This window comes from Oreochromis niloticus, linkage group LG7 (assembly GCF_001858045.2).
Source record: "Oreochromis niloticus isolate F11D_XX linkage group LG7, O_niloticus_UMD_NMBU, whole genome shotgun sequence".
NCBI classification, from domain to species: Eukaryota; Metazoa; Chordata; class Actinopteri; order Cichliformes; family Cichlidae; genus Oreochromis; species Oreochromis niloticus.
In genome coordinates, this window is record NC_031972.2 from 12,133,517 (window position 1) to 12,194,464 (window position 60,948).

The following is a 60,948-nucleotide window of genomic DNA, read 5'->3' on the forward strand; positions in this document are numbered from 1 at the left end:
TATTTAACTACATAACAAGTCTTAACTCCAGTGTCTTGAACATTTTAAGAAGTAATAATTAATCAAGCCACGATGTATAAACAAAGTGATATAAAAGAAAGCTCAAATCAAAGCATACTTGCCCAAAGTGCTGACTTTAAGTAATTGAAGCAGTCAAATGAAATAGTTTTGATTGGTTTCTGTTTATATCAGCCTCATTTTTCTTTAAATATTAAATATTTGAATAAATAAAGATTTGATTTTATATATTTTTGTTTAATTTTGCTCAAAATTGTTTTATGTTCATGATGGTGAAAACTATTTTTTTTAGTGCAATCGCAAGGCAAAATGTGTGAAAAGGGGAAATGAGAGGAGCTGGTGTTTGTTTCTGTTCCTATTTTTGATTGTGGTGAGCTCATAAAGTCTGCTACGAGGTTCTGCTTCCTCTTAGTTCATCCTCTTGTTCCATACAACTGTAGCTACTAATAGTTTCTTCATGGGAAGCTGGTAGATTAGTTTTAAGATAAAAATCATTGTTGCTACACAACCTAACAGCTAACGATATAACTAACTGGTATTTCAGGAATTCCCTACAAGTCTCAACGAAGGTATGTCAGGAGTGCTTCCCCATGGAGGTTTAGTCCCCTTCACATTAAAGTTGACATGTGATCACTGTGTTACACCATTTATTCAAATGTTGCCTCTGCTCTAAAGCGCTTTCACTATGCTAGATCCTATTCTGACACCAATTGCTACAACCTTTCAATTTTTGAACATTTTACTGTAAAATATTTTCTGAAAGCCTAAATGTGACTCAAACAAAATAAAATAAAAATACCAGATTCACTGAAGCCCACAGATCATTCTCTGAATACCAAAATATATTGCTCAGTATTTTTTTTCATTCTCTAGAGAGGTCATCACTAAAATGCTTTTGGAGTCCGACATTTCTGACCTTGAAAATCTTCAAGGATTCTTGAGAAAAACTTTGTTTTCTTTATTTTGTTTTTACATTGTGGAATTTACTTTTTAATAATGGAATCAAAAGTATAGCATATAAACTAAACTGATGAATTGCAGAAACAGCGCTCATATTCTATTTCATATCATTCACGCACCACAATCCAAACTTCTAACAGTGAATCCCAAACCTATGAAACACCATTGGATTATTTAATGTCCTTGCAATTACAATCAGAACAAGCATGCATCTCTAGATGTCAGCAACATGATGAAGTAGCCACATATATGATCAGAAAGTAGAAACTCTGAAGTGAAAAGAAAATTACTGGAATATTTAGAACTACGTGACTGTTCTGTTTGTTCTCTACACACGTCTCACAGGAATACCATATCTTTTAATAGTGAGCAGCTAACATTACAAAACCATGTTTCAAAGTGTGTTAAAAAGGAGGAAAAACAAATTCAAAACTCTGTTTTATTACCTTTCCCTTTAAGCAGGAATTGAAATTCTTAAACCCTAGAGACTGGTGTTTTGAATAACAAAAATAGAGAGCTTAACAGAAAAAGGAGCCTCCTGGTATGAGTAACAAGATCATTGGCATTTTGTTTGACTGAAATCATTAATTAAACACATTCTACACATTCTACCACATTATAAAACATAAGACATTATAAATTGCTCTTATAATGTCAATTAGTGCACTGACCACTGTTCAGAAAACTGATCCTATATAGTGGGCCTAGTCTGAGCCAGATGTGTTGAAACGAGTTTCCAAATATGCACAGTTTATTCTTTTGCTACTCCTGAACTAGCTCATCAAATGTGTGGGTGGTGGGTCTATAAAAAACACATTAAAGCAACTCTACACGTTTCTTTTTTGGGAGGTGAGATGACTAAAGCCTATCAAGACAAACAGCAAACTCTCACTACTAAAGCCAAGATAAATAATTTTAAAGTGCTATAGTGAATATGTACGACACTATTTAAGGCCTCAAAGTTTAATCTAAACAACTACAACTGAAAAAAAATGTCTGCTTTTTGCCTGAATAAATGATTCAAATGCAAAGGTGCGGCTGTGGCTCAGGTGGTAGAGCAGATCAGCTACTGATTGGAAGGTTGGTGGTTCGATTCCTTTGGCATGCAGACTGGCTCCCCCAGTCTGCATGCCAAATATCCTTAGGCAAGACGCTAACCCAATGCATTCATCGGAGTGTGAATGTTTATTAGTTGCACTTGAGTTTAGAAGTGAATGGGTGAATGAGGCATGTTGTATACAGCGCTTTGAGTACTCCGGGAGAGTAGAAAAGCACTATATAAGAATCAGTCCATTTACCAAAGGCACGTCACATTAAGGGACCAGTGAAACCAAACTGAGAGTCACTGTGAGTGAAATTATGAGTCAAAAAATGATTTAATATGAGCACTGGTCTTCTGTAGAATTTATTTTTTTTTTAAGTTAAAATAGATTAAAAGAACTCATAAAATGAAATCAGAAGTGTGAGAGTCGGCTTCAATCATGTTGCCTTCTTGTGCTGTTCTGTCAATACCAAACTTTACCAATAAGTAATCTATGTTAGCCAGAAACTTCAGGCTTCTCTTAATGTTCTCTTTTAGACCGTTTTCTTTGGCTCATTACAATGTCAGAAAGAGGAGGTATCCTTAATATGGTAATGCCTGGCACACAGTTATGGCTGTTAGCCCAGAAGCCCCACCTTCCTGCTGCATAAAGCTTCTATTTTGCTCACCAAGGGCCAGTAAGAGACAAAAACTGTTTCACAATCGTTCAAAACTTAAGTTCAAGAATAAATATGTGTAACTGGAAATGTGCAGAATAGGTACCCTTTGAACACTGGTGAGCCATTTTCTTTTTAAGGTTTACTGTCCTAAAGTTAATACGTACAGATGTGTATAAGTAAAAACAGTGTGAAAATGATTTCAAATAAATTCATAGGGGGTTCAAAACCATAAAATGAACAACGAGAAATACCTTAAATACTCAGTGGATCAAATCTCCTCTAATCCCCCACCTGTTCCCTGTGTAAGGTGATTCTCATGCTTCCTTTAGGGAAGTGCAGCTCTTAGAGCGATGCCTGTGACTAACCTAGCGTATAGGCAGATGTCTTCTCTGGCTGTATGCCTGGATCAGGTCCTGTAGGCACTAAAGTAAGACGCAGATGACAAAGGACACCTCAGTGAAGAGTCAACAACTCTGCATTTTGATTATGGCCTGTAAAATTAAGGTGTCACCCTGAAAGACTATATAAACTATTTTCTGTCCAGTATTCAGTCCTGTGAACAAAATCAAGGTAATGTTTCTAGTTGCACAATTTCTGAATGGAGACAATACAGTGTGACATTAATGAGGACATAATAATGAGTAATGCTTATATGTTTAATCATCCTTGTGATGAAGAGTGGATAATAAATAAATATTAATAAGAATACATTTGCTTGGGCAAGGGAAGGAAACTAAAACAGCTTGTTTCAGACAAAGGATGAAATGGCAGGCTGCATCAAGGACCAGTACGTGAAATAAACAAGGATTATTTTAGCTGTTAATCGTGCAAAGCTACTCTAGTAGAATCCAGTAATATAAACACTGAGCTGGCGATTAACATGACAAGCTTAGCAATAAGTGATTCCAGTCAATGTTCATTTGCAAAGGCCTCACTGTGTATGTCTGCTGTTTGATACTGGGGAGGTGTTGTACTGGGGGGTTTATAAAGATTTAGTCACTGAAAACAGCCTTCTGCATCTATACATGTGAATGAACCAAAAAAGTAAATTTGCAGCCCTTATGACAAAAACAGTAAGCTTAAATGTTCCGCACTACTGAGAAGTGCAGAGTAGAGATAATTCTCAGTGAGTTTGCCCCTTATTGTGATACTTTTCACTTTAATGTGGTACTTTTGTCCTCCTCCACAATGATATAAAGATTTTTGCTGCAAGACAATCAAAATTTCAAAAAGAAAATTAATTTACCTAAGTTTTGAAAATGGGACGTTTTTTACTGTGACAAATAACCTTTCAATTGCAACTAAAGTCAACTTACTGACCTCTTAAATAGCCCCTTAATTTGAAATCTACTAGAAACCTACTGTCTACAGTAGGCTTGTAATGTACTCTGACAAAATTACACCTTTGAATCACTATTATGTCTACTACTACTATGTCTTTCTTGTCATTGTCATAAGTCTAGGAAAATAACTTCTTTGTGACTTGTGGGCAGAACTGTGTTCAACATCTGCTCATATTTATTGCTTCACTAAGCTGCTTTACGCATGCTTTTACACAACCACACCTTTAGTAACTGCTTTTGTAGATTGCATGAGCAAATATTTTCCACTAATAAATCCTAGAGTTTCACTTCACGAAAGAGTTTTGCGCACCGTGTGAACTTCTAATATGGCCTTCTTATTGTGTAAACTGGAGTCAAAACCTCAAAACAGAAACATATTAAACAAAAGATTAATCAGAATCAGAATCAGAATACTTGATTAATCCCTAAGGAAATTATGTATGTTATATGTTTACTAGTTTTATTAGTTTTATTAGCCTTTTTAAAAAACAAACAAACAAACAAAAAGAAAAAACCCCAAAAGGAATCTATTCAAGCATCAGCCCATCCATTCATCCATCCATGACCACATTAGGGTCACCAGTTAACCTCACCTCAGCCTATGCATGTTTTTGGACTGTAGGAGGAAACTAGGACGCACATATGCACAGGGAGAGCATGTGTGCATGTGTCCACAATGAAAAACTGTAGCCTGGATATGAACCCAGGACTTTCTTGTTTACAGTGGTGGTGGGATGCTCCTGACGTCAAATGCGGATTTGATTATCTCCTCGATCCTATAATCACACCTTCTATAATGACTCTGGAGATCAGGGGGATGGCTCGTCTGTCACTGAGAGTGAGGACACTGACTGCATAGTGGCAGGGACCCTGGGGTAGACTTCCTGAAGGCTCTGGATGTTGTAGGGTTGTCCTAACTGACCTGTCTCTGCAAAGTTGCCTGGAGGTCTGGGGCGGTGACTTGGGTGTGGAGAGGGTGTACTGTAACCATAGGTGTATTACACTTCTCATTCCGGGAAAGTTTTTGACCTGGTCATGGAACAATGGGCCAGGGCTTTATCCTCTCAAAGATGTTCAAGAGTGTGTGGGAGTTTGCTCAACCTGCCCAAAGTCTACATGTGTCTTGTGGACATGGAGAAGTAGTTTTACCGGGTTCCTGTGGGTATACTGTGGATGGCATGGGGTGTCTGGCCCGTTGTCACAGGCAATTTGGTCCCTGTAAGTTAGTCAGACATGTTTTCTGGTTAATGCTGGACTCTGCCAGGGCTGCCCTAGGTCACTGACTTATAAACAGAATATCTAGATGTAGCCAGATGTAGCCAGATATAGCCAGGTGGAGGGTCTCCAGTTTAGTGGCTCCAGGATTTTATCTTTCCTTTTTGCAGATTATGTTATTCTGTTTGGTTCATTAGCTAGTGTGTGCGTGCGTGCGTGCGTGCGTGCGTGCGTGCGTGTGTGTGTGTGTGCATGTACATGTTTAGACATCTTTGTGAGGACATAAATTTAGCATGCCAATATACTTGTGGGGACCAACAGTCACTTATGGGGACAAAATGCATGTCCCCACAAGTTTGAAGGGATTTTTGAAGCTCAAAATGTGGTTTTAGCGTAAGGGTTACAATTAGGTTCAGGTACAGACTTAGGCATTAATTTTTGATGGTGTCTGTGTATAATTAAGGTCTAAACCTAAGATCTACATTCCATAAATCAAGTTTTACTTGCTCACAAACCAACTTCAACTGGTTGACTGACTGACTAACTGAACAGACTGGCATGAATAACTTCATTTCCTCTTCTTCTGTACTGGTGCTCCAGTCAGTGACCTGGAATGCCTAAAAGGACTGGTGTCCTATCCTAATCCTCAGGGCCCAGTTGTTTAAAAGGTATAATACAGATAAAAATCATCTGCTTTTGGTTTTTCCTTGGTTTTCAATGGATCACATAATCCAGCTCACTTTTGTCCTCATTATTCAAAAAAAGAAAAGAAAGGATCCAGATAGGATGACTTTGATTCAGGCATCCAGGTACAGACTTTTAAGAATTACCACAGATCTTACCCACTTTGTCATGATGCATATGGAATAATTTAAGTTTAAAATACTGAAACATTTTTCAAATATTACAGAGAAGAGGTAGAACAGTAATCGCTGATGGGACTATAGGTGGCAAGATGGCCCCTGTGTGTGTTCGGCCAGCTGTCAGCTGCTACCTGTACTGTTTCTACTAGCGGGGACCAACAGTCACTTATGGGGACAAAATGCATGTCCCCACAAGTTTGAAGGGATTTTTGAAGCTCAAAATGTGGTTTTAGCGTAAGGGTAGAGCTGGGCGATAGAACGATAACGATATGTATTGCGAAATAACTTTTTCTCGATAGAAAAATTAAACTATTGCGATAGGCCTCATCTCTCTTGTCCTCTTAAAAAAAAACAAAGAACAGCCAATCCAAATTAAGTAGCGCAGGGCTGAACCAATCACAGCCGCAGCGTCACGTCACGTGACTTGTTACGTGCAGCACAAGTGCCAAGGCGCACATGTGTATTTGTTTGGGAAGCAGCCAGCCGGGCTGCCCAGGTAATGAAGGAAATGAGTGTGCCGACTAGAGAAAAATCAGCCGAGAGCGTGAGCGAAGGTTACCGAAGAAAAAACCGATGATGGTTCCAATGCCGGAGAGATTGTCGAACGGAAGGGCCACAGAAGTTCCGTAGTGTGAAGGTATTTCGGCTATTTCAATTCTGACAAAAAACAGAGTAGCGCGCACTGTAAATTGTGCCGAAAGCAAGTCTGGAAATACAATAAACCGGTCAAGCTCAATCTCTGACTGAAAGCGCTAATTCGTCATTCGGCTTTTGTCAGACTAAAGTAACTGTTAAAACTTTTTGAAAAGCTAAGTTATACAACAAGGAGAGATTGAGAATTTCCTTTTAGTTCTCAGTTTATTTGATATTGACAAAAGTTAGTCAATTTTGTCTATTCTTCTGTAAAACAAACTAAGATTTATTTTTAGAATTAAAATTTTGTTTCTAAGTGGAATTGACAATTTAGTAGTCTGTTTTGTTTGTTTTATTTTGAAACTTAAACGCTTTAGCGGCTGCCTTTTGTGTAGTTTGCAATATTTGCCTTTATTTATCTGAAACTGAAGTCTCATGTTTCTTAACTACATCTACCCTGTTGAACTTATTATGGGAAATAAATATTTAAATTAAAACAAGCTGCTAATTATTTCACATTTTACTTGTGAGCAACGGCACATTTAAATCTTACAAATGTAGTTATTTGGCTTATATCGTGATATATATCGTTATCGCCAGAAATGAAAAAAACATATCGTGATATGAAAAAATCTTATATCGCCCAGCTCTACGTAAGGGTTACAATTAGGTCCAGGTACAGACTTAGGCATTAATTTCTGATGGTGTCTGTGTATAATTAAGGTCTAAACCTAAGATCTACATTCCATAAATCAAGTTTTACTTGCTCACAAACCAACTTCAACTGGTTGACTGACTGACTAACTGAACAGACTGTCATGAATAACTTCATTTCCTGGAACACTATACAGCAAAGCCTTTTTCAACTCTTTTTCTGTACTGGTGCTCCAGTCAGTGACCTGGAATGCCTAAAAGGACTGGTGTCCTATCCTAATCCTCAGGGCCCAGTTGTTTAAAAGGTATAATACAGATAAAAAATCATCTGCTTTTGGTTTTTCCTTGGTTTTCAATGGATCACATAATCCAGCTCACTTTTGTCCTCATTATTCAAAAAAGAAAAGAAAGGATCCAGATAGGATGACTTTGATCCAGGCATCCAGGTACAGACTTTTAAGAATTACCACAGATCTTACCCACTTTGTCATGATGCATATGGAATAATTTAAGTTTAAAATACTGAAACATTTTTCAAATATTACAGAGAAGAGGTAGAACAGTAATCGCTGATGGGACTATAGGTGGCAAGATGGCCCCTGTGTGTGTTCGGCCAGCTGTCAGCTGCTACCTGTACTGTTTCTACTAGCTCTGTTAATATCTGTTTTCTTTAATACTGCCACTATTCTTCGGGTCTACGACTTCAAATCGCTTTTAAATATCCGTGCCACTGTCGAGGAGCAGTACCGAAAGCCCCCAGGATGTGAGGATTTCCGTGTTCCACCTGTGGTAGAAACCATACCTTTGTTTCTCCGCAGTTATCCACCTAGCCTTCCCCTCGGGAAGAAACACCACAGAAGGCGAGGGAAATGAGCCGGAATACTGGTCAAACTCAAAAAGTTGTGTGGCGGCATTCACGGCGATATTCCCTGTGACTAATCCTCGTATTCTTCTTAAGAACCTCGCCCCGGACAACAAATGGTTTATCTCCTGGCGCTCCCTGGATTCGGCTCCCCGTTGGATTATACCGGTGACTCCACATCTTAATATCCAGCGCCCTCGGCATCCGTCATCTTCGCAGAGCGGGAGTGGATTATCAAAACCTTCTCCCCCTATGCCGATCATCCCGGCCAGCGGGGAATTCCACCCTAGCTAAACTGGGCCTGGTTAACGCTAGATCGCTAGCCAACAAAACCTTCATTTTGAATGATTTTTTTCACCACTCGGAATTTGGACTTTCTCCTGGTGACCGAAACTTGGCTGAACTTGGGTGAGTTGAGCCCGTTCTCTGAACTTGTCCCCCCTGACTGCAACTACCTCAACTCGCCCCTAACGTCTGGTCGAGGCAGAGGATTAGCCACTGTTTATAAAAAACGCTTTAATTGTCGGCAGTTAACAGTGGACGCTTATGGCAGTTTTGAACTCCAGTTATTTGAAATCCACTTGTCCACAATGGTGCTATGTGAGCTGGTGTATCGACCTCCTAAATATAATAAGAACTTTATACAAGACTTTTCTGAATTCTTGGCAGGTATTCTACCAAAGTACGACAGTGTTTTAATCGTAGGGGATTTTAATATTCATGTTTGCTGTTTAAATACCCCATTGACCAATGATTTTTTAAACCTTATAGACTCATTTAATCTTGTTTAGTTAGTCAAAGGCCCAACTCACGAACTCTGTCATACCCTGGATCTCTACTCTCTTATGGCCTATCACTCATTGACACTGAAATCTGTAACATAAATTTTTCAGACCACATGCCTGTCCTATTTGAGTTTCCCTTTTTAGGTCAGCCTGGTAGATCTGTTGTGCCCAAACTCCGATCTCGCACGATCAATTCAAATACAGCAGATCGCTTCGCCCGTTCCTACAAAAATCTAAATCAGGCATTACCTACTAACAGTACCACTCATTTGAACACTGATAGTCTGCTTTCCCTGTTCAACTCAGCTTGTCTGGAAATACTGGATTCCATTGCTCCTTGCACCACTAGGTATCTGAAAGCTAAAACCCAACCATGGTAATGACACCAGGGAACGCAGATGGGCATGTAGAAAAGTGGAAAGAAAGTGGAAAAAGGACCGTCTCCAAGTGTCGTTTGGGGCACTTGGAGAATCCCTGTCAAGTTACCAGAAAGCTGTAAGAGCAGCTAAAACAAAATACTTTTCCAAGATCGTGTCCAACAACTGTCATAAACCTTGGATTTTATTTGGTATTATAAACTCAGTTCTTAATCCTCCCACTGCTTTTAAACATGCTGTGGAACCCATCCTTAAAAAGCAGAATCTGGACTCAACAGTTCTATCAAATTACCCCCCAATCTCTAAATTGTCCTTTTTGTCAAAAGTTCTGGAGAAAATTGTCCTTCTGCAACTCCAGACCTTTTTAGACCAACACGACATTGGTGAACTATTCCAATCTGGTTTTAAAATGCACCACAGCACTGAAACCGCTCTTTTAAAAGTTTCTAATGACCTCTCAACTTTTACCGACTCGGGAGATTCTGCTATTTTAATATTATTGGACCTCAGTGCTGCTTTTGACACAGTAGATTACAGGATTCTTATCTCTCGACTGGAACAATGTGCCAGAATTAAAGGGCTTGCTTTGGAATGGTTTAAATCCTACTTATCTAATCGTACTTTCTCTGTTAGACTCAGAGATAAATTGTCTCCAAAGACGACCCTTTTTAGCGGGGTCCCCCAGGGCTCTATCCTTGGTCCAGTCCCTTTTTCAATTTATATGCTCCAGTTGGGATCTATTTTTAAAAAAATATGCAATTTCGTTTCACTGTTACGCAGATGATTCTCAGATTTACCTTCCACTAAAATGAAAATCTGTGAATCTTCTGAAGGGACTGTTTGATTGTCTAGAAGATGTCAAGGCATGGATGGCTCTAAATTTTCTAAATCTAAATGAACAGAAAACCGAGGTCATTGTCTTTGGTCCTTCTGACCATTATGACCTTGGCCCCTTAGAAAATTATAAAAAACCATTTGCAAGAAATTTAGGGGTGATTTTTGACAGCAATTTAACATTTGATAAACAGATAAACAATGTAGTCAAAACCAGTTTCTTTCATCTTCGCCTAATTACAAAAGTTAAGCCCTTTCTCTGTTTCAGAAATTTTGAGAAAGCGATCCATGCCTTCATCTCATGTTGCCTCGACTTCTGTAATAGTCTCTACTCTGGTGTCACCTCTTCATCAATTGGCCAACTGCAGCCAGTTCAAAACGCCGCAGCACGGCTCCTAACTGGCACACGCAAGCGAGATCATATATCTCCTATACTTGCATCACTACACCGGCTGCCAGTCAGCTTTTGAATTGACTTTAAGATCTTAACACTTGTTTTTAAGTCGTTGCATGGACTAGCCCCTACATATCTTGCTGATCTCCTAACCTGGTATTCTCCCCCAAGATCCTTGAGGTCTGTGGACCAAATGCTTTTGGTTATCCCTAGGTCCAGATTAAAACACAGAGGAGACCGGGCATTTGCTGTGACTGCCGCTAAACTCTGGAATACATTGCCTTTGCATATCAGATCCTCCCCAACATTGGATACTTTTAAAAGTCGTCTGACCCATTTTTATTCTCTGGCTTTTGATTCATCATGAGTTTGTTACTATTATTCTTTTTAATGATTTTATTATCTTTTTATGATTTTATTCTCTTTTTTATATGATTTTATTCTCTTCTAAAACACTATTCTGTTTTTTATGTTTATTGCCTTGTCCATTTTATTGTACAGTACTTTGATCAACACCTGTTGTTTTAATAGTGCTATAGAAATAAATTTGAACTTGAACTTGAACTTGAACACAGTACTTTTAAGTGTGTTTATTTCAAGTGTTACAAAGAAGAGCTATGGTGGTAACTTTCTTTGTAACATTCAGTCCACTGACTCAACAACTAATAAATATAAACAATGGACATTTTGAAGGTGTCCTTTAAATAACAAAAGTTACATAATTTCAAAGACTATGTTGTCATGGATGGTCAGGCAGCACTCAGACGCAAATCCAGGGGCAGGTCCAGGACACTCCTTTTCACACAGTCTGTGACTCACTCACACTCACTCTCAACCAAAATGGGTCCACAGAAAACAGGAAACAGATCCTGGAGGGGCAGTACAGAGAATAGAAATGTTCATTAGGAAAACCAGGAAACACAATGAGATACGATATGATTCACAAAGAGAACTGGAGCTACACTACCCGAGATAAGTACAACAATCCAGTGAAAAACAGCACTCCAGTGTGGCATTAAATAATGGCACGAGCAATCATGAATGATGAGCAGCAGGTGAGTGATGATGAGCAGGTGTGGAGATCGAAGCGGGGACCAGGAACCATACACCGCCCTGGCACTATGTAACATAATCATCATCATTATCTGTCTTTGACAAAGACTTCTTTAAGCCTTATTTGATGCCTTCTGATGCAGTAGCTGCTGGTTCTACTAGAGGTGATCCCCTGTACACAACAACAAGAACAGGTGTGTCCTCTTCATTAGAAAGAACTGGATCAGTTTTCTCTACATTTGTGGGCTCAGCATCCCTTACAGCACCTTGAATCCCATGCAGAGCTTGTCAGTTTGCACATCCAATAATGTTAAGGACCATGTCTCTGTAGTCTGTGCTCTTGTAAGGTTTGTTACCAGTTTGGATGTTTTGGGCTTCAGCATGGTCCCTTCTTGACTTGGCCTTCTTCCATCTGAATTTAACTTACTCTGCTGTCCTCCTATCACCCCAGCCTATTGTGACTCAGTCCTACAAATACATCATAACGGTTCCTGACACCGACCAGTAGTGCCTGGGTCCCTGGCTCCTTTTGAGCTCATGGTTTCATGCCCTTATTAATTAAATGCTGAATTTATAGGATCAACTTGATTAGTTGAACAAAACACTCAAAAGTAATTTTGAACAGTTGCATCTCCCTAGTCAGTCCGTTACTGGGAGGGATTACAGGAGGATTTTCTGGGCCCTCATCAGGCTCAGGTGCATCCTAAACATTATCACAAAGAGATACATTATGTCTTTTGACAGCGCTGTGAAGCACAATACAGGCAAGTATTATTTGGCATTGTAGCCTGTGGCTCCACTAGCAAGTAGGTGAGCAAGCAAAGGGCCTTTTCAAGAGAAATAGGACATGAAAGAAAACGATTTAATCAAGAAGCACATACTTAAACTCCACATTTTTGTTTTGCTATTCTGCTCAGCACCACACTTGATTTCCCTTGTTCCCACATGTCCTAACACAGTGCTGGTGAACAAATCCATCAGTCCATTTATCCTCTTCCAGGGCAGCTTCCTACACAGAAAAACCCAGACTTCCCTTTCCCCAATCACCTGCTTTAGTGTATCTGAGGGAACACCAAGGCGTTCCCATGCCAGCCGTAAGAAATATAATCTCTTCAAATTGTCTTGGGTCAGAGCCATTCTTAAATGATTGAACGCTTCATCCTATCTCTAAGGGAGAGGCCAGACACTCCTCAGAGAAAGCTTTCTGTATACTATTTTCAAATCACTGGAATCTCTTTTAACATTTTTTACTTCACTGTTTTTGCATTTTACAATGTAATTTCATCAAAATACCTAAGCGAATCCGAGAAGTTAAACTTCTTTTCAAGGCTGAACTGTGAGGCTTGTTAAGAAATGATTCACTGAGGCCTAAAAGTTATTTCCATTAGAAGACTTCACCCTCTTGAACAGGGTCCAAGGGGTTTCTTTGGCTGACTTAACAGTGTACCTAATAAGTCCAAGATGCATCACCACTGCACAAACAAAACCGCTTTTATACTTTAGAATCCAAACTAAGCTGACCTCATCTGTCATACCATGTGTGCTCTTCATGATGTGCACAATAAACATTAGTATAACTCTTCTGCTCAAAACAGAGCCACGCAGCCCTGATAGAAATCAGACACCTCTCAGACATATGTTAAGTGAGGGGCTACAATTTCATGTGCTATTTCAGGGTTTTACTGTGACCTTTTCCTGAACACTACCACTGCCTCTCTGTGCAAAAGCCTTAGCAGCTTGAGTTAAGTTCTTCTGGGAGTAAGGGATGAGTCAAAAGAAACTACACTTTCTAACACATAACTCATATTTAAAAATCACAGAGGGGAAAAAAAAACTAATGCTCTCTAAAGAAAAAAGTATGAGTAGAGAACAATGACTGCTTTGTTTAAAAAGAAAAAAAAGAAAAAGTTCTGAAAAGTAATTGTGAGTTAAAAGGAAATGCTTTCCAAGGCCTGCAGACCAAAAACATTAACACTTTTCTTACAAGAAACAAACAGGAAGTGTTAATGTTCACTCAACTTCAGCTTTAGGAAGCTGAGCCCATGTAATATAGTTACTGAGAAAGTTAAAATGAGCAGTGTGCAAGTCATATAACCTTTGACCAGAAATATGGAGAAAATTGTGACATTTCTGGGAAATACTGTTGCTGAGTAAAAAAAATTTATGCACTAGGATATGCACTAAGCCTTAGTTGTAGAGGGCTGAAGTGTTGTTTCTGCATAATGCTCAAACAGGTTAGGCACTACTACAAGTACTGGTTGACTACTTTACAGCTTACACAGCACCACTGACAGCCAATCAGCATCTGTAATTTGTAATTTGAAATGTTTTCATAACACAATCTGACCAAAAAGAAAAGAAAAAAAAAAGAACTGACTTTTAGTTTAACCTTTAGTTAAAGCTTACAAATGCTGACAAATCACCGTGGTAATCCACACGTTCAGGACTGTTAAGGGTATTTTTAGTATTTAGGTTCTTTCTGTTTTAGGTATTTTAGGTACTCCTGTTAACAAAGCCAAGAACTTTGTGAATAGCTTCTTATCTGTCAATTTGTTTGCTTGGCGGGTAATGGAATAATAAATAATGTTTAAGATTTTCATCTACTAGCTATTCACAAACCATTTTTCTTTTGCAGGGTTTTAACAAGCAAAAGTGGCAGATGCAGCTCAGCCTAATTATAGCTATGCTAATTTATAGATAAATGGCCTGTATTTATATAGCGCTTTACTAGTCCCCAAGGACCCCAAAGCGCTTTACATATCCAGACATCCACCCATTCACACACACATTCACACACTGGTGATGGTAAGCTACGTTGTAGCCACAGCCACCCTGGGGCGCACTGACAGAGGCGAGGCTGCCGGACACTGGCGCCACCGGGCCCTCTGACCACCACCAGTAGGCAACGGGTGAAGTGTCTTGCCCAAGGACACAACGACCGAGACTGTCCGAGCTGGGGCTCGAACCGGCAACCTTCCGATTACAAGGCGAACTCCCAACTCTTGAGCCACGATCGCCCACATTTTAACTTCCTCCTCTCTTCATTTCTTTTGCTCACAAAGTTCTCTTTTTCATGATCTTTCTTGTCTTTAATACTACTGTGGCAATGGTGCTGCAACAGTGGAAAATTTCCTTTCAACATACATCACTATTTGCAGTGTTTTCATTTACACCAGTCATGTACTACTACACAATGCTGCACTTTCATACTCACTGCAGTATTGCTGCTCCTCAGTGCTGCTAAGGCAAAAGCTGACACTGCAGGACAACTACACACAACAGAGCATGGAGGAGGGGGTAGAGTGTCTGTACAGACACAGAGTAACTTAAAGGATGAAAGAACTACTGAACTAAGATGAGAGAAACAAAGTAAAGTATTGATTCTATGACGCTAATTATCCAGTACCAATACCATCTTTGGTATCAAAGCTGATCCACCCACTACTATTTAGAACTGCTGAGTCACAACTACAGGATTCCTGGTCTGAATCTTTAAAATTTGTGCGTGTTCCCTGTGCCTACAAGGATTTCTCCAGGTATTCCAGCTTCCTTCCAAAGACATGCATGTTATAACCTAACATGATGATTATAGATTTGAAATGGATAAAGTGCTTAAAGTGTATCAAATAAAATGCATAAATAAACCTAGCTTGTAGTCTACAGCTCTTTGAGTGGTAAAAAAGGCTGGAAAAGCACTATAGACATAGAAGTATGTTACATTAAAATGTGCAAATGATGAAAGAAGCTCAGGGTGTCTGATGGCAGAATGGCTGCAAATGCAATACGTGTAAAACTGAAACCGAAAGACACTCCACACTTGGACTTGTAAATCCAAAGCTAGACCCAGCTTAAAGCTTAAAATGAAAAAAGTGTTATTTCACGTATTTACCAGTAAAATAATATGATAGAGATCATCATCTAAGAATGTTTTCTGGTTTAATCTGGTAAAACATCACTGCAAACAAAGAAGCTCAGTTCAGCTGTTTTATCTAGAGTGATTAGATTAGCATGTAGGCTAGACAAATTAGAACAAACAATAACAAAAAGCTTGTCGATTAGTCTTTTTCCTCAGCAGCACATAAGGATTTTCTCCTAGTTACCTGGTGTCAGAAACCACAAGATATCATGGGTTAATGCCCCAACAGGTCAGTTTCCACAATAACATGAGGGTTGTTTTGGTGTTGTTGTTGATTGTGTCAGTGATAGGCCTGTGATGGAAGACTTGCAGAAAAAAAGCAAACTTCTACTGGTCCTTACAGGTGTAGTGTTCTCATACGGGGTCATTTTACTCACATGCAAAACCGGAACATCCCATAAAGTCTATAATTTACTGGAATTGAATAAGCTTTCATGACTCCACCTGTGACGTGCTCAATGTTCTGTAAATAAATTATGTCGTTAAGGAGGAGCAAATGTAGATGTGCTACCTCACTCCTTGTGTGTAAGCTAGTAGAAGCGTGGGTTGTTGGTGAGTTATTTTTGGAGTCTACACTTACTTTACCTACAAAGCAGGCAGCATTCCCACAAAATCTATGTCTTTATCACAATAAACATAGCAGCATTTTCTTAATATTATTTTTCTAATGTAGTTTAAATATTTGTTGTGCTTTGGGGAACAAATATTTAAAAGAGCCTCACAAAGTTTATCTTATTTTGTTTTATGGGGGATTTCTCCAAAATAATAATAATCATAATAATAATGATAATAATACATTTTATTTACAGGCGCCTTTAAAGACCCACAAGGTCACTTTGTGTTAAACACAACTATTGAAAACTGTTATGATATGCATCATTGTTTAGAACTATGCAATGTTGTTCTATGAAACAGCATTTCACAGAAAAGCATTATAAAGGTGTGACTATGGTGGAAGTTGCCAGTACTTGTCAGATTGGATGTCAGCTTGTTTCGAAACATCAACACAATTCCGGCACAACTGCTTCAGACTTTCCATTGTTTCAGAAAGCCCTAGTTTGCCCATCTCTATTCGCAGGTAACTCAAGTCCAGCCAAGGCACACACTGTAAATCAACTCGGAGCACAAACAAGAGAACAAGGTCAGGTAACAGAAGGCACTCATAAGTTGAGAACCTGATTACCACCACAAGGGTGAAGATGAGCTGGCAAGGAGTAAGGTTTCTGCTGACCCTTTTACTCCCATAAGTGATGCGATAATGGCAAGCAGGTGTGCTGGCTGAAAGTGGGTCAGAGCAATGCAGCGCCTGCCCAACTCCACCTGAGAAATGAACGAACGAGAAAGAGAGACAGTAGATGCAAAAGAGAGCAGTCCTGCGAGAACCATGACAGTCTGCTCTTCTCTTGTTTATGTTCTCAAAGATGTAATCTCTACGATAGGAGCCTCGTAGCTGTGTGCTAATTATAAACATAAATAGCATGGTTGATTTATGTAAACCACTTTTTTTTAATTACTGTTTTGCTTAGAGTTGTGGTAGCTGCAATATGTTCCTATGTTTGTCCACTGCTGACATTTGTAAACATGTAAATAGAGCTCAGATAACAACAGAGATACTCTTGAGATATCCCCCCCTTTTTTTTAACTTTCTTGTGGATTACATACACTGATGTGCAATGAGTGTATCTGATCACACCAAATGAGAGAAGACCAGCAGTGGCGATCAGCATATCGATTCATGTTGCTGTAATGCTTTTAAATGAATAACTGTGATGACATTCAGTACGCAATCCTAAATGTAACAGAACTTTTTTTTTTGCAGTGTTCATTTCCTGCCTCTGGTAAAACTCAAAACGTCTGTGCAAAAGCAGTAAAGATAAAAGAAAAGTATAAACTGTAATGTAAAGAGGCTTCCCTTTATTTGGAGTCTTTTGCCCTTTGTGGGGTTTTTTTTTTTTTCCTCAACCAGGCATAACTTTTGGGGATGGATTTGAATGAGAAAACAAGCAACAATCCATGCCTAGTAGTACTAGCTATACATAACAGAGTATGCCCATTCTGAAACATGTTGTCATTTTTCACTTTATTAAAGACCATAATTTGTAAAATGAACACCTTGTTGTATTCAGTTCAGTTCAAGCAACAAAGACTAAAAAAATCACAAGGAAGTATTTCACACCATATGTAAAGCAGGTCACTTGATAAAGCCATATCAGATGAACAACAGGCTTATTTCGTCATCAAAAGGAACTTGCATTTGTTTTCTCCATGACCTTCACTTTTATAACCTAATAGAAGTTCTGTTAATCTTTTATATACAGTCTAAGACCAAGAGGCTGTTTATTTTTATTATTCTAATTTGTGTTATAGTTTGATGCAAACCTGCATTACATACATAGTTGGTATCAACCCTTACTAAAGCAGCTTGTATCCATCCACCAATTAGATTGTTGCACAAATTAGCTCTCGATTTGTTTGTGAGGAATAGATCACATAGAATAGATGACCTCTCCTCTGTTTTACACAGTATCCTGTGTAAAACCAATCCAATGTGTTCCATTGCATTAATTAGAAAAAAGTGCTGTCCAGATAGCATGTTGTATGTTGAGGAAATAATATTTTGTTATTATAGTTTGCAATAGCACTATCAAAAAGATCCAAAAACTGAATCTGTAGTGAAACCTTAACTGTATCAGAGGAACTGGAATCGGTCAGAAACAGGTAGAGCATGTTAGCTTTTAAAATGTAACCATTCATTATGTCATAATTACCTCTCATTACAGTTTCATTCAGCCAGTTTAGAAAAACAAATGTTATCCCAGTTTTCCCCATTCACAACGAGAAGCAGATTACTGTTTCTGCTAAGACATGTTCTTGGTGGGTGTGTTTTTTGTAAACTGCACTTGGAAATCTAAAAACTGAATACATAAAACCAACATTGTCTCTGTAGATACAAAACTGACTCAAGTGAGACAGAACGCCCTGAGAAAAAAATGCAGCTCAGCCAGGCCTTTCCTTAAACAAACAGTGCCGATGTAATATATTAGAGCTGTAAACGCTATTTTCATTTTGTCTTTTCCACTTAAACTTTCGGTTTCTAAAAAACCAGAAAACAGTGATTAGTCCCCTTCGCTATTACTTATAGCTCATTATAATTAATCAGTTATGTTGATTTGTAACTTCAAAGATAATGACTTATAAGAAATGGCAGTCAAATTTGAAAAATTACTGAAAGAAGATAATATTTTTCCCGATCCATTTTAGCCATCATTTAACCTTTATGACAAGTCAGTGACACTGATTGAAATAACTTCTGCTTTTCCTTCAGCTTCTCCTCAAGGCACTGAATGAGTACAGGGTCCACTTTGGGGTCAAACTTATTGGCAAACCAGTGGCCATAGTTCAGCAACCAACGCATTTCCGCAGCACCATATATACAAACGCTGCGAACGTGTGTCCCTGTGCACGGTGGGTACAGCTGCTCCTCCAGGTACTGCCACTTCACCAGCCTGGTTTTGCTCATCAGGTCTGTGATATCAGGCTTGGATCTAGGCACCTCTCCAGGGACACCTGGCAGTCGCACAAGTGTTGCCCAAAAGTGTTCATCTGGGGAGTAGGTGTCCTCTGACCAGGACAAAAAATCTTTCACTACACCTGAGGCATTCATATGCTCAATGAACTTCCGGGAAAGTACAAAGTAGGCGTTTCCAGAGAACACCTCAATATTGTGTGGTGGTGGGTTCTTTACATACTCTGTTTTCACTGGCAGTTTTTGATATTCAAAGCTGGCATCTTTCAGCTCATGGTGAAAGGTGAACCGTTGTTTCTTAGCTGGCGTGGGTCGGCTCGTCTCTAACATGTTTCTGCCATTCAGTTTCTTTAGTTCTGACACTAGCTCCACGTTGGACTTGAGAGGGAAGTCTTGGCCACAGAGGTTGATGACATACTTCCACTTGACTTCTGAACCCAAAAGATCAGACAGACAGTTGAGATCAGCCTTTAATCGGCTAATGCTTGCGTAATATACTGATTCTTTCTTGCTGGTAATGAATACATTGGGCAGACACTGGGCCAAACCCTCCATGGCTGATATGAACTGAACAGAGGACTTTTGATCATAGTGGATACAGTAGATATTACTGGGTGAGTACAGTGCATTGATGAGTCTCTCTACCATCCAGGCAGATTTATGCACAACCAAAGAATAAGCAATAGGAAAGTCTTGCTCCTCTTCTGTGACACACACATTATCATAACCCCTGTACTTTCTGAATAAAGTACAGTTAGAGGTAAGATAAGCTAGACTTTCATCTTTACTCTCCACAACGTCTTTCTTTTTGATTAGCAGAGATTTCCCCACCTCCACTGGGTCCATGTCATAAATAGCAGAGCAATCAATATTGTACTTGGGAATTATCTGCATGTCCATAGCGATATGTGAAGGTTCAGTGATGTAGCTGTGCTTGACACAGAACAATAGCAAGACACATATAGTCAGCAATGACAGGATGGAAGGAAGGAACTGCTTTCTTCTTAGTCGCAGTGATAAACATCGCAGGGTCATTCTGTAGTGAGAGAAAACACAACATGAAGGAACATAAACCAAACAGATAATGTTATTCTTCAGAAACACCTAACCACCTAAAAAAAGCATTTCAGTTTCTTTTAGAATAGCGTTACTCTACAAGAAGGAGTGTCTCTCGCTTGACCCCCTCAGAGCCAGCTGATTTGTTTATTGTGCAAGTGAAGCCATGCAAAGACAAAGACAAACAAAATAGAAGCTTCTACCCACAGGGTGTCAAACGTGCCATACCTCCACCCTGATTGAAGGTTAACTGTGCTGCTAGCAGTCACGGACACTTGCACTGTATTTATAAACAGTATTTATTACAGTATAACATATATACATATATATATATATATAGATATAGATATAGATATATATATATATATATATATAGATATAGATATATACATATATACATATACATATATATATATATATATATATATACATATATATATATATATATATATATATATGTGTGTGTGTGTGTATGTATGTATGTATGTGTGTGTGTGTGTGTGTGTGTGTGTGTGTATTGTGTCTGTATACAACTTGTGCATATCCTTTTTGTGTAGATACTTATGTTATACCTACATGCTGCCAATGGAGAGATGCCAAACTGTGATTCATTGTTCTGGTAACAGTGACGATAAAAATCTATCTTATCTTATCTTATCTTATCTTATCTTATGTTACCTTCATAGAAGTGTGACAAGTGTCCAAAAGAAAGAAAGTGTCACTTTGTAACGCCAAGTGTATAATATTTGATACAGTTTGTGAGACTTCTACGTCATCATTTTTTCCCTGAAAAAACTGATTTTCATTTATTTTTTAAGCAATAAATAGATGTGGCAAAAATTATACAAATGAATACAAATATATGTAAATTGACATTCAATTGATTTTTTTTTTAATGGTCGGAAGGTTCAATAAATTCTCTATTTTTAAAAAAAATAAAACAAATATTCTGGCAACAATTATTTACTTAAGAAATTCTGAGGAAACAGAATCAGATTTCACCAACTTTACAGTTTCTACAGTACAAAGGTAACATTTTGCATTTCTTTATTGTATATGCGGACGTTATTATTCAAAGAACAAAACAGAAAACAGGGTCTTATTCAGATCTGACGTATATGATTTTTTTTCTTTATATAATGAGAAGAATACAACACACAGAGAGACATATAATTGCTATTAAAACATACCTTTACGTTTGGAAATTCATTTTTACAGATTTCACATGGATATAGCTGCCTCATTGTCATTTGCTTTGAAAATTCATAGGCCTAATTAAAAAAAAACAACACCTCCCAATTCAAAACAGGATAAATTCGTCTGAAATTTATAAGTGTGCCCTTAAAAAGTGTGACCAAAACACAAAGGTGACGTGACTATACACTAGAAAAGAAGTTAAAAGAAGTTATCAATTCAGAGTGGATGAATAAATAAATAAATAAGATCAAAACAACTTATATTAATTACTTCCAAACGTGTGATCTGTTTATTGTTGTTTGAAGACTGTCATTGCAACTACCTTCAACAAAAAGAACGGAATACTATAGAATATATAGCTTATATGATCTAATCTTTTTAGTAGACAGACAGAGACAGAAGTGAAATTGGGAGGCCTTTGCCATCTATGATATACAATAGCAAACGGGAGAGCTAATTTAGATGTGATGAATACATTCCATACTGTGAAAAGCCCTCACCTTGCTCTTCACGCTGGTGCCGATCTCCCCAAAAGACCTGGCAAGCAGTTTTTAAACCTGAAAGTTGTCAAAACTTGGGTTTAATGCAAATGTTCCATCTTCGCTGCTTCGAAAGTAAAACTTCGACTCACGAAAGTGAAGAATGAAAAAAAGAGGAATGAAAACTTACTTGTGTCAGGAAAAAAAAGTGGGCATTCATCCTCCCTGGCCTTCCACTTTTTCCACACTGCTGTCGCGGCATCTGTGGACAACGCAAACTTGAAGAAATGTCCGTGTTACGTTATTAATCAGAGGAAAACGTGTTCAGAAGAAGCGCGACAAGCTGTCATGACCGTGCTGAGCTGAGGACCACAGGGCAGAGACGCGCTGAGAAATAACCCGGAAAAGAAGGAGGGGTTCAGGAACCTAATTACAGCTCAAGTCTAAAAAAAACTGAAAGAAAGAAAAGAACAGAAAAGAAAAGAAAGAAAAAGCAGAAAGACGTGTTTTGTGTGTTACCATTGGTTTGTCTCTGTAGTAGGTTAAAAAAAAGAAGAAAAAAACTTGTCTTAAGAGGGAGAAATGAGCAAATAAAAGCGGGTTTCCTCTGCAAATGCGCTTTGCTGAAACGACTGCTTCCTGAACAAATTTGGTTAAAATAGTATGAATTAAAACCCCGTGGCTGGAGTCATCTGAACTCACTAAGGACGAAAGGAAGGGTGAGAAGGAAGAAAGCTGTACCAGTCGCGGGAGCTCTCAAGACTTAAAACTTGAGGGTGGTGTGTGAAAAAAAAACTCAACAGTGAGGTCATTTCTAGGGTTTAGGGGGTGGGGGAAGAATTTAAAAAAAAATCAGTCTCCTACGGTCGTTCAGTGACTTGGCTTTGTTCTTTATGACAGAAAAGCAAACTAGTTCTTCAAAAGAATTCTAAGATACTGGCTTAAACGCATTTAAACTATAATCAGCCTATTAAAAACACGTGAAAATTAAACATGCTACCTACACGAGTGACTAATATGAGCCAGGTTGAAATGTAGCTAGGTGATTTTGCTGCCTCATGAATGTCAACTCAAAGTCATGCAGGTTGGTTATTATTATCAGTAATGCCATAAATGTAATACTTTAACATACCATGCGAAACAAAAGTCCAGGCATTAGTTGAAAAAAAAAAAAGCATAGCGTGCAGGTGTTCTCACGCAGGCATATATGGTTCTGAGGTGTGTCTTTTTTTTTTCTTCTCTCTTCAAGTTGGTTTTATAAAGCTAACCTAGAAAACAAAAATACAAAGAAACAGAAAGAGACACCGGAAACCACATACCTTGTTTTAGTTTTACATGTGACACAACTAACACTGACTCATTAAACCCAGTCACGTGCTTTATTATACTTTAGAAACACATATTAAAAATGAAATGCAATGCAAATGCTGTTTTTTTTAAACCAGTGAATCTATTTATAAATGAAAGAAAAATTACTTTCAAAAATTAAAAGAAGAATTAAAACTCTGGGAAAAGACTGGGATCAGTTTTTTTGTTTGTTTTTTTATTAAATGGTTGAGAGCTTCTTTTTAATCCAATATCAGCATAAATTCACCCATGAGGTGACCTCTGAAAACACATTTATCTTTATGCACTTGCACATCACTGCAAATGTGCAAACGTGAGAATGTGGGTTTCCTATGCAGTCACCAGCTAAAACAGGAGTTTGTGAAACAACGGTGAAGGCCTAAATATGTGCAAGTTTAGGTACAGTCTATGGATGTTACAAACAGAGGTTAATGGCAAACACGCTTGTAATGGCTCATGACACAGTTGTGTATAACAGATGAGAAGCCAAGAAATGAACACTGAGGTAGATATTTAAAGGTAAGAAATCAAACAACAAAAACACTCATAGAATCAGAGAAGCTTTTTACAACACACCACTTCTCCACAGAGTTCTGTGTCATTTGCTTGCACAAAACTCTAATTGAGTATTGTATTACCGCACTGATGCAACACTTATTTATCCACAACTGTCTAACAGTTATGTGCCATATGCTCACTCTCTCACCCACTCTCTGTGTGTCTTCCGAGAATAAGCCTCGCTTCACTGAGCATGTGCGAAAGGAAAACAAATACTGTTGCCATTGATTACAGGCACCACCAAACAGTGGTTGCTTACCAAGATATTTTCTCATAAAAGTTCTCAGAAGTGTTCAACACCGTTTGTTGGAAATATAAAATTTCCACATCCAACAAGATGAATAGACAAACAATCATATTTTAACTGTCTTACAGTCTTTTCTGCTCAGAAATGTTCTTTAAAGACAATAAATGTGAAAGGGAATTGTGCCTTGCTGGTTTATATGATTATAATGTTGTGGCTGTGAATATGTTGTAAGACTATACTGGATACAAATTAATAACGAGACCTTTGGATGGATAATATTGCTGTCAGTGTTGTAAATAAGAAGGAAAAGTCAGATTAGGAGCCATAACAGGAGACAGAGGGTTGGGCCAACAACAAAAAAAAAAAGGAAAAAAAAGAAAAAAATGCTGTTAGACTGCTGTAAACCTATCCAAGAGCTACCTTCTGCACACTGTGAAAGGCCGCTCTGTCTCTGCCAAGTTCCCAGCCTGGCTCCAGGTTTTCATACATAAACACAGCTTTATGTAGGAGTGACCACTATGTGAGCACAATATAAACACAAATATTTCTGGTCTTGAAGCTAGATTCAAACAGCTAGATCAAGCGCCATATTCACAAAATATCCTCAGACTAAAAGTCGATCATGAGAGATTCAGTAAGTAAGTAATAACTTAAGGAGTTATTTGATCAAAAAATGTTGAGGCTGTCTTTATAGGCAAATGAAGGCAATGAATAAAGAACTCAGCATCTAGGAACAGTGCTGTGAAAAAGTATTTACCATCTTCCTGATTCCATAGTTTTGTTGTGTTTTTTTTTTTCATATTTGTCACATTTAATGTTTTAGTGTCAAAACCAAATTAATATTATACAGACATAATCCAAGTAAATACAAAATGAAGGTTTTAAAATTAAATTGGGCAGTGTGGTTATTAGCACTGTTGCCTCACAGCAAGAAGGTCCTGAGTTCAATTCCACCACCTGGTCAGGGGCTTCCTGTGTGGAGTTTGCATGTTCTCTCTGCGTTTGAGTGGGCTCTCTCCGGGCACTCCAACTCCCACATGTCCAAAGACATGCAGTTAGTGGGGTTAGGTTAATTGGTAATTCTAAATTGCCCACTCAAGAATGAGAGTGCTGGTTGTCTGTCTCTATGTGTTAGACGTGCAACAGACTGGCGACCTGTCCAGGGTGTACCTTGCCTCTCGCCTATATGGTGGCTGGGATAGGCGATCCTGACAAAGATAAGTGGAAGGGAATGAATGGATGACATATATTTTTTTAAATTATGATTTCATTTATTAAGGCAGAAATGCTACCCAAATCTCCTCTCTTTGGATGTTATCAGATGTTATGTGTCGATTCAATGGACGTTTGGAAAGATGTCACAGAAGAACCCAGAAAAAACATTTAAAGAACTGCAGGCTTCTCTAGTCTCACTTATGGTCAGTGTTCATGATTCAGTAATAAGGCCCGTTACATCTGGTGTAAAACTAACACAGCATTTCAGAAACAGATCATCATAACAACAGTCAAACATGGTGGTGGTAGTGTGATGGTCTGGGGCTTCTTTGCTGCTTAAGGACCTGGATGAACTGACGGAACCATGAATTCTGGTCTTTACCAGAAACTGCAAAAGGACAATGTCCAGCCATCAGTTTCTACCTTAAAGCTGAAGCACACTTGGGTTATGCAGCAGGACAAAGATCCAAAAAATCGCAGCAATAAATAAATAAATAAACAAAGTGAAGGTTTTAAAGTGACCTAAAGAAAGTCTGGACTCAAAAACGAATGAAAATATTTGATGTGACATTAAACAGATTATTTAAGCTCCAAAACCCTCTAATGTGGGTGCATTTAAACAATTACACAGAAGATTGGGCTAAGATTCTTCCACATTGCCATTGTCATTGTTATGACAAAAACTTACAGAACCAGTTATTGGGTTTAGGAATTTTTTACACGGGCCGGGTAAGTTTGAATAAACTTTTTTTCCAATAAATAAATGAAATCATAATTTAGAAACTGCATTTTTTGGTTACTTGGATAATCTTTGTCTGATATTTGTTTGATCATCTAAAGTGTTACGAATATACAAAAGAGTAAGAAATCAGGAAATGGACAAAACCTTTTTTTTTTTTTTTTATCTCTCTGGACAAAAGTACTGGGCCACCGCCTTCATCTCTGAGTTAAAAAAAGCTGAGACATAATCCACATGAACAGCGCCAATAAAAGCGACCGATGCAGACAACGACCACTGATTATTCTTAGGGGCTTGTTTGTGTTAAATAAGATACACTGTACTACCAAACGGTATAACGGCAACAGCCTCAGTAGGAGCTTGGAGCCGGTGTTCTGGGAATCCATCCTACCCGACAAAACATCCTACCCAATGTTTCTGCGCAGACGCCGCGCATGCGCACAAAACCAACGTCGAATTAACTTCTTTTTCTCTCACCCATCCGGAATACTTCTTAAGGTTATGGTTAGGGTTATGGTTAGGGGTTGGGTTAGGTTTAGTCACATGTCACCGTCAAATTATAATACGGGTAGGACGTTTTGGTTCATACGTCAGGACTTCACGAGCGGATTGTGTCATACTTGACGTCAGTATTTCCGGATCGCCATATTAGTTTCATTACATCAGATCAGGCAATGTAGCAGGCTAAGCAATTTGTGGGAAGGGCACTGTCGCTATGGAAAGGACTCTCTGACCACGAAGAAACTTCTCTTTGTATGTTCACATGTTTCAGTAAAATACAAAGTAGTACTTAAAAATGTAATGAGCCTGGAGTATCAAGTTATTTTTGTGACAGGCTTTAAAATTAGTCAGCGTAGCTAATGTTGACCGATGTTACGGTAACTAGCATTAGCTAAGTTGGGCTAATATAGCCTCAGTGTGTTAACATCTAGGTAATGCTAACCAGGAGTATCGCAATGATACATTTGTGAATACTATTGTTAAAATCCTTTTGACAACACTGCGGCGACCGAGTGTGTATATTAAACTTAACGATCGTCTTTCACTGTATTTCGCCATCATCACACAAGCTGCATTTTGATTTTAAAGCCGTACAGAAGTCAGACTTGCTAACTACCAGTGACTGGACGATGTTCTTGTAACGCAGGTCATTCTGGGATCTTGTGTAGTCGGAAGTTATCCTGAGACCATGTTGGCACGTCTATTTAGACTTCATGGGTTGCTGGTGGCCTCGCACCCATGGGAGGTAATCGTGGGGACCCTGGCTTTGACCGTGTGCTTCGTGTCTATGAACAGCCTAGCAACAAGCAACCAGATGTGCAAGTGGAACCAATGCCCCAAAGTTGAGGAGGAGGTGAGGCTGGTGTGGCACTCTCTTAAGAAATGTTGCCGGAGTTTTGTCTACACTAACCCACTCTGTTTTTTTTTTGTCTTGCAGAAAATCCAGAGCAGTGATGCAGTTATTCTGACAGTCACTCGGTGCATGGCCATTATTTATATTTATTTTCAGTTCAAGAATCTCAGACAGCTTGGATCCAAATATATTCTAGGTCAGTATCATGAGATGTTTGTTGTTGTTGTTTTTCCAGTTTTGGACAGCAGTAAACACTTCTTCTCACATCATACAGATTTGTTTTGGCTGTATAATCACCACTGATTAGTGGCCACAGTTTTTCTTGTACTAGTTTCCAGCTTCAGCTGTTTGAATTGCCATAAAATGTTGTCAGTGGATTTAATGTAGAACATAATTTTAATGTATATCAATTTTAACACAAAACTACTTGGATTCTTTTGTTTCCTTGCTTTTCATTCAGACTGAAAAACAAATGACTGGCTAACAAATTTATCAAAAAAAATAGACCAACATTCCATTTCTCCTCCTTCTCCAGGTATTGCTGGATTATTTACAGTATTTTCCAGCTTTGTCTTCAGTACAGTCGTCATCCATTTCTTTGGGAAGGAGCTGACAGGTCTGAAGTAAGTGTTTCACATGGACTCACATGTACACTAGGAGAGTGGTTCTTAAAGTGGTCTGTGACATATTGAGAGTGTACAGAGTGAATTATACTTATAAATAGGCAGTGGATTATGTTAGCAATTAAGTATTCTATTAAATTATTATTCTGTTGATTAACATAGTTAATCCAGTAAGAAACACCTTTGTGTTATTAATGAGCAATAATAAATATATATATAAGTAAGAAAATAAGTAAGCATAAGGATAGACATGTTGTCCCTGTTTGAGGCTATGCAAAGAGTTTCAGTTAGACTGAGGTAACACTACACTGTACTTCCTTCTCAGAAGAGCCTCAAATTGCTGTCAGCTTACTTTGTTGTCAAAAGTTATTACTTTTTCTGTTTCTACAAATAATTGTTAGTGAGAGTGTGGGAGTGTGTTTTTAAAAAAAATCACGAATCCATGTTTAAAACTGCCTTAGTTGCATAGCTAACACAGTTGGTAGTAGCAGGATAAGAGGCAGCTAATGTGCTAGTGAGATCAGGTAGTTAAAATAGTTAACATTTACCAGCAGGGTGATGTACACATTGTTTCACAATATTATGGCAAAATATTTGAAGCTCTGCAGCTCCTTTACATTAGAGACAAATCATTTAATTCAGTTGTAAGATTAAGTTCACTGATCTGTAATTGTAAGATGACACTTGGGTATCATAAAGCAGAGGCTGTAGGAAAGTATTCCAGGTCACTTCCTAGCTGACACTTGTCTGCTCTCCCTGCAGTGAAGCGCTGCCGTTTTTCCTCCTGCTTATTGACCTGTCCAGAGCCTGTGCGTTGGCTAAATTTGCCCTCAGCTCAAACTCTCAGGTAATTTCGCACATATTTGGTCTTACCATATGTATGAAATGTGGCTTTATTCATATGGGGGACATAAGTGTAAATCATCCTTAACTAATGAATTAGTCTTGTGTGTCGGGAATAGGAGGAGGTGAGGGAGAACATTTCTCACGGCATGGCCATCCTGGGCCCAACATTCACCCTGGATGCTGTGGTTGAGTGTCTGGTTATAGGAATCGGAACCATGTCTGGTAAGGATTGCTGCTCTTTCTCCACCTATAAGCATCATCAGTGATGCTCTGTGTGTTAGAAATGTTGTGTTGACGCTTGATCGTGTGGAAAAGCAGATTTCAGCTGTGTTTCTTCCTTTTTTCTAGGTGTGCCCCAGTTGGAGATCATGTGTTGTTTTGGCTGCATGTCTGTTCTGGCCAATTACTTTGTCTTCATGACGTTCTTCCCTGCCTGTGTCTCTCTGGTGCTGGAGGTGAGATGTGCATGTAACATTTGGAAAAATAAACACAGATGAGATAAGGAAATAAGTTAATAGAGTTTAACTGTGATATATATTTTTTATTATTATTTTTTGTGGTCCTGCATATTTGTGTGTAGCTGTCAAGGGAAAGTCGTGAGGGGCGCCCCATCTGGCAGCTGAGCCACTTCTCCCGTGTGCTAGCTGAGGAAGAGGATAACAAGCCCAATCCTGTGACTCAAAGGGTTAAAATCATAATGGTGAGTTCCCATTATCTATGGTGGCGATGTTTATTTAGATTAGTCGTCAACATTGTGTATTATAAAGCATTTTTAGGTCTGAACGATGATGCCTGTGTGATGTTGTCTTTCAGTCTCTGGGATTGGCTTTGGTTCATGCTCACACTCGACTGACAGCCGAACATTCAGGTCAAAACCGCACAGTGGAAGGGCCTGTAGCAAAGAGACTGGACTCTCCTAGCACCATATTGCCTCTTAAGCTCACCAGGTAAACCATGGAATATTGCACTGTTTGCATTATTGATTCCTGCGTCCACTGATTTATGACTTTTTCTCTCTCCAGTATTGACCTGGAACAGGTGATAACCCTTGGTCTTGCGCTGATTCTGGCCGTAAAGTATGTATTTTTTGAGCAAGCAGAGACAGAGTCCTCGCTTTCACTCAAGAGTACCATTATAAGCTCCACTCCCAGTCCGAAGCCCTGGGTGACAGAGGACTGCTGCATGAGGTCCCTCCCAGCCCTGAAACCCCAGAAGACATCTAATAGTGTTTTGGCAACCATCCCTACCTCTTTAGCAGCTGCTTCAGACGTGAAACTTTCCTCTGAAGCTGACATATCATTTAGAGAAGAGGGTGAGACTCATAGCGGGTGCTTCTAGCTTTGATAGCATGTGTACCCAGTGCTGAAGATGATTCTGCTCTAACTGCTGTGGTTTTTTTCATGTGATTCCTCTGCTGCAGATGTGATTCAGAATGAATTTTGTGGTACATCTTCTGGGGATTCTCTTGCTCAGACACAATGTGCTCCTCCAAGTGTTTGTCCGTCGGAGCCCCGAAGTCTGGAGGAATGTATGGCCATCCTCTCAGATTCTCAGGTAAGTTGTCAGGTTATACTGGAAGCACAATACAAAACTATATATATATGATGTTCTGTGTTCCTCAGATTCTTAAAAAATATCACTGTTTCGCCCATGATTCTTTCCAGAGAGGTGCCCATTTGCTGAGTGATGCAGAGGTGATGAATCTTGTAACCCTGCGTAAGATTATGAATTATAAACTTGAAGCTGTCCTTGAGACTCCAGAGAGGGGCGTGGCCATCAGGAGAGAACTGTTATCATCCAAACTTCCTGTTCCCACTGCCTTGGCTTCTCTACCTTACAAGGACTACAACTACTCACAGGTACTGACAGTCCTTTTAAAGTGTAGTCCTGTTTATTCTTGGAAAAAAAAAAAAGTTTATCTTCAGTTGTCTGTTTTAAATCAGATATACATATATCTATCTATCTATATCTATATCTCTCTATCTATATCTCTCTATCTATCTATCTATCTATCTATCTATCTATCTATCTATCTATCTATCTATCTATCTATCTATCTATCTATCTATCTAATCTGTTTTAAAAAAATCAAATGTTTTTATGTTCATTTTTTTCTTTACTTTGTTCTTAGTTGTGCTTACTTTGTGCTTAGTTTGTGTTGTCTTTGCCTTTTAGGTGATGGGTACTTGCTGTGAGAATGTCATTGGCTACATGCCAGTGCCAGTGGGAGTGGCTGGCCCTCTTCTGTTGGACAAGAAGGAGTTTTATGTTCCTTTGGCCACCACAGAAGGCTGCCTGGTAGCCAGCGCCAACCGAGGATGCAGGGCACTTTTTGTAAGTGTGTCTCGTGTGGAGTAAATGCAAATAAATAAATCTACAGGGTTTGTAGAGTCATGGAAAAACTGACAAGTCATAGAATTTGGCAATGGTATTCAAGAAAGATGAATAATATAGAAGGTTATGTGGTTCAGTTAACATGGACTTAAAAAACTCTATATGTAGTAAATAATACTTCAGTGTTTGGGCATTCTGTTCTGCGTTCTGTCTAATGACCAGCAGGTGGCAGTGAATCTGATTGCTAAAATAAGTCTAGTTGATCTGTGACCTCAGTAAGACTTTCCTGAGGAGTTATTAGCTTCAGTTGCAGGTTTCCATTGCAGTCAAAAAAGAGATTAAAGCAGTTTATAGGTTGTGGTGTGGCTCTCTTGTGACTGACTCATTTCAAAAGATCAAGGCAGCAATTGTGAAAGCACTCAGCATACCGATTTAAAACTAGATTTTTGATATCAGTGTGGCTATTGTCCGTCCTCTATAAATGGTCTCAGCTGATAAGGTGAGTAATTAATTGCTAGGCTTGGGAGTTCAGTTGATTTTGATTTTACTTAGCGAATCTGTGCATGTGAGTCATTGTGGCAAAACCCCGGAGAGGTGTTGTGCACTTTGCCCTTAATTATTGGGTGTATGTGATGTTATTACAATGCTCATGAAAGATGGTTATTTTAAAAACTAACCTAAATCTAAAAACTTAAAGTGTGGTTGGGGTAAAAAAAACCCAAACAATTTATGAACCAAAACTAAAATGGTATGGCTCATTGAATGGTAGGTAGTTAAATGGATTTGGATTTTTATTGCCCTCCTATACGCAGCCATTTTTAGAGGATGTAAGGTCATGAAAATGTCATCATCACAGCAATGGAAAATTATTGTATCTACCTCTGGCTGCTGTTATTTCTGTGTGTGCTCCCTGCTGACAGTGTTTTCTTTCCTGTCCAGCTGAGTGGGGGTTGCAGCAGCCGGATTCTAGCTGACAGCATGACCAGGGGTCCTCTGGTGAGGCTGCCCTCAGCGTGCCGGGCTGCAGAGGTCAAAGTCTGGCTCGAGACCTCGGACGGATTTAGCATGATTAAAGAGGCGTTTGACGAGACCAGCAGGTCAGTGGAAGAGCTATGACTGATTGATGACTGTGACAAAGTGTTTTTGGTACACAGATCATAACTGGGGAGTACTCTTTGTAGGTTTGCTCGTCTGGAGAAATTGTTGGTGGGCATAGCTGGCAGAAACCTATACATTCGCTTCCAGTCTCAAACAGGCGATGCCATGGGTATGAACATGCTCTCGAAGGTATGAGAAGTCTTCTGTAATTCGGTCCTGTTATTCAAATGTTGACTTCAGTGCTGAGTGCCTTTCTGTGTCTTTTTCTTCAGGGCACTGAGCATGCTCTGCATGTGCTCCAGCAGCAGCATCCAGACGTAGAGGTACTTTCGCTCAGTGGCAACTTTTGCACAGACAAGAAACCTGCTGCAATTAACTGGATTCTGGGCCGAGGCAAGTCTGCTGTGTGCGAGGCCACTATTCCTGCAAAGGTGGTGAGAGAGGTAAAAACAATTCAAAGCTGGATCCTGTCAGAAATCTAATGACAGCGGCCACAGTTTCTTTCCCCCCAGTTTTTCTGTGTCTCTGCAGTTTGTAAAATGACCCTTTAATGTTTCCCCAGGTGCTTAAGAGCAGCACAGCTGCTCTCGTGGACCTGAACTTAAACAAGAACTTGGTGGGCTCAGCCATGGCTGGCAGTATAGGTGGCTTTAATGCTCATGCTGCTAACATCGTCGCTGCTATCTACATTGCCTGTGGACAAGTAATAGAAACTTAAATTAACACAAAAAAAATTAAATAAATAAAAAAAATGTTTAAATAGTGAAACACTATGTCTGTGGCATGGTATATGATCCAACAAAAAGACATATTAAAGAACAAGTATTTGTTTGTGTTGTGGTTAAGGACCCAGCTCAGACAGTGGGGAGCTCTAACTGCATTACTCAGATGGAGGCTATCGGTCCAGGTGGGGAGGACCTGTACATCAGTTGCACTATGCCTTCTATAGAGCTCGGCACTGTGGGAGGAGGCACCAACCTGTCGCCACAGCAGGCCTGTCTGCAGGTAGTCTCAACTACATGTAACATAGCTGGCATTTGTTGATGAGTTTTTAGAATTTTTTTTCCCCCCTCTAACACAAAACATCTGTACCTGCAGATGCTTGGTGTTACAAATCCCAACCAGCCAGGTGACAACGCCCGTCAGCTGGCCCGTGTAGTCTGTGCCACTGTTCTGGCAGGAGAGCTCTCCCTGATGGCTGCTCTCGCTGCTGGACACCTAGTCAAGAGCCACATGACCCACAACAGGTGAGATGTCTCATTTTTTTAGGTTTTTACAGTGATGCCTGGTCAAATTTGAGAATTTGTGCCGTTTTCCTTTCATGTCGTGTGTTCTTTAGGAAAATTGACATGTCTGTTCTAAGAAGCAAGCATAACATAACCAGCATCTCTTTTCACAATATGGCTTTACTTACCCTGGCTGACATTGAGCAAAGTGTTCACACGAAGGTAGTTAACCACAATCCAATTAGTCAAACCAGAGTTTCCCAATACAGCTATGTGAATGTTATTGTGAAAGGTGTGGTGCTGTAAGCATCTGACCAATCACAAACGCGGACAGGCTGCCCGTGTAAAGTCAACAGACTTGTCAGTGTCAGAGCTTCATAGTGAAAACTAAGTGATCGCAATTATGTATTCGGCTAAATTAATACGTAGTGTAGTTATTACAATTAGGTCTCCAGGATAAGTTACGATAGAAATTTACTTATTAGAAGGATATATTTGTATGGAGAGAAATTTGCCTCAAAATTATTACAAAGGCCTCACAAATGTGTGCTCCAATCCACACACAAATACAACGCAGTTTGACCCACACGTAAAACTTTTTTACAAATGCGTACATCCAAACCTGGAATAAAGGTGATTATATACTACACACAATCTATTAAATTTAACGTGACAAATTGGGAAATTTTCTCTTTGAAAAACTTTTCTGTGCATTCAAATGTCTAAAACTACATGTGGGCACAATCACCTGATATACACAGAGTACATGACATGCCACATGAGGTTTTGTGGGTTTTTTTTTTTTTTTTTTTTAAATCTTTAGTCTCTTGTTTTCAAATATATGATCCACAGCCTCTACATTTTGTTCCTAAAAAATGTTTAAAAGTCTGGCTTTTTCCAAAGTGCATCCAAAATAGCCCGTATTTATATAGATGAGGCCGCATTAGCATTCAATAAAAAGGAGTGTGTAATACCAAAAAAATGTTTAATGTAAATGATCTTTTTGTTTTTGTCTCTTAGATCTAAAACAAACCTGTGTTCAGAGAATACGGCGTGACACTAACACCAATGGGCCGTTGTGATGCGGTTGTAAAAGCGGGCCTGTGGACATCCAGATATCAGAGTGTTAATAAACAGAGCCAACATGTACTTGGTTTGTTTTATTGCCTCACTGGTTTGTGAGCTGAGGTGTTAAGTTTTGGTTGTTAATTTGTGCCATTTGTCTGCATCTGAACTTTGTAATAGCATTTGAGAGCCTGTTAATTCTGCTACTGATCTTTGAGAGAAGTGCGTGCAACTGATGGTGTTTGGACAAGTAAAATCCATCTTGCTGCACAAGTTACAACAAGAGTCCTGTACCTCTGATGAGTCGCAAAGGATGGATGGGATGTCTGAATGGTTTTTACATGAGCTGAATGAAATGAGATCCTCAGGCAGTCATCATCATTTTTATTTATTTTTTGTTGACAAATGGATCTTTGCATTTGCCAAAAGCTTGCTTGAGAGAGTGTAGTGGGCAGCTTGTGCTCAAGTTCTGAAAGTCCACTTTGTGTGCGAATGTGTTTTTACCAGTGTTGTAGGCGTCACTACATAGACATGTACATCCCTCCCTGAGTGAAGGTGCTACTGTATACTGTGTATACTGTAGATTGCCTGTGGCTGTTGGACTTCTTGCTTCAATGAATGAAGATGTTGCCAGCAGAAGGATGTGTTTGGTTCAGATTCTGATCAACTACTTCTACAAGTTTGAGGAAAATTGGAAGCCATAATAATTTAACAAACTTTTACGGTACACTGTCATCTGTGGAACTGAAGGACTGGGTATAAATTATCACTGACTGCAGGTCCTGCTCATTTTCAGAAAGCAGTGACACTCAGAAGTGCCCTTACATACAGTATGTTTTAGAAATTGAGCCTTGCGCTGCCTGCTTTAGAATAACCAATTAAGATAAAAGTAAACTTAAAACTGTCTTATTTAAAAAAAAAATAAATGACAATTTTTTGTTGACAATACCGTGTTTGTCTTTCTTTAACATTAACAAGACTGGAATCAACACTTGGGGCCTTTTCCAGTTAGCAGATGAACAAGATGAGTCAAATACATGCTTAAGAGAGAGACGAGGCACTTAAAGAAGCCTGACATGAAATCTATTCTAACACAGTAAAGACTGCATTAGACTTCCAGGAGGAGAAAAGAAAAAGCTTTTTAAAAACCTAATATGGGGGTAAAGCTAAGTGATTTTAATAACTGGTGATTCTATGCACATAGTTTATTCATTTGAAATGAAAAGTAATTTTATGTTCAAATGGGTGCCTTGGCAGGTTTTTTTTTATTTTTTATTATTATATAATGCACTGGATACCCTTCATCATACAGCCCCAAAGGGATTTAGTGTCTTCTCCTGGAATCAAATCAGGGCTCTTTCACTTAGGCAAATGTGTAACCCACTACATTATGGAGCCAACAGAATTCTGTTATACACATACAAAATATAAAACATGGCAACAAATGACCCCAGACATTACAAACTGGAGGATAAACTTATTTATTACACTTTAAAAACAGGGCGGCGATCTTGCCATGTTAGCACAGTACATTTATAAGTTGATCCCAAAGCATAAGTATGAACAGATTTACAAAAAAAAAAAAAAAAAAAATCGAATTACATTCGGCTTTGACAGTATACCAGGACCGAAACCTGCATTAGAAATGCCTGCTTTAGGTGAGTGAGCTTCAGCATGGTGTTGTTCCTCTTAGCTGCGTGGCTGAGTATCATTTTATCTCTCCAACACATTTTTCAGCAAAGAGCTTGAAAAAAATTAAATGCTTTTGTGTGAAGCCTGAAACAGCTACAAATCTGCCAATGACACCACCCCAGAAAAACAAAGACAAAAAAAAAAAAAAAAACCCAAAACAAAACAAACAAAAACAAAAAACCCCACTGTGCTCTCAACAGGTGAAAATGCAAAAAAGTACCCTGGCAGCAATACATCCATCCCGTGTGCTTGACAAAAAAACCTTTGCTTTTCACATTTACATTTTTACATTTACTTAAACGTTTAACAATGTATTGCATGAAAACTGTTCCTAGAAAAAAAAAAAAAAAAAAATAGGGATGCACTTCTTGTGAACCAAAAACAATATGGCCAACAGCAAAGGTTGGTGCCAGTAGTTTGTCTTTTTTGGTTATTTATTCCCCTTTTGTCCAGGGAAACAAACAATTATAAAAAGAACGACCCATTTTAAAGTCATGGATCTCTTCATCACACCGTGTTCTATAACGGGAAACTATCGGCAACTGACGTCAGTCAAATGTCAGCCAACAAGGCCAATATCAGGAGATACCAATATTTTGGTGCGTCACTAATAAGAAAAACTCTACTTAAGCTAAGCAGAGTCTTACTTAACTCTATAGACTTAACAGTCCTGTACATGTACAATCGACATTTTCAGATAGAAAATACATGATACAAAGACATTTTAACTGATTAATTTTTGTAACAAATCCCAGAAATACTGACAGAAAAGTTGATGGCTTCTAGTAAAATTAATCCAAAAATGATTCAGAAATGTTCAGAATACTTGTAAAAACATCCTGCCAGCCTTCTGTAACATATCACATGGTTCATTCAAGCTTCAATTAAACATTAATAAGGGGAGCATAGCCATGAGGCACTTCACTAGTGATTTCAAAGGGTGTGCTAAGAGCACCCTCTTTATCCAAGTCTGGATCTACAGTTTGCTGGAACACTAAGGCATTTGGGCTCAAGTTGCAAAAAAAAAAAAAAGCTTTACAGATCTTCAGCAAAAATGCTAATGTCACTTTTTACAATTCATGAAACACTTGAAATATGTTCAAAGACACTCCAACATATTAACAGTGATGTAACTATAAAGCCATACAGGTAACGTACATGATGCCCTGTCCCTCCTTCAGAACCATTAGAGTCGTCTTCATCAGAGAGAACAAGTCAGATCAAGTTTTAATGTCATAGGGGTCATGTGTGAATGACAGCCCTCTGGACCTCTGTAACCTTTAGAAAAGATTACACTTGGCTCAAATCATTTATGTTGGAAATGTGAGCAGCTTAAAGGAAAGCTGGAAATGTACGATTTAGGTATATGAAAAAATAAACATCAAACCAGAGCTAAATATACTTAATTTCAATCGTCTAACGTTTCTGTTTATTTTTACAACCTTACAGAACATAGATTTATATTATTTGCTCTCTCTAAATAGAGACAACCTGATAGTTCAGTCTCTTAAATAAGCGTTAAAGATAGCATTAAGTGCTGCTGCAGGGACAAGAACCAACTGGCCCACAGCTGGCTGGGTATCTCTCAAGAGAGACATTTGGAAATCCTTTCTGGGTTACAATAGTCTAAGTCCAGGTCATCATTTTCTAAATGAAGTCCCATTTAAGAGATTATATCATTTGAGGTCAACATATTTTTTATTTGAAATCAGAAATCAGGAAGGGTGGGAGCCCTTTAACCCCTTCCTGGGGGGAACTTTAATAAAGTTTCCTGTTAAGGACAACAGAGCAGCTGACAATTTGCTTACAGTGTGTGCTTAAAGCTTCAGGTGAAGTTCTGCCCTTGCGTTTCAACACTGAAAAAATGAAGATGCTTTGTGTTAATTTGTTGCATTTGTAGTCAACAAGTATTCACTGGTTAAAAAAACAAACAAACAAAAACACACACAAAACATTGGAACACTTTTGTGTGATGTCTTGCCTGTGTGCTTCAGAATAAGATGGGTTTTCCAGCAGTTTTTTCCTGGACGTAGGAGGTGAAGCGTTTGAGGAACTTTGGGTACTCCCTCTTAGCCACGGCCCTGAGCACAGAGGCAGGAGCCCAGCCTCCTGGATTCACTGCACACAGACAACATAAAGATTATTTCCAGCTTCAAGCATATAGTAAAGAAAGAACACTGAATCATGGCTAACCCCATTTTCATACATTAAGCCTACCATAATTAGTGAACATATGTAGGTAGCTTTCAGTTTAAAGTCATTACTTTTGCATTGCTCTTTGTTTGGGCCCGTTGACAGAAAGTCTGCCTAATGCTAAAGAGGGAAAAATATGAGCCCCAGCAGTCAGATGTTGGCATAACAATCTGGCACTCAAGGAGATGTTCAAAAATAAAAAAGACAGATTGTTCCTCCTTCCTTAGCCACAACTCTGTTCCTGTTAAAAAAAAAAAAGGCAGTTCTTCCTTCCTGCTATTGCCAAGTGCTCAACCATTTCCAGAGGCTGTAAAGTAAATGAACAAACTAACAATTTTAAATAGAGCCCAACCTATACGGGATTTTTTATGCAAATACTAAATATTTTTTCTTTCAAACACACCAAACAAACAGATTTCCCTCACTTTTACTATTTACTACTTATTGCACTTAATATTTTACTGTACAAGTCATGGATAACTTGTTTACATTACGCCCTTCTCTACTCAGATCAGATGATTGTTGTGTTTGTAGCATTCTAAACATGTATTGGCAAAAAGGGAAGACACCTTGAAGGGTTATTCTCTCATCTCTTTACTTTTTAAATTTTCATTTATTGGCTGTTTTAAATGATGATACCAATCACTTATATTGGTTAAACTCAAATTCTGAATTTAATGGTGATTTTAAATGTTTGGATGAAAATGCAAACATTCATGGACACCAGGTTCATAAAAATGAGAGACTGTTCATGTCTTTATAAGTGAGCAAACTTTAGCAGGGGATCAAATCATTAAACTGTATCTAATAAAAGTTAAAGTTTCTGGAGATAACACCACTGAAAAGGACTGAACAATCTCTCGCAGCAGTGATGCACAACCACACACCAGCGCCTCCCCAATAGTTGAATTGTGTTAAAAAATACAAAACAAAAAGACAACAACAACAACACACCAAACAAACTAAACAGCACCATGACTGCTAACATCAGCTTTGGCTAAAACAGTGACACACACCATTGGCGACATAGGTGATTTTACAAAGGATGTTGTCCCTGCTGATCTCTTTATCTCCGTCTGGCGGACTGACGAGCGTCTGACAGATCATGGCAATGTTGATTTTGGCACGGACACACCTGCTGGTTGGCTGTGGAAAGCGACAGGATAGAGAATGAACAAATGCATCAGTATTACACATGTAAAAAGAAGAAGCTCTTTGTGTCAGATTTCAGGAGACTTGACTGCTCACCAGTGCATTATCATGATCCACAGAGAAATTACAGACCAGCCAGGTGTCTGGATCATTCTCATTGCTGGCCATAATTTTCCTCATGGCAGAAAGGTATAACACATCCCTCTGAGAGGCAGGCCACACCCGCTGCAACACAAATTATTTCTTGTTGTTTCAGATGTGATAAGAATGAGTCATGCTCTAATCAGTGGTGAGGTATTTAAGTATCCCTCAAACAGCATACTGCACTGCATACAGTGTTTGTGTCTAAAAATCTAAACAGAGATACTCAGCCTGTAGCTCTCACCTTGTGTGTCTGATATACAATAACTGCGTTGTCCGACAGCGTCTCCACAACATTAAAGTTTTCAATGGTAGCTAAAGGAAACAAAATAAATGGCAGTATTACATCAAACCCATAAAATATAACATTTATAAGAGGGCTTATTATACTCTTTTCCAGCTTCACGGTCTCTGGAATAGTGTTGCACGATTCAGTTTAAAATAAAGATTATTTATCTCATACTGAGCTCTGGCGCAGCCCTCAAGTTCAGCCTCGATCTCAAACAAATCATTTTCTCTCCCCCTTCCCTTTCAACCAGCTTTCTTTTGATTTGCTGCTCCTTGTAAACACGGATCCTCTTTTCCTTTTAATATGGTGGTGTTTGTCACTGCTGATATTGTAATGCTTCTGATACACCCACCAAATAAGAAAACACAGACCACTTAAGCACACATATCTCATACCCACTCTCTTTGTAATCACAGATCAAAGAGTATATAAAAAAAATAATAATAATATGAAAGTGAACATTTAGAGTTGTGTATCCAACACACCACCACAACAGCAAATTGTCTGAAACTAGACTTAAATTGATTTTAAGTTCACAAACTTACTCTCCCAGTCACTGCGGTAGGCGGTGTCCCAAAAGTAGTGGCACACCTCATGACCAGTCACCCCCTTTACTGAATGAGTGGCCTTCAGCGGATCCAGTACAATCCCATTTTCTTCTACCTCTCTCCTGTATACCTGTATACATAAGCCACATTTATGTGAAATTCAGACATAATCACTTTTTCTTATATAATAAGGCTTAAACACATGTCGTCCAATAAACTGGTCTAGATAAATGTTGCTTTGTAAATTCAGTTTACAATAACCTTTTCAAAATAAGTTAACACGCATGCGAGCACCATTTTACATTCAAATCTTCCTCATACCTTCATTTCACCTTCTTCAATGACCAGCTGCCAGTTGGCGTCTCCACCAACATCCTGCAGGGAGTAGGTCATGTGACTCTGCACCATCTCCTCCACCTACAACACAAAGCCAGGAGCAAAAAGAGAAGATGATATTGATCAGTTTGAAAAGATTGAGAGTAGAGTAAATATATGTCTAATAAAAACCAAATGTGAACAAAAACTTAAAATCATGCCTTAAAAGACAAAATATTAACTTCCTAATTTTAGAACATTTATCAACATTGGAAATAATTCATTATCATTAATGTGAATATAAATTGATTACAGCTGTACAGTGCCTTCATTCAGTCTGCAAAAACATCGACTGACTTGGGTGTTGTTCAGGAGGAAGGACTAGCTTTTTTAACAATATGTGAGGGGCTACCACAAGTTCACCAATTATTAGCAAAGGTCATTCTCAGATTCTGCCCACCATGATTTTCTTCCAATAGGAATTGACCCAACCTATGGAAAGGCTATATAACATTCACTAAACGTGGTCTGGTTTTCAAAAAGGTTCCAGAACAGCACCCTGTTGGTGGAAATGAAGAAAAGTGTCCTGAAACCACAAAACTGCCTTACTGATGATCGATGTTTGTAACAGGAAAACCCACACAGCCCATTTACCAGTTTGCATCTCTTCTTCAGAGGATAATTAGCTGATTGGCCTCTTGCACTAAAGAGCACAGGCTTGTTTTGCATTTGTGTCATTTCTCTAGTAGTAATGCTGGACTGCCTACATCTACAAATTGGGCACACCTTACCAAAATGAAGGAAACTAAATTGAAAAGTCAAATGAGAAATGTGAACAAAAACTAATCAAACCTCTAAATGCTGAAGCTGATAGAATCTGGAACATTAAAGTTTTTTTTAATTCACAGAATCTCTTTCACAAAAGATTGAGAGGCCATTTGCGCTTTCTCTGCATACTACCAAGTCTTATGTTGGACACAAATAAAAATCAGAGCTTGCGTTTCATGCTGCTAGTAAATCCTCAGTAAATGCAGATGCCGATTTCTTGAATAGGCATCTGCATTTACTGAGGATTCGACGATCTAACATGGCAAACAATGAGTCCACAGATGATGACAAGTAATGACATCTGAATGAAGGGTTTAACAACCTTTTCGGAAAATCTGTGTGTGCCGGAGCTTGAATAGGCATCTCCAAGAGGAACGGCGTCAGATCTCTGTATTCTTGTCTTCTCAGTTTGAGACTAAACACAAACAGAAACAGGTGTTTTTAATCACAGACTTGACAGTGTTTAAGTGTCTAAATAGTTGATGGTACACTGTACTCTGATATTTAGATTACCTGTTCTTCTATTTTGTCCTGTCTGTCAAGAGCAGCTTCCACTGCATCAAAAAATTCATCCTCATTGATGAGGCTGTTTGGACCTTCCTGCGAGTAGAATGAGAACATTAACTGAAAGGCGCTCATATGAGCCATTATTAATATTGTACTGTGAATGAAATTTACACATTACCTCATAATCTGGACCTCCAAAGTGAGACTTTTTCTTCAACTCATTGAGGGCTGATTTGTAGCTTTCCTCTATTCTTCTTCTCTTTTCCATCTCCTACACACACAAAATAAGCCTAAATTTGAAGAAACAAGAAGTGTAGATGAAACTCATCTGGACACTGTTGAGCCAGAGATCACAGACCTTATCCAGTCTCTTTTGCCAGCTGTCCTCTCTCTTCACCATCAAGTCGATGCAGTGGGACAGAGTGGCTAAGATTCCAGCTGTTGTAGCCTTGAATGTAATGGCCTCCCCCTTAAAATCTATGCCATTGATTCCTTTGGGATTCAAGGACTGGAACACTGCAAATCAGAGGAGCAGAGAAGTACAGTAAATGCTATGAGAAATAAACATAATGTTTAAGGGTTTGACGCTTTGCCCCTTAAAAGGTTAAGAGTAACCTTTTAAGGGCCTTTAGACTTCCTAAAGCCTCTTCTTACTAGAGGTTTCACAATACATGGGCTCAATTAAAGCAGAGATGACCATACCAAAGAGTTCCTTTCTCAGTGACATCATACAGATCCAAAAGCATGCTGGCTACTGGTCTCTGGCTGCTATTACCTTTTCTCAGAGCTTTCTTATATGCAAGTTAACAGCTTTTGGTACAAGTTATTTTTTAATATTTTAACAAATAACTTTGATAACTCTAAATGACATGTGATATCATCTAGACAGAAATACATTTAAAAACAAGTTCCCAGGCTCTCTGAAAGAGAATGCCCGCAATACTCACATTTTTCTTTGCTGCCATTATTGTTGTGCAGAAACTCTCCGTCTGTGCGGGTGTTGGGAAAGTCATCCTCATCATCTTCCACAACTGGGAAAAAAACATAAGAAAGATTCAGAGGAAACACAAGAAAACCAAACAGATTTGTGTTGCAAGTCTTTTCTTTCAGGACCCTTCTGAAAGTGAGGGCTACAGAACAGGAAAGCACCTAGTGGCCCATTTGCAACTTAAGCTGCAGCACAGATCACATCAGACTGACAGATCGCTGCTGTGCTGCAGAACATGACAATGGTCCGGTTTCATCTTCAGAATGGAAAGAGGGTGAGAGAGGCAAAGAGGCGCAGAGAGGGAGGTGAGGAGAACAAAAGCAGAGCTTTATTCACTGCGGTCAACCACAGTGCCCAGTGCAGGCTGCCGTGAACAAATGTTCAGCCAGCCAAGACAGTATGAGGGGTGGGTGAGTCACAGCACATAAACACATTCCTTACCAGACCCAGCCCAAGTTTCGCCTAAACAAATATTTATCATCAGTATTGGTGAAATATAAATGCTAAAGTTTAGGTAAAATGAAGGGAATACATTCAAGCAGAAGGGAAAAATGAAATCCTCATTTTTGAGAAGTTGAAAACTAAAATGTTTGGGGCTTTTTTTGCCCGAAATGATCAACTGTTTAAATCCAGCTACATAAAAAGAAAGTTGATTTAAAAAGTTTAAAATGCTCTAAATAAAGTGGATTTTTTTTCTCTTTCAAACATTAAAAAGACAAAATATATATCCAAACTGGATCACCAAAACAACAGTTTTATAGGTGGGTATGTGCCTGTGGTTCTTACTTTTATCTCTCTGCAGTTCATCCTTGGACACAGCATCTGCACAGCTATCAAAGTATTTCTGGAGTGTGTCCACCTGCCTGCACAAGATATCTCTGAACGTCTCCATCTCGGCCAGCTTCTCTCTCAGGCTGTGACCCTTCTGACGAAACAACAGATTTAGCTATAAACCTTAGTTTACATTATTAACATGCAACCAGACAAAAATTATCAGCCTGTGCATCTACAACTATCCAAACATCACAAATAGAGCCCTCATGTGTACACATCCAAGACTGTACCCACTGACTTCCTCAGCTCGAGTAAACAGTACCAGGAAAACTCACCTTGAAGGAAGACGTGGAGGTGGCAGAGTAGCCACTGGTGGCTGAGGTGAGAGACAGCATGGAGCCATGTCTCCGCAGACTGGACTCAGAGCCATAACCAGAATCAGCCTGCAAAAATAAATACAGCAAACTGTGAACAATTTACTTTGTTACAACACCTTTGAAAATGGATTGTAATTATTTAATAGGAGAGCTGTAAAGCAAAGCAACTATATTCCAGGAAGACAAAAAACAAAACAAAAAAACCCAAAACCCAAAACAAACAAACAAATATATCAGACACATACAGAAAACAGTTAATTATAAAAGTAAGACAAAAAAATTAATTGTAAAAATAAATAAATATAAAAACTATATTGTACTAATGTAGTGTTTTTAGTGGGAGAAACGTTTCGTGACTCATCCAAGTGACTTCTTCAACAAAACGTTTCTCCCACTGAAAACACTACATCCAGATGAACAGAATCAACTTTTTAGGATATACTTACCTGGATGAGCATAAAGCTTGGGAATTATGTGTAAATACACTGACCTGTTTGACACTAAAGCCATGTTTAATATGAGCATCCACTATACAAATTATAGAAAATAAGAAAGAGCATAATAGGTCCCCTTCAAGCAAAATCAGAGACACTAACCAAGTTCTTTATTAAAACAAATATGTATCTTTTTTGTTTTTTACTCATAAAGCATTCAGATGTAGTCACCATTAGTCCTACTATTCTAAACTTGAGAAGGTTTAATAAAAATTGTTGTCATCCTTTGAAAAACAACATACAGTAAGTAAACACTGTGAAATACTTTGTACATTACATTCAAGCACTTAATGTTGTTGTGAAAAATTTTCAGACACAGTGACAACAGCGGCACGTGACAAGGTTTAAGTGACCATGACAGCACAACTGAAATATCAGCTGGCTTCCTGTAAGCCTGGCTGGTTCAATTTTCTTCTTACATAATAGCCTGGTCCTCAAAATAGACAGTAATGACAGCACAGAGAAAAGGTTCAGCTGTACTGACGAGAAACAAGAGATGCAGTACCTGTCCCTTTAAAAGATTGTTTCAAGTTAAGCCAGCAGGGGGCATGAAACGTAAACGCACATGACAGGCACAAGAGCTTGGGGTTACTGTCGGTCAGTGACCAGAAGTAGCTCTGCCTGTGTTCAGATGGATTTCTGTCACTGCTCCTTGCCCTTTAGCCAACATTCTGCTACCCCACTGACTTAACCAGTACAAATAGCCCTTGCTAAATGTTTATATAAAGACATTTTAATCTGTTTGATGACAAAAAAGTAACTATCCAAGCAAGTAGAGGATTTGTATCCATGGCAGGATAAAAATCTGAAAATACAAACTAACACAGTATAAAGTATCAGATGTTGGATGTCTTGTCAACAAGACCCACACAGATGCACAGGTCATTAGGTTGCATGCTGCAGGGTAAATAATAGGTGTACAAATCTTTAGTGTGCCTGGTGATTACAGCCCTACTGAATACATATAAACATGCTCTTTGGACAAAAGAAGATGCAACATCTGGTCCTCACAGAAAGCCTTCTGCCTGAGCAGAAACAGACTTTATAATTTTCTAATAATGAATAAGTATAATAAAAATCATTGTATAAGGCAGACATGAGATTAGATTACAGTACGTTAGGCCATATGGCTGGACATACAGAACTTAAAACAAACATAGTTTATCTAAACAGTGACAGTATCCTAGGAACAAGAGTTGCTTCATTTTAGGATGTGTCACTTTTTCAAAGTGTAAGATGACTGATCCCTGAGCTTGTAGTGTGTTGTGTCTCCCTGGAGACGCTGGTTGCTAAGTGCTGTGAGTAATGTAGTTTAGACAGGGAAGCGGGGCCTTCTAAGAAGAAGGGTTTTATGCAATGACTCATTGTGGGTGGGAAGGCCGGGTATGCTTGTATATGCTCAAGATTCATTCCTTGTTATTCTTGTCTGAGCCACTGGTGCTTAGATGATCGAAGACGAGAGGAGGAGGGGAAAGAGGGGGGATTTCCTAAAATCAAGTACCTTCTGTGAGCAGCATGTGTTTAAGCAGAGAGGCAGAAGGTGTGGTAAAGGAATATTGCATTGGAAATGAGCATAGCAGTGCCCCTTTAAATAGTCGCATACAAAATCTGTATTTAAAATTAGTTTGTGTGATTTTTTTCCTTTTTCAAACACAGGCATAAATGCTAAACCACACATGCCACAAAGAATTATCTTTAGCAAAAATGCAAAACATATTTACACATGTGATACATTGAGTAGTAAGGACGTACAACTATAAACACAAGAGTGTCCTCAAAGCCACTACTGTCTTTTATCCATGGAATAAATAAGCTGGCTACCACTGTTGCTCTCCATGCACTAAAACATGTAAATGACAAACTTCTATTCTAAAAGTGTATAAATTCACTCTGCCACTGATGCCAAAGCAAAAAAATACAGATTGCATAGTCAAGGGTTATCTGAGATATCTGGGCAGCCTCAACAAAAATGATTTAAACAAATCTTAGTTGTGCTCCTCAAACCGCTTCCTCAGTAAGTTACCTATGTGTTCAGTGTCTGTGTTTGAAAAAGGCTCATGCTAAGCCTCAGCTAACTCCAGTACTAGAATAACTGAGCTATGTATACCTACTTTGTTAAAAAGCCCTTACACAAGTCATGCACCAGTAGAGAACCATCTAGGATTAAAGTGCCCACACAGAGTATGGATTAAAAAAAATATGAATTTGTGCAAATACACTCTCCTATGGTCTTGCCAACAAACGCACCAGTGGTGGAGGGATGATTATTCTTCCCTGGACTCCTCCCTTCTCTCTCCTCCCTTCTCTGATACTCTAAGAAATACATACAAGCACACACACAAGCATACAATAAACACACACTTACAAATCTCTGAATGAGATGACATCTCTAAATATGACAAGAATTTGATCTCTTTTGATACCACCAGTTCATGGTCTGCTGTATTACAGACTTACCCTGTGCAGTTCAATCGATTCAATCCACTGGTGTCTGTGCTCGGGGTCCTGAGCTCTGAGGTACCAAACACTGTCGTTTACACTTATATCCAGCCGGCACTCGTCAAATTCATGAGCCTGAAAAAAAATATACACACAGAAAAAGAATATAGGACAAAAACTAGGTTAATCAGTGTGTGAGATTCTGGTAAATGAGGCCAGTTATGGGAACCAAGCTGACTTGATATCTGTAGTGATATAGCCATACAATTCAGAATTTGCTTTCATGATCTTTTCAATCCAACAGGAAAACCAGCTGACTTTCCTGTTTAGGAGAGCAAAGCGAGGCATATGTGAGGGGTGGTCACCCATGAAAGTAGCTATCAAAAAGACAGTCCAAAAGCAAACTGCTGAGCTGTCCCTTGTCTGTTACATGGTGGGCAGCAATCTGTTCCCGCTTTTCCTTTAATAATAGCCTGTCTTTAGTTTAGACCAATTTATATATCGCAAAGTGATGGAAGACAAAGAAGAGCGCATGAGAGGCATAGTCTCAATTTTAAAATGGTATATTACAGGCAGAGCAGTGGCAGCCTTGTAAAGCATTTTTGCACAATGGAGCATACTCCTAATAGCTCTCCAGTATACTGTCAGAACTGCAAATCCATTGTGCTGGTGTTGCATGCAACCAGACTTTGTGTGACAGTAATGGGAGAGGTAATGTGTGGTCAAGACAGCACAAAAGATCATCGGCTGCCCTCTCCCCTCCCTGATGGACATTTATTCCTCCCGCTGCCTCAGCAGAGCAGCAAACATTATCAAGGACAGCTCCCACCCTGGCTTCAACATGTTCAGCCTGCTTCCCTCAGGGAAGCGCTACAGGTGCATCAGCACAAAAACCCACAGACTCAAAAACAGTTTCTTCCCCAAAGCGATAAGCACCCTGAACTCACACATGCACCGATAACACAGCCCCCCACTTCCCACTTCCTCTATGGACCACCACTGTGCAATACCAATTCTATGTGCAATACTGTATATACATAACACTATTTATTACATATTACTTTTTTTTTTCTTCTTTCTTAAAAATACGGCTTGTATATTGTACATTTTATTTATTTATTTTTTTTATCTATATCTATCTATCTATATTTTATTTTTTTTCCCCTATGTTATACTGTCCATATGTACATAGCACTGCAGAACTGTAGCCCCCCCCCAGCATGTTTACACTGAGTAGGAGATGCTCTGTATCTCATTGTACAACTCTATAGTGACAATAAAGGCATTCTATTCTATTCTATTCTATTCTAATGATGGCATTTAAGTATGTAGCATCAGACCTTATGAAAGGACACTTCTGCAGTTAAGTCCCAAGGCTAAACTGCTTTCAAGGTCTAATCGCAAAGGATAGTATGAGTAAAAGCCTGGCTTGTTCAAAGAGTCACAGATAGAGGTTAGAGGGCACAGAGAAATGAAAATACTTAATGAACAGAAATGCAGTTTAATAGAAAGAAAGAAAAAAAAAATCTCTACTTTTGTATGCTCGCCACAATAAATAAACACATCTGTAACGTGTATTTATTGTGTTTGTAATAAACATAACAAATGTAGTCCTTTATAACAGAGGGCTATAAGGGAGTCCAACACTGCAAAGACTTCATTTCCATGCCTTTTTTTCCAGGGACAAAAAGTGACTGAAGTTAACAGCTTTAGTGTTTAATTAATACAATTATCGATTTCCTGGGTTACTGAATCAATATCATCTTGTGAGGGCAAACATTGTAATTCTACTTAATTGATTATTCCAATCTATGAACTCCATTTAATCTATAAAACATTAACACTACTATAAAGTGTTTCTTTAATTCTGTGAAATTAAAGCTACATAGGATGTTTACGAGCAATTATGAGCTCACTGTCTAATACAAGGATGAGCAATTTATTTATTTTTTTTGAAAGAGTTCATACTAAAGTAAAGTAAGCAAAGGGCAACACACTGGGACATATGAGCTGAAACATGTCGTCACAATGAAGAGATTGCTTAAATAAAACAATTACATGGTGCATCAACTTCTAAAGTAGCTTATATCGGGCTGATTGTCAAATATGTACCACTGCATAAGTCATGAATGAAACTCACTGCACGCACACACTTATGTTATATATGTGAACTCAAGGCAGACTGTTCCATTTGTTTCCAAAGAGCAGTCAAAAATTCCCAGCGAAAAAAAATCCAAGTTCTTTTGTCTTGATAGACCCAACCCTAATACAACTCTGGATCAATACGTTCCTGGAATATTAATGTTCCAGGACCATCTAAGACCAGCAGTCTGGCATGTTATGTGATATTGAAACATACAGTCCAAGGGACAGATGAACTGGATAAAATTCCTTTATTGTCCCTGTTCACAGTAAAATAAGATTTAATGCGCAACTCTTTCATATAATAACCTCTCCGTTAAAAATAACCAAAGATGGATTGATTTGTTGAAATCACCATTAACATAATTTTTGGTCGGTGGATTTCATTTTTATTTGATTTTATCACATAGTACCCCAGTCTAAGACAGTCTACTGGCCATACTTTGCTCTTGTGAGATCTAATATGCTTATAGATGGCTTGAGCTTAACCCATTACTGCAGAATGCTTGAGTGCATTGGCAGAGTAAGAAATGGCCCACTACAGGGAATTTAAGTAGATTTCGTTGGAAGAGTGTGATTTGGCTGTATTGCTTGGCATCTGGGCAGCACTGGGGCCAAGAGCAGATGCTCAATGTCAATACCACAGCATCTGAGTGAATACTGAATGCCCTCCTAATCAAACGCTCATTTAGGACTTACCAGCAGCACTTACATAAAACCAACAGCCATCACAGACACACATGTGAAGAGGAAACAAAAGCAAGGAAGGAAGCAAGCATGTGGCATCCTTGACCCTGTATCAGTTAAAAGAAACAAAGGATCTTTAACATCCTCCAAGGATTACATTAACCAACTTCAAAATACAACTTTGACAAGACTCACACTGGATTCAAACCTGCAGAAACCACAAGTAGTTGTTGTCTTTGCATTTTTCATATATCTAAATGAGGGAAAGATTAACCTCCATTTAAGCAGTGACCACTCTTTTTGAGAAAAATCACTTGTTAAAAGCTCCCCCACTACTACAAATATTGATTATCTACTACAACTATACTATACTAAAACTATGGAAACATGTGAGAGAACTGGTTGCAGTCATGCACAAAACTTGGAAGTGTTTGGTATAAATCTGGATTCTGGTGATATCTGGTTACTGGATTTTGGCCTACTAACAAATAATCATGGCAAATAGGAACCTGCACCAAGTCTGAGAAGTTACTGGGATCCAAGGCAAACAAAAAATTCCTGACATGCTCTTTTACAAGATGACATGGCATGCTGACAACAAACACAGCCACAGCCGCATGAGAAAGGCAAGCAGGTTTAAAAAAAAAAAAATTAAATAAAAGTGCATGGACTGTTTATTCTGTGTCAGTCTATTTGTGCAGTTTGATGAAGTAACTATCAAAGTGAATATGAAGGCCTAATGAATACATGTTGTCCAGAGTCCATTACCTTATTAGTCCCCTGTGACCATGGACAGAATAAACAGGCATTAAACAAATGGATGGATATTTTAGATGTGACTGCAGTAAAGCTCTGAAGGTCCCTTTTTTTGTTTCCCTGCCTTTATGTGAATTGCTACAGTACTTTATAATTCTCACACATATGTGTAATCAGTATCAGAGACTATTTTACAAGTGGCTGTGTCTATGAATCTTATTTGTTTGGTAGTTTTCCACCCAGCACGATAGATAAAAAAACTACATTTTATGAACTTATTTACAGCTAAAAATATTTATGGTTTGGTCACGAAAATGATGAGGCAAAACAGCCTCACCCTGTCTCTATTCTCTTATAAATATAAACTTCCTACAAAGCATCAAAAAGCCTCCCCTTCTGTCCTCTCCCATCTAACCTCTTTTTAGCTGGTGTACGTGTCTGCAGTCACAATCTCCCGAACTGCATGAATAGGAACACAAGAAAAGAAGTTACAACAATTCAGCAGAAGAAAAAAAGGAGGGAGTGAAACCACTGTAAACCCTGAAAAACCCTACTAAACTTTGAAAGAGCTAAATATAATCTAAACAATATATTAATTCTCCACCCAAATGAGCTTCAGACATATAACAACAAAATATAACAATATAATATGTTCTTATTCCTTCAACAGTGAACTAAGACCAAGTGCCAGGAACATTTTTCTGCAGACTATCTGGGACCAAAACAGGATTCACTTATAGTCTTAGTAGAGGAAGCACTGACTCACCAAGTGGTCAAAGGGAAAGGAAAAGCTAAATCAGCAAGAGTGAATGATGCCATGAACATTTTTGTTAGTTACGTACACAATAATGCATGTGTTTCTTCACTGTCATCATGACCCACAGAGTGAAGGAAGTCACACACTATGAGGAAGAGACACACCTGCTGGCTAAAGGCACCTTGCAAAGCTTCACTGGCATTGGTCTATTTAACTTCTTCTCTTTCTCTAATCCTTTCAAGTGGTTCATTGTGACATAAATACCATTGCAGAAAGACCCAGGATGTCACCATCCGTTTTTGCTTTTACCTCATAATAATAATAATACAGACAAAAACATCTACTGCTCACCAGTTCCAGTGAGAGATTCTAAGTAGGCCAGTGTGCTTATTAACTGACCACAGAGCTAAAAATGGCAGTGGTCGTCGTCAGCCTTTGTAGATACACTTACAAGCCCACATTTACACAGACAGATTATCTTCAACCACAACTTGGAACAACATGAAAAAACAGTTCAGGACCAAGTCAACAAACAGAAAAGAAGACCGACTCAGAAATAAATCTGGAGCTAAGAAAAGTTAGCAGGTGATTAAAGGATAATAGAAGAAGTTCCTTATCAATTCCACACTTTCCACACAATACTTTAATATCAGAGATTTAACTGTAAGCCTTTATCAGCTTCACTGCTTGAGAATTTGTCATAGTGAAAGCATTTACAACAAACTATATTTTTATACACCACCAAAGAATCAATGCAAACACTATGAATGAGCTGATGAGTTACTGTGAAACTGGAGGAGTCTTGTTTGGTTTACCCAAAACTTAATATTAATACTATGGAAACTGACCTTTTACACACACACACACACACACACACACACACACACACACACACACACACACACACACACACACACACACACACACACACACACACACACACACACACACACACACACACACACACACACAAAATGATGCATTAAGCAAAATCTCTTAACTGTCATTACCCTGAATAAAATCTGTTAGGAGTGCAACATAGACTTCCGTTACTTCCCTCTGGAATAAAGATATAATGTGTAGGCAGTTTGCATAACTGATGACATTGAACCATTAAACAGAAGTAGCTACACTGTCTCCTAGTTTTTTCCCCTTCACAATAATATTAGCATTTATTCTGAATAGTAAATCTCTTCCAGCTTACATTAGGTCGTTAACTTGTGGGTTGGACCATATTTGAACACTACACCATCTGGGAAACTATGCTATATAACAAAATATGTGATTAGTAATGATCTATTTTAATTCTGTTTTACTAGTATTAAGCACAGGTGTATAGATAAGTTTGTCCTATAAAGAGGCTTATGCACTTCTCAAATGGCTGAAGTCATGACAGAGCATCTTTAGGATGGTTATCAGCAGCTGGGAACATTATCTCAAAGATAAGAGCAAGCCTCACTCCAGAGCACGTCCACGGCATTCATGAATTCATGAACTGAATCATCTGGAAACTTTGGAAACTTGTTATTTTGGGCTGGAAAATAAAATCTTTTTTATTTGATTTGAAGCTTTATTTAAGCTTATTGACAGAAGCCATTTTTTACTTTTCTATTTGCACATTATTTTTGTTTAAATACTACTAGCACTGTAATTTGTATTACTTAATATTATTTATTTCATTTTTGTTCTGATGCTCTATTGAGTAATTTTAAAAATACGTATATTGGTACATTAGTCAACTACCAAAATAATCTTTAGTTGCAGCCATAGTATGCAGACATAACATTCATGTATGTTTTGTTATGTGGAACATTTTTAACCTTCAGTTTGTTTCTATTCCAATGTAAATTTTTGATTTTGAGCCCATAACAGAAATGGCAAAAGGAAGAAGTCAGAAAACTGTAAACATTTGAACGGTGAGTATGGTGTAATTGTAAATATGGCTAACTGATTCAATGCAATGAAGCATGTTACTCAACAGATGACATAAACTACGTAAGTAACACGCCTGTCACTACACTGCAATAACTGTCTGTGAATGGACATCACCTGCTATTTTTCCAAAAATATGGGGTATGTTTTCACTGGAGTGAGAAGCTAATTCTCTATAGAGTGCTGTGCAAAAGTTAATTTTTACATGTGCTGGGAATGGTTAAAGCTGAACAAACAGATCTAATAGCAAAGCGCTGCCTAGAAACGGTAACTTATTCATTTCCCCTGTTACTGTTTGGAAAGAGCCTCTGTCAGAAAGAGCTGACCTCGGGATCCCAGTGAGAAAAGATGAAAGGTGAAAGAGTGGGAACATAAATTTCTCTGACAGGATTATATGAAAGATCTGATGAGCATGGTGATCTCTGCTTCTAACAGCTTGGAGTTACATTTTTTGGTCTATCCTAATTACAGTTGCACAAGAATGAGAGTCACATGATGTAGTTCCCAGTAAAGTGTTACTACATAGCACACACTTCTTAAACTAGTGCAATCACGTGACAATCCACTTATCCTTTAGCATAAGCTGGGACATAATCAGGAGTTATCAAAACTCCTTCTTGAATTTAGGATGAACATATGTTGCCTGAATCTCATATGTCAGACACCAAACATCCCAAACCTACGTGAGAGGATATGGGAGAAAGAAAGAGGGTTAGCGTTTCTTTTCTCTTTAGAGTTTTTCTTAGGTGCTCCTCCTTTGATTAGCCTGTCCTTTTATGACTGAGTCATTGATACTACGGTGTAAAAATAAGGACAATTTATGCAAATGAAATGTTAACAGATCAGAAGACATTCATAAAGGGGGGGACAAAAACCTTTGCTTACTTAAAGATGCAAATCCAACAGTCTGAGTTGTATTGGTATGGTTCATTTCTCTTAGCTAGCGCTCTTGCACAAACAAGAGCAGCCATTCTTGCAAGATGTTTTGTAAGGACCACATTTGCACAAGTTTCACAACTTTAACTGGTCAGTAATCAGTCCCTTCTAGTAAATTACAAATGCAGTACTCACAGTAATAACAGCTTTGCTAAGACAGAGGGAACCCCGACAGCCATACTCTGTCTCATCCTGAGACTTGTAGTAGCTCAGTGTGTTGTTTTTCAGCACAACCCAACGGTCCTGCCAGCCGTGGATGTAGTTTGTCCACTGAAAATAAAAATTAGCAGTGTCAATACTTTTGTATTCTGGGGGACAAGAAAGTTCAAACACATGTGCAATTTAATAATAAAATTACATCTTTTACACTTCAGTTCCTAGTTGCCCAAGGCTCATTATGGCTGATCTATGTGAGGCTGAACTTCAGCCTTACTGAAGAGCTACTGTAGCACAAACTGATGAAAACTTCATGGCTACTTTTCAGCCAAGTGCCCAAGCTGACCACTTTCAACCACAAAACACCCAGAACTGGACCCTAGAGCAATTGAACAAGGTGACTTGCCCTAATGGATTGTGTTTTCTTTTACTTCATGAGGACAGCCAGGTGAGCGGTTTACCTGGGGAAGAGACTGCTACCGAATGCACTTAGGAAAAAGGCCTGCAGGCTTAAGAAGCATAATGCTCTCCTTGGAGACCTCAGGTCCATTAATAAGGATGTTACTTTTACAGCTACCATGTGCATTAACACTGTTGCAGACTACCTGCACAAACTGTAAAAACTGTTCAAGGATAACATTCAAATACCACGCATCTAAGTCCAATTGTGCATGTGTGGGATGGATTGATCTGTGGATCATACCCCAAGATGGGACTGAGCTGTTTTGGCTCCATGAGGAGTGATCTAGCCAAAATGATGCTGGCAGTTGTACTGCTGTTTGGTACCATCTGGACAAGATAGTGCAGTCTAATACCACAGAAACTAAAACAGCAAGCATTTTCACAGGAGGGGGCTGACTAAATCAAAACAAACTTAAATTTTCCATAAAAAAAAAACAACATTCTGACACATAGGATTTAATCTAAGGTTTAGACTCATTAAACCTCAAGACTTATGACGTGTGTATAGCTTAGGTCGATTTAACAGGTGAGCTCATCTGGTTACAGATCTGCTTAATCGCACAATATGCTTGGTTAGCAGGTCAGCGTGCAATCTGTTCAGAGACAGCCTGTGTACAGTGAGATTAATACCACATTAGCTTGTCAGCAGCTTATCAAATTAAAACCTTGCTCAATTTTCCCCCAAAAAGTGTGACACACATGAGGAAAACCATATGGGAAAATAGGTTACCGAGATTAGACTTTGTCTACCGGAAGACTTAACTGTCCCTTTACTAAAGAAAACCAGGACAGTTGAACAACAATACTAGTCTAGTTATACTAAGGGATCATTTTGTTGAATTGCTTTACAGTACAGGCTTTGAATAAATGTCACATCTAGCAGCTTGAGGGCTACAAGACCTGTGCATTACGCAAGCAGTTCATCTGGTTTCACTGGGGGCTTTCCTTTTACTTCAGAGGGATTACTGGTCTGATATAGCTATAACGTTGATGGAAATGTTGTTGGTCGGATTCACTGGATAACCTTTTCCTAAAGGAGACATACCACGATTTGTCACCACATTACCCAGATTTTTTCCTGATACGTATACGGACACAGCTGTGGCACTTATACCCACGGGACATGACAGCGAGACTGAGCGAGGAAAATAAATAATTTAAAAAAAGGCTTTCAAACGTGACTTACCTTACTAAGGTATCCGCTGAACTCGGCGATGCCAATGGGATGTCCAGGCTCTTCTCGAGGCTCTATATCTTCCTCAGAACCGGAGGAGTTCCAACTCTGATTATCTGACATTTTCTTAACCTATCTCACTAACACCTCGCACACAAACCTGGCATATGACGTTAGGTTTGGAATGACAATATAGTAGCCGAGTTTCTTGGACCGGAAAAAACAAACAAATAAACTAAACAAAACCAAAAAAAGAAAGAAAAAACGAGCAACAGTTTATAGAACCATGTTGCGCTCTTATCGACTGACTAATATCTCAGGGAACACAAAATCGACAGCTAGCTCCCAGCTAGTAAACGTTAGTTAGCAAAAGAGGTTTCCACACATTTTCTGACAGAGATCAAGGTTAGCTGAGTCCGGTACCTTAGCTGTCAACACCGCTCTACCGCCCTTTTCTTCAGCGTTCACCGTCCCAGAAATAAGGGACTCGGATGAAAAGCAGATAAACGTGTTCAAGATAGCTTCAGTATTTACGGCTAATCCGCAGTAGACTTTCAGAGAAACGCCGTGGCCCTTACAGCGTTTGTTTTCCTATGTACGTTTGTGACAGCTATCCAGCTCAACGCCATGTTCAACTGACGTGTGGGGCTTCCTCTAGGTTCGTGCTAGGGCGCGTGTTCTCACTTGTGTGGTGCGCAGGGGCGCTGGCTGAAGTCACGTCATCAAATCCCCTCCTAAATTGGAAACAGGCCCCGCCCACTTTTTTATAGTAGCTTACTGAAAATAGATTTAGAAGGGCTAAAAAATACACTCCGGAGTTCAAGAAAAGAAAACAGCCTAAGGTGTGCTGAGGAGAAAATAGTTTTTAATAAGTGTAACAAGGGTGGGGCTTTAATCACAAATATTTTTAATATATTGTACAGTTAGCCTTTATTATCTTGTAAATCAGATGCAAATACATTATACTTTTCCTCAATTGATTAGTCTTCCATAACAAGATAATTAGTTAATACAGCCCAATGAAGAAAATACAAGGTAACATACAAAACAAAATAGTCTGGATAATCTATTTAATGTCATAACACTCTAATTCTAGTTGCTTATTCCACATGGCATAACACATTCATTCATAAGAAATCCCTTCCCCCTGTCGCCTGTTCTTGTTTGATATAAGCCTGTACCAGACCTGTACTTATGGCAACCCTGAGTCATATGATAATCCTTAGGCAATATATCTATCCGAGCTTATCATGCCTTGTCATGTGAAATTCAAACAGCAGTTTTGTCAGTTACAGAAAGGAAAGAAAGGGCAAGGAAAGGAAAGGGAAGGAAAGGAAAGAGGAGGGGAGAAAAGAACCATGTCATGGGTTTTTTGAGTTGGATGCATTTTCATGAAACCACGAGACTCCTGTTAGTAGCACAATCCAACTCTTCTCTTCCATTAGAGGGAAAAATCTGAGTGGCAGGAAGCTGCAACTTTTAGACATATTTTCAACAGCTATATCACTGCTGCAGTCATTACAGTAAGGTGAATTTGCTTATCAGTCTTTACTCAATAGAAAGCCATTTCTGATATTGAATTATTTTATCACAATCTTTTAAACAGAGCCACTTTAAAGCGTTTATTTTCATATGTTCTGTTCGCACAATTAAATTTTTATTTGTATTTTAACCTTGTGAGACAGGAAGAACAGAGTATTTTCATTGGAAAAAATGTGTAAGAAAAGCAGTATGAGGGCTTTATCTTGGACTTTACATGTGAAATCAGCTGTGGCTGAACTTCTACAACCCAATCCCTTCTTTTCATATTAAGTCTCTGAAAATCCAGGCAGTCGCTGGGCAACTCGGTGGTCTGGTCTGGGGAAGGGCTTGTAACATGTTGTTTTACTGGAGAGGATTTCAGCTGATGATTAAATCATGGGGGCATACTAATTGTTTCTGACTTGGATAATCTGTGAGTCATTAAGAAGTGAGGAGTCAAGAACCAGAACCATGAGTCAGATAGGGCTGATCATGCAGTAATGTGATCAAATCACATCCTCTTTAGAGTTGAATATTCCTCGCGGGTCAGCAGCTCCAAGTGGGTAAAAAGGAAGGAAACAGCTGCTCCATCATGTGCCACACACTTCTCTGGGGGTGGGAATATTTATTCTCAGCGAGGTGAAAGAAAGTATTTGATTTAAAAATATATGAGATTTTTAGCAGTTGGTTGTTTGGTAGCTCTGATCGTAGTTTTCTTCCTGTTACAACCAGTGATTTAACTGTCACAAAAAAACTTTCTCCATAGGGATGTTATTGTTGATCAGTTGCATTTCTTGAACAATAATTCTTTCAGAAGGCCGGACTATAGGCTTGGATCAGACTATGATCTGCCTTGCGTGCCCTCTGCTGGTGGTCTATGGTGTAGATAACAGATAAAATTCCCTCTCTTTATCTCTGTGTATGGGTGAGTGGATTTATCCCATACAGGTCCAACAGCTCTGACTATGTATAGTTGATATCTTGGAAAGGTTCTTCAGAGAAAATAAGAATAAAGCATTAGAGTTTTTCACAGTTACTAAGACAATCTTGAAATCACCCTGACAAAACCTCTTACACATCAAAAGACTTTTATCTGTGCTGAAAAACCACAAAACAATTTCAGATCATGAAATGATCCCACTTATATCACTTTCTCTATTCACACAAGAAAAGAAAAGAAAAAAAACAAATATCTATGGTTTAGATGTGTTGTGTGTAAAAGATTAACTGAATTGCTGTGGTGGGACATAAACAAATGCACAATCTCAGTGAACTAGGACAACAATGTGAGAGACTGATAAAAACATACATAAAAGATTTACTTCAAGTTACTGGTGCTAAAGATGGTTCTACAATTTGTTGAACCATGACGCATACATAGTTTTGACAGGACTGCATAGAACCCAGTGAAAGCTTTCTTTTTCACATGACTGTTTATCATCCACTTTTTTCAGTTTTTTTCTGTTTAATATGAAATTACTCTTCCTATACTTGCTCTTCACATAGTTTCTCTTCATTGTTAGTATCATTGCCCAGCTCACTCTCACTGGCTGTGCACTCTGAACCTACACTTTTTTCAGAGTGTTGTTGTTGCTTGTTTAACCACAATAATGGTTAAACAAGCAACTGCAACAGGCTTTGACATTTCTGAGTCATTATGTTTAAGGTATGACATTTGTATTGTAGTAAACTGTACTGTAGCTTTGGTGACTGTGACTGGAGGTTGAGCAGGCCATGTGCTAGTTGGAAAGTTGGTAGTTCAAACCTTGGCTGCTTCAGTCTGCATGCCAAGGTTTACTTGGGGAAGATACTGCTCCAGATCGGTGAGATGAAAAGCAGTTAATTGTTGGGAAAAAAACAAACAAATTGGTGCATGAGATCTTGTATAAAGCACTTGAAGGAAAGGTGGGGTGAGTTCAAGTCCATAAAGGGTTTCCATGGTTTTTCAGATTGCAACATGTAGAAAAGTTTGAGTTTTTGCAGTTTTAGGGCTTTGCATACTTTTTTTAATTACATATGTTAGGTTGTTTAAAGCACAAAGCTCTTTAAGACCAGAAATGTACTTAGAAAATCACTTATGAATGTCGGGTGACATCAAAGACTTATGTAAAGATACTGAAATTCATTGTTTACTTCCTGGAAGTCGGTGAGAGTTTTACCAGAAGCTCTGTGAAGTCTGGATGGTGTTATTTATCAAGTCTGAAGTCTGGAGCAGTTAGTGTCCATACCCTCTGCTACAGTCTGTGCCTAGTTTGTGTGTCTAGTCAGAGTTCTGCCCTAACATCTGCAAGAATGGCCTCACGGGAGAGCTGAAGTTCTATATGAAAACGCTCCACACTAACTTGGCCTCCTTTGGTCAATTGGTTGTGCTTGTAAGTTTAGCTGTTGCTCTACTTTTGCTATTCTCTTATTTATTGCCTCTGGCTCACAGCATTGTGTGTCTGGTCAAAGTTAGTTGGAGGGTGGCTGTTAAATGCTGTCCCATCAAAAATATTTAAATTATGGTGGATAAAATAATTAAAACAAATGCCATTATGTAGTAAAGCAGTAAATATACTGTCACAAGTGAAATAATCATAATTACTATGATTTGATGTTTATATAGCAACATTCAAATCCAGCTGTGCATTGCTTAATAGCAGTAAAACACAACTGTTTATTAGTAATAATGTTGAAGGGGCCTGCAAATGAACTCTTTATGATTTCAACTGTAACTTTAACTGGAGTTGTAAAGGATTTTTTAAAAATACAAAATTAGTATATCAAGGGTTTAAAGCATTAAAATACAACCTCATTGTTGAGAGTTTTATGAGTAAGACTGTAAATGGACTTTTTGAAGAAGTTTATATTGAAATAAAGAAGCCAATTTCAATTGGAGGTAAGCACCTGTCTTTGCTAGGTGAGACCAGTAGAAGGCAGTGTGGTAGTTTGGTTAAGATAGGGTATATGTTAAACATCTCCTCATCAGCTCTGCCTTTTCCTCCTGTACTAAGGAAATACAGCATTTTTGCTTATATTGCACTATAAATAAGCCTTTTTTGGTTAATCTATAAATTAGATATAAAATAAAAAAGAATACAGCGCGCATTAGAGGAAAGCAATAACAAAAGTTATTTAGTGCAGTAAATTGCTTGATCCAGATGCTGTATTTTCATAATAATTAGTGGTCT

At 38.6% G+C, this 60,948-nt stretch overlaps 3 protein-coding genes and 1 long non-coding RNA gene across 10 annotated transcripts; 1 reads left to right on the forward strand and 3 right to left on the reverse strand.

Annotated features, from left to right (window-relative positions):
* Positions 1-7,949: 7,949 nt before the first annotated feature.
* On the reverse strand, positions 7,950-12,286 carry LOC106099038 (uncharacterized). The gene is made up of 3 exons (XR_001225343.3): positions 11,959-12,286; positions 11,607-11,864; positions 7,950-11,508 (listed from the first exon to the last, which is right to left on the reverse strand). It is a non-coding gene; the product is annotated as an uncharacterized LOC106099038 (long non-coding RNA).
* Positions 12,287-17,671: 5,385 nt separating this feature from the next.
* Positions 17,672-23,017, reverse strand: LOC100694182 (glucosaminyl (N-acetyl) transferase 4). Of its 4 annotated transcripts, none has more exons than XM_005459688.4 (4): positions 22,999-23,017; positions 22,057-22,128; positions 21,888-21,944; positions 17,672-20,170 (listed from the first exon to the last, which is right to left on the reverse strand). In XM_005459688.4, the coding sequence occupies exon 4, from the start codon at positions 20,167-20,169 to the stop codon at positions 18,877-18,879; it is 1,293 nt and encodes a 430-aa protein (XP_005459745.1). In that variant the 5' UTR covers position 20,170; positions 21,888-21,944; positions 22,057-22,128; positions 22,999-23,017; the 3' UTR covers positions 17,672-18,876. The 4 variants fall into 4 exon arrangements, with proteins under 4 accessions (XP_005459745.1, XP_013132980.1, XP_013132979.1 ...); XM_013277526.3 differs by lacking the exon at positions 22,999-23,017 and adding an exon at positions 22,569-22,587; XM_013277525.3 differs by lacking the exon at positions 22,999-23,017 and adding an exon at positions 22,386-22,562.
* Positions 23,018-26,444: 3,427 nt separating this feature from the next.
* On the forward strand, positions 26,445-35,464 carry LOC100694446 (3-hydroxy-3-methylglutaryl-coenzyme A reductase). The gene is made up of 20 exons (XM_005459689.4): positions 26,445-26,725; positions 27,120-27,326; positions 27,411-27,522; positions 27,862-27,949; positions 28,712-28,796; positions 28,912-29,017; positions 29,144-29,250; positions 29,376-29,495; positions 29,609-29,742; positions 29,818-30,107; positions 30,216-30,349; positions 30,460-30,654; positions 30,971-31,129; positions 32,069-32,226; positions 32,311-32,416; positions 32,500-32,670; positions 32,790-32,930; positions 33,074-33,232; positions 33,326-33,474; positions 34,474-35,464. Exons 2-20 carry the CDS (start codon positions 27,162-27,164, stop codon positions 34,508-34,510), a joined length of 2,616 nt encoding a protein of 871 aa, XP_005459746.1. The 5' UTR covers positions 26,445-26,725; positions 27,120-27,161; the 3' UTR covers positions 34,511-35,464.
* Positions 35,465-35,983: 519 nt separating this feature from the next.
* On the reverse strand, positions 35,984-56,940 carry LOC100702486 (collagen type IV alpha-3-binding protein). Of its 4 annotated transcripts, none has more exons than XM_005459691.4 (18): positions 56,270-56,939; positions 54,601-54,735; positions 47,274-47,390; positions 47,064-47,129; positions 44,281-44,388; positions 43,958-44,093; positions 43,131-43,214; positions 42,542-42,699; positions 42,362-42,454; positions 42,190-42,276; positions 41,999-42,091; positions 40,855-40,950; positions 40,531-40,663; positions 39,941-40,011; positions 39,652-39,780; positions 39,420-39,549; positions 38,192-38,328; positions 35,984-38,066 (listed from the first exon to the last, which is right to left on the reverse strand). In XM_005459691.4, exons 1-17 carry the CDS (start codon positions 56,378-56,380, stop codon positions 38,201-38,203), a joined length of 1,875 nt encoding a protein of 624 aa, XP_005459748.1. In that variant the 5' UTR covers positions 56,381-56,939; the 3' UTR covers positions 35,984-38,066; positions 38,192-38,200. The 4 variants fall into 4 exon arrangements, with proteins under 4 accessions (XP_005459748.1, XP_005459747.1, XP_019216227.1 ...); XM_005459690.4 differs by having other exon boundaries at positions 43,958-44,096; XM_019360682.2 differs by lacking the exon at positions 47,064-47,129 and having other exon boundaries at positions 56,270-56,940.
* Positions 56,941-60,948: the final 4,008 nt, after the last annotated feature.

What these genes read in the sequence shown, in the direction of transcription:
- LOC100702486 (XM_005459690.4), bottom strand. Translation starts at nt 56,380, where the DNA reads ATGTCAGATAATCAGAGTTGGAACTCCTCCGGTTCTGAGGAAGATATA. An exon ending in TCAGCGGATACCTTAGTAAG is followed by an intron (nt 54,736 to 56,269) that starts GTAAGTCACGTT and finishes TTTTATTTTCAG; the next exon opens with TGGACAAACTACATCCACGG. An exon ending in CTACCGCAGTGACTGGGAGA is followed by an intron (nt 40,012 to 40,530) that starts GTAAGTTTGTGA and finishes TGTTTCCTTTAG; the next exon opens with CTACCATTGAAAACTTTAAT.
- LOC100694446 (XM_005459689.4), top strand. Translation starts at nt 27,162, where the DNA reads ATGTTGGCACGTCTATTTAGACTTCATGGGTTGCTGGTGGCCTCGCAC. An exon ending in AAGGAGCTGACAGGTCTGAA is followed by an intron (nt 27,950 to 28,711) that starts GTAAGTGTTTCA and finishes CTCTCCCTGCAG; the next exon opens with TGAAGCGCTGCCGTTTTTCC. An exon ending in CCATCCTCTCAGATTCTCAG is followed by an intron (nt 30,350 to 30,459) that starts GTAAGTTGTCAG and finishes GATTCTTTCCAG; the next exon opens with AGAGGTGCCCATTTGCTGAG.
- LOC100694182 (XM_005459688.4), bottom strand. Translation starts at nt 20,169, where the DNA reads ATGACCCTGCGATGTTTATCACTGCGACTAAGAAGAAAGCAGTTCCTT.